We start from the raw sequence: 56,693 nt of genomic DNA on the forward strand, positions 1-56,693 counted from the left end.
TCTGGCATGTGACTTCTCCAGCGTGGGAGGACGGGGGACAAGGGGAAAGGTTGGGGACAGCTGGTAAATATAGTGAGTGCTACTTGTTCAGAGAAGAGATTAAAATGGCCATGAAAGGCTTTAGAAGGAAGTGGGAAGTAGTGTTTGATTGAGAGCTTAAACTGCAAATAGGGTTTAGATGGGCAGAGAGGAAGTGAAAGAACAGCATGGTCAAAAGTTCAGAGATTCCATGACATACTGATGGAAAGTAAATGACCAGTGTGGCGAAGAGTGAATTTGGGTTTGGGGAGTATCAGCGTGGGCTGAGAGATCAGACAGAGTCCTGTAAGCTGGTAGAACCACAGTGTTCAAATCATAGCAACTGGTTTTATAGCTTATATTTTGCACTTGCTGTAAGATTTCCTTTGAGTAATAACAACAGCAACAACACTAAGAGCTAATGATTATCAAGTGTTTATTATGCACATAAGTATTTATGTGCCTTATCTCATTTAATGGCCCCAGCCTCCCATCTCCTTGACTAGGTAGTACTATCATCTTCTCTTTAAGGATGAGGAAGCTGGGATTCTTAAGGGCTGGGATGCAGTCTCTCGGCTACAGATATCAGAGCCTGTGCTTTTAATCATTATATTCAACTGCCATTGCCAAATGGGTTCCATGGAAAATAATAGTGGGAAACCACTGCTGGGAGTTGCTAAAACTGTGGAAATGGTAAGCTCATGCCACAGAGAGAGTGGTGTTCTTCCATTAACTGGGGATCTGGATTCAGAGTCAAATCGGGGTTTGGGGTTGGCGGTTGGGTTGGGGTGGGGTGACGGTCTGGTGGCTGGCAGACCAGTTTGAAGGTCATTTCAGTAGCTTGAGCAAGGGTGGTGTCTGTGGCATCTGAATCAAATAAATCTCGTCGGATAAGGAGAAGAAGCAGTGAGTGATTTGCTTGTGCAAAATACTAATCTAAGTGCCCCGCCACTTCCCTCTTAGAAATTGTGAGAGCTTAGAAAAGCTCTACTGCGTGGAGCTTTGAGTCTCAGTGTTAACACAGTGTTAAAAAAAAAAAAAAAAAAAAAAAAAAAAAAAGAAGGGCCCTCATGTGAACTATGGATTTTGGGTGGTAGTAATGTGTCAATGTTGGTTCATCTGTTGTAACGAAAGTATCACTCTGGGGCAGGATGTCACTAGTGAGGGACGCTGTGCGTGTGTGGAGGGGGGAGCATATGGGAACGCTTACTTTATGCTCAACTTGCTAGGAACCTAAAACTGCTCTAAAAAGAAAGTCTATATGATAAAAAAAAAAAAAGAGGGGTTAATGGTTACTGAGGAAATTCAGATAAATTAAGTTAATATTTTTTATCTACAAGACTTACAGCACTCCTTTTCCTTCCTAACACTTAATATAATTACAATGAGATACTTATGCCATTATTTGTTCACCTTCTAGACGTAGGCTCCATGAGACCAGGGACCATGATCGCTGATGTATCTCCAGCACCTAGAATAGAGTTTGGCCCTTGGTAGGCCCTCCATACTTACCAACTGAAGGAAAGAGAAATCAATCTTGTAAGTCTTGTAAGACTTGATGATTGATTGGATGAGAGAGAGTGGGCGGAGGGCCATAGCTTTGGAGTGGCTTTAGTTAGTCATACTCTTGCTTGAGACACTCCGCTTTCCCCCCTACACACCTTTAAAGATCCCTACAGCCTACCCTGCTTTGTTTGTCTTGTGATGGCCTCTGACCTCTGGAGCCCCCACTTGACCAGCTTTGCCCCCACCTTCCCCTCAGTGGCTTTCAGGCAAATCTCTGCCTATGCCCCAGCATAAGCTGTGCTCACTGTTCTCTCCACCAGACCTCCAGCTTCCTCTCAGCCACTCGCCCTGAAAGTCTTCTTACCCAGCCTCAAAGCCCAGCGCAACACCATAGAGCTCGGAAATATTGCTGCTTGTGGCTTTTTGCAACAATTGCCCAAAGTGCACCAGTGTCTCACAACAGTAAATACCAGGTAATCGTGGGAGCCACCAATGTCCTCTGGTGTCCCTGAGAAGCCAGGGAATAAGTAAATCCACATGAGCTCCACCCCAGGCTTGTTCTAGGAAGGGCTGGAAATATGCCAGGATGGAGGGAAGGCAGAAATCACCGTATCTGGTATGATGTCAGGGACAGAGGCTTTTTTTAATCAGCTCGAGCCAACATAAACAGTAATCCTAAAGTCCTAGGGACGACCTCTGTTTCAGAAATGAGCTCAGGAGAGAGGTGGGACTAGCTCCTTCATGACAGCTAGAACATTCTTAATAACTGAAGGAAGAACTTCCTCCTTAGCTATTGATATGTTTGTATAACAACAGGTGTACCTTCCTCCTGCTAATATTAAAAAAAAATCATCTAGGCAGTATCTGCTTATTAAAAAATATTTTAAAATATTAAAAAACTGTAAAGGGCCGTGAAATGGAATGTGGAAGTCTTACCCGCACTGCCTATCCACTTCTGTCCATCCTCATTTTAAAATCATGCCACGTGTTTTATTGTGTAGCCTGTGACCTGCTCCTTAACTTTAAGGAATTGATCAATCATCTAGCTCATTATTTTTATTGGCCACACAATTTTTAGCAGCGTGAATGCACCATAAATTTGGAAAACAATCTAAGCATGCACAGCCTTTGATGTAGCAATTCTGTTTTCAGGAATCTACAGAAACACTAGTACCAGCATGAAAGACTGTATCACCCCAATGTTTGCCAACAGTGAAACACTGGAGACAGTCTGTTAATTTGTAATATAACTGAGGAGGGAGGGACAGAAAGCAAACCACTGGGTATGAGAAACTCTGGTTTTGGGGACTCTGTAGGGAGACAAAGGGCCATTATCAAATAGAGACTATGTTTCCTACTAATAAAACTTTCCTTTTTGGGGGTGCATACAAGGTAGTGTCAGGTTACCTGGACTCCTGAGGTCTAAACAGAAGCAACACTCTTGACAGTAGACTTTTTCTTTTTCTTTTTCTTTTTTTCCCCTAAAGATAGAGGTTAGCAAGGTATTCTGCATTTTGCTTTAAATTTTTGGTACAAAAAAAATAGAAAAATCAAACTAAATTACACATTAAAAAACATAAATGTCACAAACATTCTAAAATCCAGAAAAATAGCATCATATGTTAAAATTATTAAATTTATCACTAACTGCTTGATGTGCAGTTTGTGGGACCTATACCTTTGTGTGACCATCCCAGAGGAGGTGGCACAGTTGGCAGTAGGAATATTTCTGGAAGCCATTTCCACACAGGAACAGCAAACAATAACTGAACTCTGCATGGAAGTTACTGCAAGCCGTACAAATCTGTCCCAGAAAACGTACAATTAGTGTGCCTCCAACCCACCTTAGCCAGATCTCAAAAATGCCCTTGGCTGTTCCAGTGCCACTTGAGACAAGGGGAAGTGTGACAGGAAAGTCTGAAGGGAAAGACACAGTGGTCTTGACCAACTGGGGTTAAAATATCTTCTACAAATTTTATAAAAACACAGGACTGTGGAACCATGGCTGGGGCCCCTCCAGGGAGGGGCCTGTGGGAGGGAGGGGCCCTACAGCCTCAGCTTGCTTAGAGACATGAGAAACGTGCCTCTGGTGTGGGCGCTGGCAGTGCACTGGGGCAGCCAGAAGTTGGGTTGTTTCCCCCAGCTCTCCTTCCCTTGCACTTGGCTTTATAAAATTCATCTTTGTGTGTCTTAGACATATTACTAGTTCATATTAGGACAAATAAGAGAGTCTAATTCTGCCCCCCACTTTTTTTGAATGATATTAAGTTGGTGCAAAAGTAATTCGGTTTTTGCCAATTATTTTTTACCGTCTAAACCGCAATTACTTTTGCACCAACCTAACATATTCCATCGTACGAATACCTACATTTGGATCATTTCAATCTGCCATAACAAACAATGCTGCAAAACATATCCTTATTCAAACTGGGTTTTTTTTTTAACTGAAGACATATGCCAGGGAACAAGATCTCAATGCTCCCACTCGTTTTTTTTTTAAAGCATTTGTGGGAATATATTTGTAAAATACATTCTTAGAGTTCGATTACTGGGTCTCAGAGTATATCCAGTTAAAATTTTGGTGGAGGGGGTGGCCAGTTACCTCAGCTGGTTCGGCATGGTGCCGGTAGTACCAAGGCTGCCAGTTCAGGTTCAATCCCCACATGGGTCACTGTGCGCTCTCCTTAAAAAAGAAAAAAATTTTGGTGGATATAGCCAATTGCGGTCCTTGAAGGCATGCCAGCAAGGTGTGAGAGTGGTCAACACTGGGTGTTAGCAAACATTGCTGATTCTTGGACTCTTTAGGTGAAAAATGCTTTTAATTTGCATTTCTCTTATTAAGGGTGAAGGGGAAGATCTTTTCAAATATTTGAGAACCAGTTATATTTCCTTTTCTATGGACTGTTTATGTCCATTGTCCATTTTTCTATTGAGCTAGTTTTTTTTCTTATTGATTTGTAATAGCTGTTTAAATATTAAGGAAATTAGCCCTTGGCCTGTGATATAAGTGGCAAATATGTTTGGCCAACTTTTCATTTGTCAGTTGACTCTGTTTATGATGTTTATTTTCCCGTGGGGAAAAATTCTATATTTACGTAACTGAATGTATTAAATAATGACTTCTGGTATGTGTCATCCTTAGAAAGGCCTTTCTCTCCCAATATAATAATAGAAAAATTCTCCTATGGTTTGTTGTAATATTTTTATGATTTCATTTTTTTTAAGTGTATTGGGGTGACAATTGTTAGTAAAGTTACATAGATTTCAGGTGTACAATTCTGTATTACATCATCTATATATCACATTGTGTGTTCACCACCCAGAGTCAGCTCTCTTTCTATCACCACATATTTGATCTCCTTTACTCTCATCTACCACCTCCCTCCCCCTTTACCCTGTGGTAACCACTAAACTATTGTCTGTGTCTATGAGTTTTTGTTTCTTCATTTGTTTGTCTTGTTCTTTTGTTGTTTTCAGTTTTATATCCCACATATCAGTGAAATCATATGGTTCGCAACTTTTTCTGTCTGACTTATATCGCTCAGCATAATAATCTCAAGATCTATCCATGTTGTCGCAAATGGTCCTATTTCATCTTTTCTTATGGCAGAATAGTATTCCATTGTGTATACATACCACAACTTCTTTATCCAATCATCTATCGAAGGACACTTTGGTTGTTTCCATGTCGTGGCTACCGTAAATAAAGCTGCAATGAACATTGGAGCACATATATATTTATGATTTCATTTTTAATATTAAAATTTTTGATCCTTCAGGAATTTGTTTTGGTGTAGGGGGTGAGGCGTGGATGTTTCATTTTATCTCAGAAGGCTACCCCATTGTCCCAAGATCATTTATTAAAAAATGCATCTTATCTCCACTGACTGAAAGGCTATGATTGTCACATACTAAATTTCAGTATGTAATTACTCTGTTTTTCTAGATTTTTTGGTCTGTTCCACTGAATAGTTTATCCATTCATGCACCAGTTGATTATAGTAGCTTTATATGTTTTTTTGATTTCAGACTTCCAGCTTCCAAAACTGTGAGAGAATGCATTTCTGTTGTTTTAAGCCATCCAGTTTGTGGTAACTTATAACGACAGCCATAGGAAACTGATACAGTGACAGAGCTGGGATTTGAACCCAAGCCTTTGATTGGAAGCCCTGTTTTCTGAATGAAGGTGCAGGGATAATCAGCCCTGTTCCTGAGAGTGTTTATTGGTGGAGGAGAAGAGCAGAAGAAATTCATACAATGCCAGTTTCCTTGGGCCCCATCAATCTGTGGGTATTAAAGGGACAAAGGGGTATGCTGACTATTTTTTGTCCATTTAGTTCTCCTTTTCACTCTTCTCCACCCTGCCCTGTATCTATGAGGCTGACCGCAGTGGTCTGCCTTGACCCTACTTCCTTGCCCTTTGACTTTTGGTCAGGTTTGGCCAATGTTAGGTACTGCTGGGAAATTGGAAGGCAGCCCTCTCCACGCTGGGCCCCAGCTTGTCAGTGGCTATGCATCTTCACTTAAGGCCCACCTGTGGCCTTCTAAAGCTCCAGTTCTTGCCCAATGGTTGGTTTCAGTGACCAGTTCTTCCCTTTTCCCTTTCAGGCCTACAGGTGATAACAGCTTCTCCCATACTAACGCTAGCATACTGCACCAGTCTCTTGGTTTTCCTTAACGCTGCCCACATCCCCATAAAAGATCTATTCTTTAAACTTCCGTCAGCCATCTCTTTTGAAAGGACCGTGTGTTTTCTGACCAATGTGGGAGAGCCTCCCTCCCCCCACCCCCCAGTAACGTAACTCCAATTTCCTTGGGTCTTGCCTCTGTCTGCTCATTTGGAACCACCTTAAGTCATTGGTTCTGGGAAGCACTTCTGCTCTGATGGAAGCCTCCTGGATGACAAACTGCTCAGGGACTCTGGCAAAGTCCAGGAGAAGCCTGTCTCCCTTCTGGGTTACTCTATACAAAGGGCCAAAGCAGGCAGCCTGGGTCCCAGGGCTCCCCACCCCCCATCCCCAGGAACTGGGCTAGGCACGGTCTGGGCGAGGCGCGGAGGTCTTCAGGTGACAGAACTGCCTCTCCCTCAGGAGCCTGGGAGGGATAAGATCTATTACTGTCAGGCTCACAGGGCAGGCCCCTCCTTTAATCATGATGAGCTTTCTCCTGGAGGCTTCTCATTCCTTTTGCAAACCAGCTCCTGGCAGGATACGCTACCCTGTTGCCAGACATGCCTAGACATATCTATTTCTACTTAGACTTGAGCTGGGATCCTTCAATACCAGGTTGGGAAGGTAGATTTGGGTCAGGGTGAGGGAGGCCTCCAACACAATCAAACAGGTTAAGTTTTATTTAACCTAATGTTGCAGGTAAGGAATTGCTAAATGAATTCAAGCTGGGGAGAAACTTGGATCAAGAATTGTTAAGAGTATAGCGTATTGCCATCTCAGTGCCCATGTTCCTGCTCTCCCTCTAGCTGAAACATCACCTCAACCAGAGAGGCCCAATCAGGGCACCCTCCACCACCACACCGGTTTTATTTCCAGCAGAGTATGTATCATTCCCTGAAACTACAGCTGTTCTCTTCTTTCTTCACCTGTTATGAGGGCAGGGAGATAGCTGTCTTAGTCAGTGCTATACTCCCAGGGCCTGGATGGCTCATACGAGGCACTCGATTACATATGTGTTGAAATTGTTGAATAAGTGAATGAATTTGGCTCAGTGAATGAGTTTAGATGGGGAAGCCCAGGAAAGGTCAGGAAAGGCCCAGAAAGGTCAAGGGACTTAACTATTTGATTAAGAGAGCACAAGTCATCACTGGCAAAGCTGGGACTAGAACCAGGCTATCTAACTAAATCTACTACCTCCAGGTGGAGAGGCAAGAGGTGGGAAATGGCTTAGCAAGAAGGGTAAGGAGAGCCTGACGTAGTAGCCAGGCTGGTGACATCTCGGTGGCAGTGAGATGCAAAAGGATAAGAAAGAGGGGATCTCTGGGAAAGTATGGTGACAGAGTGGCCCGAGCTGAGGTGGTGGAGAAGAGACAAGATCGATGAAGGCAAAATTAAAATGTATCCGGTAGCCACTCTTTGCCAGGCAATGTGCCAGGTGTGGTACCTGTGTCTGTGTGGTCTGATTTACAACCTGTGCTGTAGGTATTATTATCCCCATTTTTATGAGCGAAGGAAACGAAGGCCAAGAGTTTCAATAAATTACCCTTTTACCCATTTATCAAATACCTGACTGCTAAGCTTGACCTCTTCCCATCCTCCACATGGTCTCTTTGAACATTGGATTAAAGCTGAGAGTTTTCCTTCAAGATGCCACTGTGCTTGAGGTCCACAGTCAGCTGGAAGAGGGCAACAAGAGGTAAGTGTTTATTAGTGGGGAGCAGGGGTCCGTGGCGGCTCTCCCCTTGCTTCAGAGGAGAAGCACAATAAGGCAGGAGCTTTGATAAAGGGAGAGCAGTTAGAGGCATTAATAGTAAGAGCGGAGAGAGACAAGTTCACTCTGAGAGTCTTCTGCTTCAAGGTGCTGTAGAGGGGCAGGTCAAGAAGTTGACATGGGACAGAGCAGAAGGCCTTGGGAGCCAGGATGACACAGATCACCTTCTCCTTATCTGGATTCCAATCTAGGGAGAAGCAGCAGAAGGGGGGTAGGACTGGGTGGGTTGAGTTCCGTCCACACTAGGAGTGCTGTGAGCCCATCCCTTCTTCTAGTTGGGCCCCTTCCTTGCTGTGGGGCACTTCTGGCCCTTTCCCGTAGGTACACAAACACACGATGGCCCCTCAGCCCAGATGTTCCAGGGCAGCCTAAGTTAAAGCCCACTGCCCTTTGTCCCCATAGGTGCACTTGTATCTGTCAGACTGTGCTCCTGGTTTTGGTTTGGAAAATAAAGGTCATTGAGTTCCAGGACATCGATGGTGCCCTCCACAGAGCCAGGTTCTGTTCAGGCCACAGGGCTGCATAAGGTGTTCTTTGTGCTGGGGATGCCTTTGGGGTCCGGTGTTGGAGGTGGCCCCCAGCCCAGGGTTAGTCCCTGACCACTGAGGCCAAGCAGCTGGCTGTGGGTCAAGGGTTGAGGGAACCCTCAGAGGCTGTGTTCCCCACCAGACCCTCATCCCATCCTCCCCTCAGGACATAACTCAAACTTGCTAAAAAGGGCTTTCATAAACAACACAAGTCTGAAAACTCGGGCGGGGAGGCCCCTCCAGTCCTGGGGGCTTCAGGAGGGTCTGGGCTGCCTGCCAGCTCCAGGCTGTCCCCAGACTTGGGGGGAGGGGTGGGGAGGCGGTGCTGTTACCCTCCCCTTCCTGCTCGGTTTCCAGCCCAGAGTTTCCTCAGGCCCCGGCCTCCTGGGCTCCCCACCCTGCTCTCCCTTAACCCTTTCCTCGAGGGAAGGAGCAGCACAGGTCCCCGTTCTCCAAGGAGGCCTGGGGGGCGGCTGGGTAGGAGTGAGGAACCGCCAGGTCCGTGAAACCAAGACCCCTTTCCCCCACCCGAATTCCCCTCCTTCCTCTTCCTCTTCCTTCCACTAGGGAAAGGGGAACGTGGAAGGAAATTAACTTTGACCCCTGGATTCTGGCTCTGAGCCCAAAACTTGGGTGGATGGCAGAGTTTTCCAGGACCCTCCCCCCGCCCCTCTCCTCCTCCCCTCCGCCTTCCTCGCCCCGTTAAGCTGCCCAGCCGACTGAGAAGGAGTTCATCCTGGAGGGGCTGGCGGAGTGGTGAAGGGGGAAGGCTGGGGGAGGAGGGAAGGGCGGCGGGAGCCCGACCGGTCCCACCCCCAGCTGCAACCCCTGGCAGGAAGAGATTGTCCCGGGAGCCGCCGCCGAAAGGGACGGAGCTCCGGAGGGCGGGCGCCCGAGCGGTGGCGGGTGGGTCCCCGAGCCCTGAGGACCTAGGCCGAGGCGGGGGGCGCGCCTCAGGGAGCAGGGGGCGTGGCCTGCGCTCCTTGGGCGGGGGCGGGGGCGCCTCCCGCTCTGGGACCCCGGTGACACTTTGGGCTCCCTCCTTTCAGGGGCGGGCGGGGCAGCCATGCTCCTGTCCGGGGGCGACCCTCCAGCGCAGGAGTGGGTCATGGTGCAGACCAAATCGAAGCCCCGGGTGCAGCGGCAGCGGCTGCAAGTGCAGCGCATCTTTAGGGTCAAACTCAACGCCTTCCAGAGCCGCCCGGACACCCCCTACTTCTGGCTGCAGCTCGAGGGGCCCAGGGAGAACCTGGGCAAAGCCAAGGTAAATAGCTTCTCTCCACCCCCACTCGTCCCTCTCTGCCAGACCTCTCTCCCGCTCCCCTGCCCCCGTGGAGACAGGGGACCCCAGCAGTTAGTTCCTCGACCTGGATTCGGCAGTATGGCGGGCAGGTACTGGGCCATCCTCCTGCCTTTCCAGATTTGCAGCCTTGGTTTCTTCCCTTTGGTTCCTTCTCTTTTCTGCCCCACCCCTCTCTTGCGTGTCACTTCTGCCCCTCAAATGCCTTGAGAGAGGCTCCGCAGGGTGTGTACCCCCATGAGCCTTCCCTGGCCAGGGCCCCAGCACCCACAGCTCCCCTCCTCCATCAGGGGAGCAACTTAAGGTCCTGCATTTCTATGGACTCTGCAACACACCTCTTTGTTCTCCACCAAGACAGTCCTTCTGTCTCCTTTTAAGTGTCCTGAAATCTGGGGCTGTCCCTTGGAGCCTGTTAGGATGCAGGGACTGGAGGGGCCCTTAGATATGCTGCTAAAACAATGCTGGCATTTTACAGATGAGGTATTGGGGATTGGAGAGGGGAAGGGGCTCACCTGAGTGCTCAAGGTCAGGCTGGTGGGGATGATGGGGGCTGGGACCAGAACCCAGAGCTCTGGGTTCCCTGCCCCATACTCTTGATGCCATCGACAGCCTTTTGCAGGGCTCAGGGGTGGGGGTGCAGCTGCTCTGGAAGGCAGCAGCCCTTGGGGATGGGTGGGAATCTGGGAGGAGGGCTGTGGGCTTTCAGCTGAAAGGGCTTGCTGTATGGGGTTGGGCACTACATAGATAGGCCAGGTCACAGTGTGCGCCTCTTGTATTCTCCCTGGCTTCTCTCACAAGCTTCTCTTCCACTTGTGCCTCTCAGGTTCTCTTTGACCCCCAATCATGGCCAAGGTCTCCCTCTTCCCTCAGATTCCCTTATCTTATCTTTTCCTGGTAGGAATGCTACTGCCTCCCTCTGCCCCAGACCACCCCAACACACACTCCTTCCCCAGCTGGGTCTATACCAATATACTAATTGGTGAAGGCCATGGGTGGGGGAGGCCCAGAACACGCTGGCCAGCAGGCAGGCAGGCTGGAAAGTTCCTCCCTCAGCCCCTCTGTTGAGCTGCTGCGTCAGCAGTTTTTCCAATTCTGACAGAGGTGCCGGGGGAGGGGAGGGGTGTGTGTCCTGAGAATAGATGTGCAAGAGCCCCTGAGATTAAAACTTCTCAGTAGCTGGGATAGGATGGGTTAATAAGAGAAGCCTTTTGGGTTGTTTAGGGTTCTTAATGATTTTGTTAATTTGAAATACAACAGCTCACCATCTTATGGGACTGGTACTTGCTGAGGTGCACAGCTCCCCTGCCCCCTGCTTAAATCCTGGGATCAGCTTCTCCAGGCCTGTCTGCTCCTGCTCCCCCTGCCTCCTAAAGGATCCCTCCCTTACACCCCAGGCCCTGCTGTTGTAACCTGTCGCTTCCTCAATTCCCAGACCCTATCACTCCTTCTCCTTTGTCTTCCCCTGGGGAAAGGCGCTGTTTAAGATGGAAACATAGCATAAGGCTATCTGAGGCAACTCCCTCCCTTATTTCACAGAATGAGCAGAAAGAAGAAATGGTTGGAGGTTTGGAGCAAGAGGACAGGGAAGGTGGGGAGTATAAGGCTTTGTCCCAGGAGTTAAGAGATCTGGCCTTAATTTGCTGTCACTAAATTATACTGTGACAGAGGGGTATGGTGGGAGAGTTTGAGATTGGCGTTTGCTACCTTCTAACTGGGTGACCTGGGTCAAATCATTTACCCTCTCTTGAGCCTATTTTCTCATCTATAAAATAATATATTATCACCCACCTCATGGAGGGGTTGTGATAGTTGGCTGAAATTATGCATGCTTAAGTACTTTTGCAAAATGTGGAGAACTATAGAGTACAGATGTCAGTTATTGTTACCTAGCTGTGTAACTTTGAGCGAGTCCTTTTCCCATTCTGAGTCTTGGTCTCTTTGTTTGTAAAGTGAGAAGCTTGGATTAGATGCTCTCTAAGGTTCAGCGATGTGATACAGGAAAATTTCCCAAGTATAAGGGTGTCTAGTGTTTTCCATGTGGAGGTGCTGTGGCTCACCTCAATCTCAGCTGTAGGGACACAGAATCATGCACTTTGATAATGGCCAACGGGCAGCAAGGACTCAGTGAGACTAGAGATTGAGGAAGGGGTGAAAATGGGGATGGCTTGTTGGTGAGGGGAAGAAGGAAGAGTCAGGAAGGACACAGGCTCATCTAGACAAGGGTCTGGGTGTGTTTATACAATACATGTGGTTGGTCTTCCAGGAAAATCTCTGTAGAATTCAAGAGTGCCTTTACATTGTTTTGTTGTGGTGGGATTTAAAAAAACAATGAAGACATTGCTGAAATCATATTCCCACGCAGCAAAAACAAACACTTGGGGAGGCCTGGCTTCTGAGTGAAATCAGCAAGTGGAAAGGAGGGTTCATCTGTCTCTGCTAGACACTTAACTGTGAGCAGTACCATGGAAGTCGGTAATGGCCAGAGGTATGCTGGAGGTGGCTGCTACTGACCATAGTTAACATTCAGGAAGTTTGCAAGCTCGTGGAGTCCCACTGGTAGTTTGAAATCAGCCATGGTGGGAGTATTTACATCACAGGAATTGGCATATGCTACAAATCCGGGCTAATCCCCCAACCGGCTGATTGTTAAACACTTACCGGCACACCTAATTGTGGTGTGGGCACCTAACCCTCCTTTTTTTTTTTTTTAACTTAATTTTTCTTTTATCAAAGTAATTCGCAATTTAAAAGTCCAATAATTTTGAAAAAGTTCACAATAGAACACAGCGATTCCCTGCGTTGTTCTTCTCAATTCTCTCTCAAATGCCCTTCCTTGTAGACAATGTTTGCTCCGGCATTTACACATCTCCACATTCCCCCCAAAATTTTAGATAGGATTATCTTTCGATGAATCAATTTTAGATATTTTTTTTTACTTCCTATTGTTGTAGGCGAGGATTTAACTTCCTTACATTGCCCTCCTCTCTGTATTTTTAATATAGTTATTTTTCAATTTTCTGTTAAATCTGTATTTAATATTTGCATCATTATGTCTATGCAAATATCATTAACATCTAAACATTGAAATGCATGTACTATGATAATGTTTTCTTTCTTTTTTATTTCACTGAGGTTAAGAACTCCTTGTTTTTCAATATGCTTGTTTTTCTTTGTACCTATTGCCAATTCTTAAAACTTTCAGTGGCCTTTCACTACAATGTTCTATAAGGTCAGTCTATGGGTTCAAGGTGTTCTTTCAGTCCCAAATTTTTTCTTGGAGACATCCTTCCTTCTGTCTTATCCAACCTGCAGAGCTGTTATCCTGAGACTTTTGTTTGCTGCATGCTTGGTCTTTCTTTGCCTTTTTTCTTTGTTAGATGTCTTGTTTCCTGGACCAAATGTCTCTCTCTTTCTTGGGTGGGTGGGGCACATCCACCATTAGCTTCAAGTTATAGAAAGATGGTGCAGTGTGCTAGAGTGTGCTCATGACTGCTCTCGACCTGCTGGTCTCTTGAGTCCTTTCTAACCTGAACTAGTTGTCCTCTGTGCCTGCTGATAGTCGTCATCCTAGAACAGTGCCTGGCACATAGTAGGTACTCAGTAATGATTTGTTGAAAGGATGAGTAAATTCTGAGATTTCTCTTCATTATCACCCTGGAGGTTGCCTTTGCTTTTTTTCCTATGTTGGTCTCCCTTCTTGGTTTGATGGAAAATACTCTCCAGGAGCTTCCTGAGAAAGGTTTTATAGGAGGTAAAAATGTTGGGATTGCATATCTGAAGGTCACTTGATTGATAGGCTGGTATCAAATTATAAATGGAAAATTATTTCCCTTCAGAAGTGTAAAGGCATTACTCCATTGACTTCTTGCTTTTTAGATGTCTGAAGTTTTCCAATTCCTGGTCCTTTGTATGTGAGGTTTTTTACTCTCTGGAAGTTTGTAGTTTCCCCCACTGTTCTGAGTTTTCTCAGTGAGACCCTTTATGTGGATCTCTCTTCATCTATCATTGGTTACTGTTGTACTCACTGGGTCCTTCTATCTGGACACTCATGTACTTCAGATTTAGGGCATTTTCTGGAAATGTTTCACTGATGATTTTCTCCTCTATGTTTTCTGTTTTCTCTCTTTCGGGAACTCCTATTCAGACATTGGGTTTTCTGGACTGACTGGTTCACTTTTCTTATTTCTTCTCCTATTTTCCAACTCTGACTTTTTGCTTTGCTTTCTGGAGATTTCCTTAACTTTATCTTCCAACCCTTTTCTTGGGTCTTTCATTTCTGCCATCATATATCTATATCTATATCTATATCTATATATTTATATATTTATATTTATTTATTATTTAATTTATTATATTTATATATTTATATATATATTTATTTAAGTGTGTTTTTCCAGGACCCATCAGCTCCAAGTCAAGTAGTTGTTTCAATCTAGTTGTGGAGGGCACAGCTCACAGTGGCCCATGCGGGGGTCGAACTGACAACCTTGTTGTTAAGAGCACCATGCTCTAACCAACTGAGCCAACTGGCTGCCCCTCTGCCATCATATTTGTAATGTCTAAAAGTCATTTATGTTCTCTCTGTATTTCCTTTTTAAAAATAGTAGCCTATTCTCGTTCGGTTTGTACAGTATTCTCTGTTATCTCTGAGGAGACTAATGATAGGAGGAGACCGTTGGAAGTTTTCTTCTTCCTGACTTTCTCTTCCTTCAAGTCTCTCCCCACCCCTTTTTGTATGTTTTCTGTATGTTTGCCTCACATTAGAAGTTTTCTTCATATGTTTGATGACATTGTCATGATTAAGAACGAAGGTCAAAATGCCAGTCGGGAGCTGACTGAGGCTTATTGATTTTGAGCTTGGCTATACAGAGGTCTGGGGATACTGACTATTAGGGAACCTGTTTGGTGGTCTTTGCTCTTGGGCCGGCTGGATTTCTAGAATGTATTTCTCTGTTCTTTATCCTAGAGGGTCAGGGTCTGGCTGCTGAATTTCTGAGTGGGAAGAATGAGTTTCTCTGCAATCAGCTTTCATGGTAGACATCATTGTTTGGCCCTCCTCCCTTCCTGCATGTTTTTTGTGTGGTACTCACACCCTCAAGTATGCTGATATGATAAACCTCTAATCCCAGGACCTGTTTTGAGCTCTGTAGAGAACAAATCTCCAGTGGGTAGGGAGGTACTTGCCCAGCCTGTTTGTGTGTGGTGGTGGGGGATGGTTGGCCCCTGGATCTTAACTGCTCCTCAAACAACTTCACCTCGGTCCAGCTTTCTTTTTATGTTCTCCTTCCCTCCCAATTCCAGGGTTCCTTGCTGCTGTCATTTTCTGAGCTTTTGAGTATTCTGCAGTATAATTTTGGGTGGTTCTGGAAAGCAGACAATGAATGGTAACTGGCGTAAGAGAAGGAAGAATCCTAAGTCGGGTGTTAAATAATAAAGCAACTTGATCAAGTATAGAGCAGTGTTAAACTATTTGATGGTGTTTTTAATTTAACTTACAAGTTGACAAAGAATCTGCGGGACATTGTGCAACATATTTTTATGAATATACCCCTCTCTTTCTGTGCTTATTTTGCTCCTGCCTCTTCTCTACTTTTTCTCCTCTTGTTGGAAAAAGTCCTAGATGGGCTTTTAAGCAGGAAAATTGTTCCAGGTATTTTCTGGGTGTAAATGCCTGTTGTTTCCTCTCCTCTTCTTCTTCCTCCTCCTCCTCCTCTTCCTCCTCTTCTTCTTCCTCCTTCTCCTCCTTCTCCTCCTTGTCTTTCCTCTTCTCCTTCTTCTTCTCCGTTCTCCTTCTCCTCCTTCTCCTTTTTCTTCTCCTTCTCCTCCTCCTCCTCTTCCTCCTTCTTCTTCTTCCCCTTCCCCTTCTTCTTCTCCTCATCTTCTTCCTCCTCCTCTTTCTTCTTTTTTGGCTTGAAAGTATAGACAGCATCGGGATTAAGACCCCAGACGTTGGAGTCAGAGTGGCTGAGTGTCCCAGCCCCATTATCTGTGTGACCTTGAACATGTGCCCATCCTTGCTCATCTAAAATAGGGATGATAGTAATTTCCTTACAGGGCTGAGAGAGGAATAAATGAGATAATGTGTGTAAAGAGCCCAGCACAGAGTAAGTGTTCAATAAATATTCAGATTTATTATTTTGAAAATTATTTCAGTTCCTGTACATCTTCTAGTTAAAAAATATTGAATAGTTAATGGTACAATATTTTAAGGTCTTTGCACAAAGAGAAAGAAACCACCCACAATCTTCCTCTCCAGCACATCTCTTCATGTTTACATACTGTTTCCATGTGGTTAGAATGTGGGGTGCATGGGGGGCGGGGGCGAGTTTGTTAAGGTCTGTGAGAGTGATCCTGCACCTGGTCAGACTCACCCTTGCTAGGCAGTGGGTCCAGCTGAGGTTCTGGGTGGGAGGAGGTGGCTTGGGATCTCAGTCAGGTTTTGAGCTGGTTTGGGACTGATTGGAAAAGGGTTAGACCTGGACCTCAGGCCCTTTGGGGAAAGGGTTGGCACTCTATATCCTGGGCCAGGTGAAGAGGTAAACATAGGCCAGAGGTAAGCAGAGGGCCTGGAGTGGTCTTCAGGATGACTGCTGGAGATCCCGAATGGAGCATTTGCTCCCTAATGGAACTGTCAGGGGAGAGCAGGAAGATCATGACTGTTAGCGACGTGGGGATATGGAGGGACAGGGAGGAACAAGTGACAGCGTTCGCTTGTCAACATTAACTGGCTGATTGAGAGGGAGTGCTCAAACTCCCTTGGAGCTCATGGGAGCATGCTGGTGGAACTCAGCCATCTGATGGAGGAACCCAACCTCTCCCATCCCAGCAACTGCTAAAGACTGAGTGTGTGAGTCCTCGTGTGAACACGAGGACTTGGTCTGCCCAGAGAGCCACAAGCCTTCCTTCTGGTTCAGCCATTGTGCATATCTGTGGGGTTCCCCTGGATGCGGGCCCAGAGACTTATCTCCTCCTCTGGCCCCTCTGGGCAGCAAAGTTACCATGGTTACGGGTACAGATTGTGCTAGAGACCTTCTGGAGGGAGAGTAAGCCAGAATCTTACAGGCTTACCCTATAGTCACTGTGTCGTCAGCCCGAGGAGGTGGAAGAGCTCTGGTTTCACGGTCAGACAGATGTGGGTTGTGGTCCTGGCCCTGTCCCCCTCTAGCTGTGTGTCCTTGGGCAAGCTGCATAGCCCTTCTGAGCCTGCAAAATGGGACTAGGCTGTGCCAGGCACTAGGCTAAGCACTTTTTTTGTATTAACTCACTGAAGCTCCATAATAGCCTTTTGAGGCTGAACTATTTCCCCCATTTTACAGATGTGGAAATGTAGGTACAGGGAGGATAAATCACTTGCCCCAGGTCACGTAAGTTCCTGGCACCTGGAGGGTGCTCAGTAGGGTCCAATCCCACTCTCCCTAGTTATTTCACAATTCTAGAATGCCAGAGTAGGACTGGACCTTAGGAGTATCTTGTTTAACCTGTTACACAAGTGGAGAGGCTGAGGCCCTGAGCAGAAGATAAATTTCCCACAATGAACTTAACCTATTGAGGTCAAGTTGGAAGTAGAACCAGGTCCCGTCATTCCAAACCCGGGTGTTCCCCTTTCCTCCAGGACTCCCCCATTCTGTCAGACTCTCCTGGAAAGGAATGATTGTGAGGAGGCAGGACCAGGGAGAGAGGGGCTGGCCATGGGGAACTCCTTGGCTTGTGGTAGGAAGGGGAGGGCACCTGCTTGGCGAGGGGTGAGCCTTCTGGGTGGGAAGTGACAGCCAGTGGCCGCCCCGTAAAGGGATGACTTCCTTTGTGTTCTCCCACTGTGGCTTCAGGAGTATCTGAAGGGCCTGTGCAGCCCGGAGCTATGGAAGGAGGTTCGCTATCCGCCTGCCCTGCACTGTGCCTTCCTTGGGGCCCAGGGCCTCTTCCTCGACTGCCTCTGCTGGAGCACCCTGGCCTACCTGGTGCCTGGCCCCCCTGGCTCCCTGATGGTGGGCGGGCTGACTGAGTCTTTCATCATGACCCAGAACTGGCTGGAGGAGCTGGTGGGGCGGCTGCGCTGGGGCCCTGCCCCTCTGCTCACCCCCCGGGGGATCTGGGAGGCCGAGGTAACCCGGGCCTTTGGGGCTTTGGTCTGGATCCGTGGTGATCAGTATGCAGGGGACCTGCTGCAGCTGCCCCCAGCGGTCCAGGAGCTGCTGCTGAGCCTGGTGCGGGACGCTGCGGGCAAGGAGGACATCATTGAGTGGCTCAGCCGCATCGGCACCTCCAGCGCCCGCTCTGACCCGGAGGTCATGATCTGCCCTCCCCACCAGCGGAAGGAAGGTCCGGCCATGATGTCCGTGGGAGATAGTCCTGGGCCCCTCCTGGAGATGAGGGCCCTCCAGAATGGGAGCACAGAAAATTCAAAGAGATTAACCAGCCTGGGAGCCCCCCCAGGCCAGAATGCACAGCAGGAGACAGCAAACCAGCTGGTACGGTAAGTTCTGGACAATCAGTCTAGCTTCTCTGCCCCCACCCCTGCTCCCCCACCCCGAGGAAGGTGTTTGGAACCTAACTGACCACCTCACCTTTCCAACAAACTTGGTCTTCCTCCAGGGTCGGTTCCAACAACCAAGGTGGTATGGACAGTGCTTGCAAGGAAGGGCCAGTGCCCGGAGCCAGCAACCAGGACTCTGTGAACCACTCACAAACCTTGTCACAGCAGAGGCAGGTCCAGAGGGTGGAAGACAAACTCCCCTTCCCGCCTCCAGTGTCAGCCCTGGGTGTGTGCCCTCCCTGGAAGGCCTGGGCTCCAGGGCCAGCCTTTGGGCCCTTGTGGCCGGGGGCTATTGCTGCAACCTTCTGGAGGATCAATGAACTGCATTCTCTCCACCTGGCCTGGCTGCTGTCCCAGGCGTGCTTCAGTTTCCCCTTCTGGCAGAGGCCGCTGGGCCCCATTCAGTTCAAACTGCCAGGGCAGAGTCCTTTGCCCTTAAACCTGGAGTGGAAGCAGAAGGAGCTTGTTCCTTTGCCCAGTGTGGAAAGCCCAGATTGTAGACCAGATGGAGGACCGGGAGGAGAGGCAACCCTACAGAATTGCCCGAGGCCAGAGACCCCCAAAAAAGTTATGAGTTTATTGGTTGTCTCAGGGGGCTCGGGTATAAAGGACAAGGCTAGCCCAGGACTTCCACAGATAGGGCCACCTTTGACCTCTACGCACCAACTCCAAGCTGGAAGTGAGCCGGGTGATCAAGGAAGTGTGCAGTGGGATTGTAAGGGCCCAGAAGACGGGCCCTTTCCAGCACTGCCCAGAGGGCAAGGGGTGCCTACAGCTCAAGGGAGGCCTGCGGCTCAACCGGGGCTAACGGCTCAGTCAGTACCTGACGCTCAAACAGTGCCTGAAACTCTTGAAGTGCCCATGGTTTCAGCAGTGTCCCCAGCTCAAACTCCACCCGCAAACCAAGTGCCGTCTGCAGCCCCCCAAGTGCCTACAACCCAAATGATGCCAGCAGTCCACACAGAACCTGCTGCTCCCAAAGTGCCTTCGGCTCCAGCAAAGCCTGCCCCTCAAGTGGTGCCCACAGCTCAGAAGGCAACCGTGGGTCAACCGGCATCGGCAGCTCACGTGGTGCCTGCAACTCCGAAAACTCCCACAGCTCAGAAAATGCCTGCAGCTAAAACATCACCTGTGGGCCCCAAAACACCCAAAGCTCAAACTGGGCCTGCAGCTAAAACAGGGTCCACAGCTCCCAAAGCATCTGCAGCCTCCAAAGCCTCCAGAGCTCCAAAAATGCCTGCAGCTCAGAAGGCACCCACAGATCCAGGCCCAGCCTTGGATGCAGCCAAACTCCTGAGTGAGGTTCAGCCTCTGTCAAGGGGCAGTGCCTCCTTGAAGGGCCAGGGAGAGGCCAGGAGGCAGAGTCCCCAGTCCAGCAGTACCTTGGCTGCCAGTAGTAAGCACCAACCTCAGGTGGGCGGACTCCTGGGGGCTTGGGAGGGGGCCCCGAGGCAGCCCCCTCGACAACCACAGGCGAACAATACAGTGACCAGCTTCCAGAGGTACCACGAGGCCCTCAATACACCCTTTGAGCTGAACCTGTCGGGGGAACCTGGGAACCACGGGCTGCGGCGAGTGGTCATTGACGGCAGCAGTGTGGCCATGGTGTGAGTAGCCACGGGTCTGGGGGAGGCTGGGCAGGCTGGGGGGCTGTGGCAGGGAATCCCTGGGGGGACAGATTGTGGGCATCCCTTCTTGTCCTCTGTGTGTGGGTGACATGGGGTTCAAATGGGGAAAAGATGGGAGGGGAAGTGACTCATGTTGAGTGGCTACTGCACGGTAGGCAGTGTGCATGGAATCGTCACAGTAACCCTGCAAATGTAGGTTCCTGTTCTTCTTTGACAGGAGCCGAAACAGGCTCAGAGAGGTGACAAATCTTGCCCAAGTTCCCAGAGCCAGTAAGGGTTCTAAGTGGCCTTTGGGTTCAGATCCATTCACTGCCAAGACCCACTGTCTTTCCATTGCAGTCTGCCTTGCATAGCATGGCATCAGACAACCCCAGGCCTTTCCAATGTTTAGCCCGAACCTTAGTCCTAGTGCAGACCTCTTGCATGAAGCTTTTCCTGACCAACCCTTAGACATCGCCCTCCCTCTATAGCACTTGCTGCTGTGTATACATTAGCATAAATACATGCAAGACCACGGTAGACTAATGTCTGTGTTGAGTACACTCCCCGCACACAGTAGGTGGTCAGCGAATGTTTGTTTGCTTCCAGCTCTAACCTGAGCTCTTTGGGTGTAGAGGTCGCCTTCTTCCTCCTCTTGTCCAGGGGGCCGCACACGCGCGCGGGCACACACACACACACACACACACACACACACACACAGAGTAAATGAGTTTACTAATAGGTGCTGGAAGGATGATGGTCTGATGATGGAAGGAAGGGAGAAGGGCATTGCTGGTGCCTGTGATGCTGATGCTGGTGCCCTGGCACTGCCCACCGTGCTGCCCCGGCTGGCTCTAAGGGAGGGGTGGAGAGGCAGGGCCATTCCATGCATAGGCAGTTGCTCCTTCACTTCTCACCAACCCCACAGGCACGGCCTCCAGCACTTCTTCTCCTGCCGTGGCATTGCTATGGCGGTGCAGTATTTCTGGAATCGGGGACACCGAGAGGTCACTGTATTTGTACCCACCTGGCAGCTGAAGAAGAACCGGAGGGTGAGAGGTGAGCGGTGCACTGCCCCCCAGCCCCTCCAGCATCACCAAGCTTTTCCTATCCCTGACTCTCTGTCCCCACTGTGGCCTTTTCCACTTAACCCTTCCTGTGACCATCTCTGTCTTCTGCCTTTCACCTCCAGAGAGTCACTTTCTGACGAAGCTACATTCCCTCAAGATGCTTTCAATCACCCCCTCCCAGCTTGAGAACGGCAAGAAGATCACCACCTATGATTACAGGTGTGCCAGTCCCCAGGCCTTCTCTCTGTGGGGCTCCGGAGTCTGGACTGGTGTGTCAGGTGGAGTCCTGGCTTGTCCGCTCTGGGAGATGGAGGCAGAAATGTTTGAGGGGGTCGTGTGAAAGAGGATGACGCATAGCCCTCTGTACGCAGAGAGAAGGACACAGTGAGGAGACGGCTCCAAGGTCAGCTCTACTCGAGCCAATGGGCATTCCTGACTTTGGGACTTTGCAACTTCATTTCCCTAGTTAACAGACTTTCTTTCCCCGTGACATATGGCCCAAGACCCACTGCTTTGGATAGGACTAGGCCAGGTGACTCTTGGTGCTTCGGTGCTTCGAGTGAACTGCCTCCTAAACAGATGGTTTTGGGTGACAGTTTGGGTTGAAGTTCATGTCTCAAGGAGCTGCTTCAGTCTTTCTCTTCCCCATCCCTGGTACTGGGAGGAGGTATGTGCGCATTTCTGGCTGGGTTCTGAAAATGGTTAGACTGGCCCCGTTTCCTAGCTAAAGCCCGAATGCCTCCCTACTTGTCAATCCTAAGCACCCAGTCCCCAACATGACTGCACAACCACTGTGCACACGGGGAGTCTGTGATGCTGCCTTTGTTGGGGCAGAGAAGGCCCTGCTGTAGTCTCCTGGGTTAGACACAGGTCTTGGCTCCACTTAGGCACCTACCATGCCGGGCAGGAAGAAGTTGTGTTCCTCCCCACTATTCCCCAAACCTGGCCCCCACTCATCCTTCAGGCCTGGGAAGGGGTGGGCAGGGCAGCTCAGGCATCTTTCCTTCAAGATCAAGCCCGCTGGGTGAGGTGTTTAAGTTCCTGTAGGTTCCTTCCTGTGTTGGAAGATGGTTTTTCTGCAGATGGCCCCCTCTGCTGGGCACTAGTGAAGTAGCATGCTTGGGGCCGCCTGAATGGCCGTCTTCAGGGAATGCTAAGTGGGTGGCCTTTGCTTTCTTTCCTGGTCACAGTCCTCTTTCCAGTAGAAGTGATCCTCGGAAAATGGGTTTGTTTATTCAGGTGTGTGTTTTTATATGCGTTTTATATGTGTATACATGTATACATATAGTATATGTATGTATGTGTGTCTCAGTATGTACATGAATGATGTGCATTGGTGAAGAGTAATAACGGAAAATTTGTGTGTGTGCTGTGTAGCAGGCACTGAATTTGCTGTCATTCAGTTTAATCCTCACAGCAATATAGGGTAGGTGTTTTATGTTTTACAGATGTGGACACTGAAGCAGTAAAAATTCATGTGTGGGTGTGGACAAGTGTGTGGGTTTGTGTGTGTGCGTGTGTATGTGAACACCTATGTATAAAACAAGGGTCTGTGTTTGTATAGACCGTTGGGGGGTGTGCATCCCAGTTCAGCCTCCCAGGTACTAGTGGTGATCCCAGATGGCTGCATAGACGAGGGGATGGGCTCCTGAGCCCCGGCTTCCTGACTACCAAGGGCACTTTTTGTCCAACACGCCTCAATGTGAAACTACAAGTTCATTTTCCCAGATGACTGGGGAAAGGAGGGCCTGGTTATTGGGTCATTAGTGACTCCCCGTCTTCTTGCAGGTTCATGGTAAAGCTGGCAGAAGAGACGGATGGCATCATCGTCACCAATGAGCAGCTCCACATTCTGATGAATAATTCCAAGAAACTGATGGTCAAAGATCGGTGAGGCAGCTCAGAGGGGGTTAGGCTGTTCCTTCCCCTTGGATGTCAGGCAGCCTCTGGCAGGGGGGTGTTGGGGCAGGGAGAGGGGCCTTGGGGCAGTGCCCACCAGCACCTGCTGGGTCTCCACCCCCGTGGAGATGCCCAGGCAGCAATGGGGTGTGGGTGAGTCAAAGGCTTCTCTGTGACTGTGCCTCTTCTCTCTCGGGTCCAGCCTGCTGCCCTTCACCTTTGCGGGGAATCTCTTCATGGTGCCTGACGACCCCCTGGGCCGTGATGGCCCCACTTTGGACGAGTTTCTGAGGAAGCCAAATAGGTAATGGGCCTCTCCTGCCTCCCTGCCCCTCCTGGGACTGACCAGAAACTTCCCCTAAGTGCTAGCTAGCATTTGTCTAGTGCTTAATAGTGAGCAGAATGATTGAACTTTTTCACGTCTTTACACTTCTACCACTTATTTATACATCTATAAACCACTTACAGTGTGGTTTTGTCATTTTTCAACTTTTCACACGTGCTTTAATACTGTATATATCCTTCCACAATTGGTACTCAACTTTTTATTGTTTTTTTCCAGATGTTAATTCATATGGCTCTCTTTAATGACCTGTGATATTCCATTACATGAGTACTCAACAGTTATCAGACCTCTTGTCGAGGGCCATTGATGATTTCAGGGTTATGCTATTGGAACAAGGCAGTGAACAGCCTCGTTCTTGTTTCATTGTGTACAAGGACAGCTGTTTCTAGAATATATGCCAAGGAGAATATTTTCCACATTTATTATCCCCTTTGGTCTTCACACCTTGAGTTAGAAACACATGACCACTGTCTTCATTCTACAGATGAGGAATCAGACACTCAAGTACTTTCCCAAGGTCACTTTGCTGGTGTCTGCAGGACTGGTTTGCAGTAACTCAGATCCTTTGGCCTCTGCCCCGTCTGAGCCACCTTATTCCCCATCTCCCAGTTCCCCGAGCCCACCAGGGGACTGGGGTGTACCTTCTGGACAGGATACTGCTTCCTGGGCCAGGTCCCCCTAGTGCCATTTTCCTGGTTTGGAAAAGAAGTGATGTAGAGGAGTTTTGTCTGCTGTGTCCTCCCAAGTCCCTTGTCAGGCCTCTTTCCCTCTCTTGAGCTCTCCCTGCCTTGCTCATCCTGGGGTCAGGTTGGGAGCATTAGTCATCTAATTCTTATCAAATGTTGGCTTGAAACTGGTTGAAAATGTCCCTTGGTCGATGAGATTTTGATGGGACAAGCCTTCAAAGCACAGCAGAGTCTCTAATATCGAGGCCCTGCATGTAGAGGAAGCATGTGAGGGCACGGTCCTGACTGAGGCTCTGCCATGTCGGAGGCTGGCACTCGGCCCAGCCTCAGGGGTGCTGAGCAATGGGGTGGGGTTCAACAGTGTTTCCACAGGGGTGATTTTCCCCTTAGATGACCTTTCGTGTGGGCTGTCCCCTTCCCTCCTCCATCGGACCCCTCCACTCTGCTGTTCTGGTGCAGGTTGGACACTGACATTGGCAACTTCCTGAAGGTGTGGAAGACTCTTCCTCCCAGCTCAGCCAGCATCTCTGAACTGAATGATGCCACTGACCCAGGGCCCTTGGAGAGTCCTCAGAAAGTAGAAGTCAGGGAGGAGAAGGAGGAGAGACAGGACGGAGAGCCAATGGAGAGGCTGGACGAGGAGCAGAGGGAGGGGCAGGGCATACAGATGCCAGCCGAGGAAGAGGACCTGGACTCCTCACTGGTGTCGGTGTTCAGGGCCGAGTGCCCTTCCCTTTCCGAGGAAATCCTCCGGTGCCTCAGCCTCCAGGACCCCCCGGACGGGGCCCTAGACATCGATCTCCTTCCAGCAGTGGCTTCTCCCTCCCTGGGCATCCCCTGGGATGGGAAGGCTCCCTGCCAGCAGATTCTTACCCACCTGGCCCAGATGATCATCCCCAGCAACTTCACTGCACTGTCCTTCTTTGTGGGGTTCATGGACTCCCACCAGGATGTCATCCCCGACTATGAAGCCCTTGTGGGCCCCTTGCATAGCCTCCTCAAGCAGAAGCCAGACTGGCAGTGGGACCAGGAGCACGAGAAGGCCTTCTTGTCCCTGAAGCGAGCCCTGGTATCTGCCCTCTGCCTGACAGCCCCCAACTCCCAGCTGCCCTTCCGTCTGGAGGTGACGGTGAGCCAAGTGGCCCTGACAGCCATTGTCTACCAGGAGCACTCAGGGAGGAAGCACCCCATTGCCTATACCTCGAAACCCCTCCTCCCCGATGAGGAGAGCGAGGGCCCCCAGTCGGGGGGAGACAGCCCCTATGCCGTAGCCTGGGCACTCAAGCATTTTTCCCGCTGCATTGGAGACACCCCAGTGGTCCTGGACCTTTCCTATGCTGCCCGGACCACTGTGGACCCTGAGGCACGAGAGGGCCGAAGGGTTTCCAAAGCATGGTTGATCCGGTGGTCCCTCTTGGTACAGGATAGAGGCAAGAGGGCCCTGGAATTGACACTTCTCCAGGGCCTGCTGGGGGAAAACCGACTGCTGACGCCTGCATCCTCCATGCCTCGTTTCTTCCAGGTTCTGCCTCCTTTTTCTGACCTGTCTACTTTTGTCTGCATTCACATGTCGGGCTACTGCTTTTACCGTGAGGATGAGTGGTGTGCTGGCTTTGGCCTCTATGTCCTGTCTCCCACCAGCCCCCCTGTCTCCCTTTCCTTCTCTTGTTCTCCTTACACACCAACTTATGCCCACCTGGCTGCCGTGGCATGCGGCCTGGAGCGCTTTGGCCAGTCCCACCTCCCGGTGGTTTTCCTCACGCACTGCAACTGGGTCTTCAGCCTCCTCTGGGAGCTCCTGCCCCTGTGGAAGGCTCGGGGCTTCCTGTCCTCTGATGGGGCCCCACTACCTCACCCGAGCCTGCTCTCCTACATCATATCCCTCACCTCCGGCCTCTCATCCCTTCCATTTATCTACCGAACCTCCTACCGTGGCTCCCTGTTTGCTGTGACAGTGGACACCCTGGCCAAGCAGGGTGCACAGGGGGGTGGGCAGTGGTGGAATTTGCCAACGGATGTGCCAGTCCCCGTAGTGTCTCCCCATACCATGGGCAAGAGGCCCGACCTGCTGGCATTACAGCTGAGCGACAGCACTCTGGCGGATATCATTGCCAAGCTGCAGGCCGGGCAGAAATTGTCCGGCTCCTCACCCTTCAGTTCTGCCTTTAACTCGCTCAGCCTGGACAAGGATAGCGGCCTGCTTCTGTTTAAGGGAGAGAAGAAGCCCAAGGTCTGGGTAGTCCCGAGACAACTCCGGAGGGATCTGATTTTCTCTGTGCATGACCTCCCTGTCGGGGCCCACCAGAGGCCTGAGGAAACCTACAAGAAATTGCGGTTGCTGGGGTGGTGGCCTGGGATGCAGGAGCATGTCAGAGATTACTGCAGGAGCTGCTTATTCTGCATCCCCCGAAATCTCCTAGGCAGTGAGTTGAAGGTTATCGAGTCCCTGTGGCCCCTCAGGTCGACCGCCCCCTGGTCGAACCTGCAGATCGAGGTGGTGGGTCCCGTCACCATAAGCGAGGAGGGCCACAAGCATGTGTTGATTGTGGCTGACCCCAATACCAGGTGGGTAGAGGCGTTCCCGCTGAAGCCCTACACGCACACGGCTGTGGCCCAGGTGCTACTTCAGCATGTGTTTGCAAGGTGGGGTGTTCCCGTGAGGCTGGAGGCCGCCCAGGGCCCCCAGTTTGCCCGGCATGTCTTGGTGAGCTGTGGGTTGGCCCTGGGAGCCCAGACGGCCTCCCTGAGTAGGGACCTCCAGTTTCCCTGCCTGACAAGCTCAGGGGCCTACTGGGAATTCAAGAGGGCCCTCAAGGAGTTCATCTTCCTGCATGGTAAGAGGTGGGCGGCTTCCCTGCCCTTGCTGCACCTGGCCTTCAGGGCCTCCTCCACCCAGGCCACGCCGTTCCAGATCCTGACAGGGGGTGAGGTGAGACTGACCGAGCCCCTGTGGTGGGAGATGAGCAGTGCAAATATCGAAGGGCTCAAGATGGATGTCTTCCTGCTGCAACTGATGCGGGAGCTGCTGGAGCTCCACTGGAGGGTGGCTGAGAAGGCCAGTGAAAAGGCGGAGAATAGGCGTTTCAAGCGGGAGAGCCAGGAGAAGGAGTGGAACGTGGGGGACCAGGTCCTCTTGCTGTCTCTCCCCAGGAACGGCAGCAGTGCCAAATGGGTGGGCCCCTTCTATATTGGGGACCGCCTAAGCCTGTCTCTCTACAGGGTCTGGGGCTTCCCAACTCCAGAGAAGCTTGGGTGCATCTACCCTAGCAGTCTGATGAAGTCCTTTGCCAAGAGTGGCACCCCCCTGTCCTTCAAGGTCTTGGAGCAGTGAGCTGGAGCAGTGGGGGAGCCCTGCCCCCAGGGTCCTGGGCCGCTGTGGCTAGGCTTCTCACAGCCCCTGGGGGCCTCTGTTGTGCCTTTCGTAGAGAAGTTACTTCATAAAGCTTTGCTGAATTGCCTTGAACTGGGGACCAGCATCCCTATGGAAATGTCCCCAATTTTGGGTATTGGGAGAATCTGCCAAAGGCTGTCAGCTATGGGCCTCTGGCAGTTTCACCTGGGGAGTGCGAAGTCCCCTTACTGAGGTAGGCCAGGCTCAATGTCTTTTCCCCCAGTATCCCCTTCACCCCGTCACACACGTGCAGGTGTATGCACACAAACACGCACACACACCCCCAGAATCTGACTCCTGGCTACCTAACCATGAAACTGTGGCTCGGGACTTCAGAACCAGAACCACACTCCCTTTGCAAACAGAAACCTCTGATGTAGACTCCTCTCCCCCGACCTGTTCATTTGGGGACCCTTTGCCCTTGAAGTTGTCACAGCTGACACAAACACATGCAGGCTGTGGAGTGGCAGCCTGTTCCCAGTCTCATGTTCAGCTTTTTTAGACCAGGCTAGGCCTGCCTAGCTGTCAAGGAAGAGCTGGCAGCCCTCGGCCTTGAGGCTCAGAGCCGGGGTGGGAGGATGGCCAGCCACAAATGAGTGTCCCGCTTGTCAGCAAGGAAAAGCAAGGGGGAGACTGAGTCAGCCTACCTCATTTGACTCCAGCCAATGGAGACAACCCTGACCCCTGCTGCGATGGTACCAACCCCACAGGAATCAAGGATCTTGATGCCAAATGTGGCATCTCTACCTGAAGAGCTGCTTCAACTAGACCAAGGGGCCCGGGCCTCTATTTCAAGGGGGGAGGGTGTCTGAAATGGGCAGTCTGGCACATGGTGAGGTGTTGGCATGTCTCTCTACCTCCCTACCCCACCCCAAAGCCCACAGCCCTCTCCTGCCTCCAAGGCGCCCTGCATCCCCAGTTCCCACATAGTGTGTGACTGCTGTGGTTGGATCACCTTCCATACCCTGGACCTGCCCTCTGTGTAGAGCAAAACTTGGGCGCCCTCAGAGCACTCTGCAACGATCACTCTTGCAGCAAGAGAGTTCTCAGATGTGTGTGTGCTTATCCTCACCCTCACCCTCTGAATTGCTGCTGCCACAGACAGAGTGAGCTCCAGTGAAGGCCAGCACCGTATCCCTCTGGCTGGGCCTGTGAGTAGTTTTATTTCTCTAAAGCTGAGCCAGTCTCCTGGCCTAGCTCAGGTTGCCAACACACTTGGCATTGCTAACGCCAGAGTAGAACCTGCCATAGAGCTGAATTTGCTTGTTTTACAGCCAAGGAAAGGTCCAGAGAGGGGAAGTGACTTGCCCAAGGTCACAGCTAGCTCTTGGTGAGCTGGGACCAGGATTAAGCTTCTTGACTCTCAGTTCACCATAGACAGGGCTCTGGTGACAGGTTCAGTCGAGAGAATCCCTCAAAATCCTATACCCATATTCCCTCCAACTCCCCATCTCCCATATCTTGTAGACAAACTACTAGAGGTTGCCCTTAAACTATTCCCAGCTGTTAGTTGTGTCCAGGAAAGAATGACTGGGTGACATGAGAAACTGAAAGCTGAGCTGTGGGGTTTATAGCAGAACCTTCTCTCCTCCTCTCCCCCACTCCCCTCCCCACTTCTCTTCCTCCTCCTCCCTCTAATGGTATGGCCAACCTCATTCTTCCTCCCAGTGCTGTACCCATTCTCCCTGTTAACCACATTTATGAGCTTATACCTTTTTACATGACTTTTAGTTTTCATTTGATTCATCAATAAACAGATCAAAACAGAGCCAAGGTTCAATTCTTTTTTAGATTCAATTATGGGAATGAGGAGGGTGGGGGTTGCCGGGGGGTATGACTGCTGCATGTTTCTCAGGCTGACTTGCAGATTTGAAGACCTGGATGGCACCTTTTCAACTTCATCTGAACCTAGCTCTTATTTTACAGATGAGCCTGGCAACCAGGTAGTGAGGTGCAGGCCCCAGGCCCCATGGCTGGTTCGTGGTAGGGCTGGGAGGAGAGCCCAGGCTGTGGCTTCCACGCGAGTGCTCTTCCCAGTTTCTTTCTCTCTCTCTCTCTTTTCTCTTTTTTTTTTTTAAGATTTTTCTATTGGGGAAGGGGAACAGGACTTTATTGGGGAACAGTGTGTACTTCCAGGATTTTTTCCAAGTCAAGTTGTTGTCCTTTCAATCTTAGTTGTGGAGGGCGCAGCTCAGCTCCAGGTCCAGTTGCCGTTGTTAGTTGCAGGGGCCACAGCCCACCATCCCTTGTGGGAGTCAAACCGGCAACCTGTGGTTGAGAGCCCACTGGCCCATGTGGGAATCGAACTGGCAGCCTTTGGCATTAGGAGCAAGAAGCTCCAACCACCTGAGCCACTGGGCCAGCCCCCCCCCCCAGTTTATTTCTTGAAAATGGGTAGGGTGGGAAGATGAATGAAGGCTGACGTAAGAACATGGCGTCAAAACTGAATTAGTCGTATTGGAAACAAACCAGAACTGCGTTTGAATATTGACTCTGTATCTGCTAGCTATGTGACCTGTTTCCTGAGGCCTCAGTTTCCCTATCTGTCAAATGCAAGGTAACAATTCCTAAATTATAGATGGTTCAAAGAATATATGAAATAATCTGTGCGAAGAGGCTACTGTGGCGCCGGGTATGGAGTAAGCATTTATCACTACATAGGCTGCATATTTGTGCTCCCCCAAATTCATACATTGAAATCCTTACCCCTAGTGGGATGGTATTAAGAGGTGGGGCCTTTGGGAGGTAATCAGGTTTAGATAAGGTCGTGAGGGTGGAGCCCCCATGATGGGATCAAGTTCCTTATAAGAAGAGAGAGAAATTAGAGCTTGCTCTCACTATCCACCTCGTGAGGAGACCATGAGAAGATGGCCATCTGCACAGGAGGAAATGGGCTCTCACCAGGCACTTGATTTGCTGGCACCGTGATCTTGAATGTCCAGCCTCCAGAACTGTGAGAAATAAATTTCCGTTGTTCAAACCACACAGTCTACGGTGTTTTTGTTATAGCAGGCCGAACTAAGATGATCACGTGCTAGCTAACATTTCTTTCCTTCCTGTCTTTGGAACTGTTGCTGTTACTGCCCCTCAGGCTCAGAGACCACCGTAACCCTGGCCACGCTTCCTGATGTCAGCAAGATGGCCAAGCCTCTTGCTGCCTTTCTCACCTGCCCAAACTTCCGTTCAGCACTGGCTGGGGTATGGAGTGGCAGGAAGGGCCTGTCCTTCCTGAGAACTGCCCAGCTCATGTGTATACTGCCATTCAGTATTTATAGAGCACCTACTATGTGCCAGGCCCCGAATAGGTGTGGGTGGATAGCAGGCACTGTGGGTGACATGGGTCTCTGCCCCTTTGGAACCCAGTCAGTGAGGGAGGCACTTCAACAGCTCAGGGTGGTGAGGGAAAGAGTGTGGCATAGAAGCCCATGGCACAGGGGCCTGGTGTCTCAGCTCACAATTTATTCAGAGAGGTCTTGGTCGTCCCTGATCCCCTTCACCAAGAATAACATACATGCCCTCGGTCAATGAGTGAAGGGTTCAGAAATCCTAAGTGGAAGACTGATCAGAAAGGAGGCCCAGCAAAATCTCTTTAGTTTTACTCAGATAACTTTAAGCAATAATCAGATTTTACCCAGATTAAATGGGTAAATGAGCCCTTTAATGGTGAGATTTCTCTTCTTCGCTGTTGAACAATTTACAAGGTCTGAGCAAAGACCGGGGAGATTCCTCCTATTTTTGAAGGAGTGAATGAAAAAGGTTTGTCCACAGCTGAGCGCCACGGGCACCGTAGACTAGCAGACATTGCTTCTCATGTTTATACCTATCATTTTCCCTTATCCTTGTGGGCAATGACAGGTGGATTTCCCGAGGTCTCTAACAGAGAAATTACCAAGTTGCTGGTATGCAGACAGTCCCATGACATAAGCACACTATAAGATAAAGAATGTCCTGCATAGTATCAGTTCCCACGTTAAAATGTACATAAACTATCTGGTGAGATTAGGAACCCCTAAGCCTTGCTATACCATGTTTTCCTAGCAACCATTTACTAAGTCTTGTGTTCGCTGATACAAGTGAACACACCTGAAAGAAAGAGCATTATGATAGGTACATGGCCACAATAAAACAAAACAAAAATCCTGTATGATTTGTAAAGATTGTCCAAGAATCCTTGGGGCATGAACAACATTTTACTTGTTTCCTAACTCATATGGTAACAGTAACTTACACATATTGAGTACTTACTTGCTCTGTGCCAGGTGCTGTTCTCAGTGTTTTCCAACCCTATTGGGGCAGACACAATTATTCTCTCCATTTTATAGATGAAGAAAATGAGGTACAGAGAAGTGAAGTGACTCACTCAAGGTCATGTGCACCTATTAAGTGAGAGGTTCCTGTGCCCACCGCCTTAACCACTACGCTCACTGCCTCTCAGGCAAGTATGTTAACTTTGTTCCCACTGTTACTTCCCCCCGCCCTTAATCTACGGCCTCTCCGTCTTTTATTAGTATATAGTGTCAGTTAAGATTTCTCCATTTTAGTTTGGCCCACATTAAGATGATTCATAAACTAAAACAGGTCCTGATTGACCTCGGTTGAGTCCATGAATGATACCCCTTGGCCCTGGTAAGTTTTGACTCAAATGCCATACCCTCTTTTCCCAAGAAGTGCCATTTTCCCTCAGCTAATAAATGGTACTATTTTATAGTTTCCCACATTCCTGTAGATGGTGAAAACTGAAGCGGGGAGATCTTCTGCAGCTGAATTGCAAAGGACCTCAAAACCATGTTAAGAAATACGGATTTCATTCTGAGACCCTCTTCCCTCTGGGGTTCCCCTAAAGAGCTGTAGGCAGTGAAGTTCATTTAGATGATCATGGCAACCCCAATTCAGATAATAGACTACGGGAGGCAAAAGTGGAGGCCACGGGGCCAGCTGAGGAAGCTTTCGTAGAACTCCATCTGAGAGATTGATACCGGTAGTTCGAGCCAGGGTGGGTGGAAAACAATGGATGGGACCTGTGGATGTGAATAATTGGAATAAATGGGGGTTACGGGAGAGGGAAGAATTGAGGCTAGAGCTGGTGTTTGGTTGGGGCAACAGGAAGGCTCCAGATGCAGCCACAGAGAATAAGGGAGGGAGATTAAATTTAGGGAGGAAAGAGGACACTTTTAGCAGGTTGACTTTAGGGTGGGAAATCCAATGTATGAGTCTGAGATTTAGGAGGGAGATTCTGGATAGAAATAAATAAAATGAGGAAGTTGTCAGCCCATGGATGGAAAGCGTGTTTCGAGAGTGTGCCAGACAGAAGGAATCCTGGGGAAGGACCTTGAGGAAAACCAATATTTAAGAAATGGGCAGAGGTAGAAGAGCCTGAAAAAGAAACTGGGGCATGGGCAGAGAGGTGGAGGGAAAGCCCACAGAGTACACAGTCAGGGATGTCGGATCAGAGAGTGCTTCTAGAAGGAGGTATGGCCAACGGGGACAAATGTGAGGGAGTGCCTAAGTAACAGAAGGACTAGGAAGTGTCTGTTGACTCGAGTGACATGGAAGTTGTGAGTGATCAGCTGAGCGCAATGTATGTGGAGCACTGCTGGCCATAGTTACTTAAAAGGTGAGCAACTGATGATCATAGATATTTGGCTCAAAAGAGGAGAAAGATGCCCATTAGCTGAAGGGGAATATTGAGCTGAAGATGTATATATCTACAACCATTTCCACACCCATTTTTTCTCTTTTAGGTTTAAGAGACTAGAGTCTATTTAACTGCTGAAGGGAAGGAGTAAGTAGAGAGTGAGAAAAATACAGAGGAGAGAGGAAAGGAAAAGAAAAGGTTATGTTTGGAATAGACGGGATCCATGACTGGAGGCTGAAGATCGCTGCCCTGACAAGAGAAGGGACGCGTTTTCTACTGAGCCAGATTGGAAGAAGCCAAGATGAGGAGGACGGTGAGTTTCTACCTGTGGTGGTGGGAAGGGTTCCTGCCTGGTGTTTCTGCTTTTTCAGTGAAGTGGAAGGTAAGGCATCTGTTGCTGACCGTGGGGGCAGAGTTGGTAAAAGGTTTAAGGAGAGAAATGAAAGCTTCAGTTGGATTGTGGGGGAGGATGAGGAAAGAAGCTGACAAAGGAAGCCACAGAAGAATTGCTTGGAGGGTTGAGGCCAGGGGTGGCTAGAGACCATGGATTTAGATTTCCAGTGAATCCTTCACTGTGAAGCTGGGGATTTTCCCTGTAGTAATCAGCTGCCAGGGCGTGGGTGTAAGGAAGGCAGGACAGTTGGATTCTATTTTTAGGATCCTTAAAGTTGGAGGAGTTTTTGTACCTGGAGAGGAACACTAGCCACCATCTGTGCTTTATTTATTGTTTAATCTACTTACTTCATAAAAAAAATCCTATTTAAGCAAAAACTGTCTCAGTTTTTAAACACTATTTATATAACCAACAAATCAAAGTCTACACATTTTACAAATCACATTATTTTAAACACATTGATTGCAAACTTAAAGCCTCCTCCTTATTTCGATAGAATCATCAGTATATGTCAACTTCTCTAAAAGCATCAAACATTTTGGTGAAGCACACATGTCTTACAAGGGTTATAAAATTTACCATAGTATCACTTAAACCCACTATAAAAATTGGTTTGTATATCTGAACAACGGATACCCTCAGTTCAGACCAAGTTTTGAATTTGGATATCCGAAAGAACATTGTTTCAGTGTAGACCAAGTTTTGGATTATCAATTAGTGAAGTGTTTGTTGGGACCTGGGAACTGGTTTACCTTTTAAGATGATTAAAACTTGAGCCAGTGTTTATCTTGTATATCGTGGGACATTTTCAAGCCCACACCTTTCCCGTGAATTTAGTGTATTTTAACTGGATGCCTTTTCTTTAAATGATGTGATCTTTAAGTTTAATAAGTATGATACATAGATGCCCCAGAGATGTCCATACCAAATCCCTGGAACCTCTGAATATGTTATATTCCATGGCAAAAGGGACTTTTTAATATGTAATTAAGGTAATGGGCTTTGAAATAGATTATCCTGGATTATTTGGGTGGGCCCAATTTAATCACATGAACTCTTAAAATCTGAGAATTTTTTCCTCTGACGTCAGAGACATGTGGCAGAAGGGTAGGTCAGAGAGACTCAAAGTGTGAGAAAGACTTGGCCTGATATTGTTGGCTCAGAGATGGATGGGACCAGGGACCTCAGTCCCACAACCATGTCAGGGAAGAAAAATTATCCTTTACCAGAATTGTTCTTCTGGCTGGACTAATAATCACATTAACATGAGACAGATTAGCAGGAGAAAAACAAGTCGAAATTTAATTACATATGTACCTCTTGTTACAATGGGAGAGACTCAGGAACACTAAGTAACTCGTCAAAATGGTGGAAGCCATCACCTTCAATGCCACCTTCAGTTAAAGACAAAGATGTTGGTGGAGAGTCAGTTATGGGAGGTGAATAGGAAAAGCACAGTGAACAAGGGGAAGGTTATCATGCAGGTTTCAGTCCAGGGTCTTCTCCATTGACAGTGAAGGCAGGCCTGGTACAGTGAGGGAAACACCCTTACAGATTTCTCTTAACAAATGTAAATGTCCTTTACGGAGGGTAACTTTCACCCGGTTTTCAGAGCTTCTCCCAGGTGTGCTGTTTCTTGAAATTAATCAGCCTAAAATAATCAATATCCCAAAAAGGCATATTTTGGGGTGGCAAACTCTGCTTCCCTTCAACCATAAGGAAATGAATTCTGAATGAGCTTGGAAGTGGATTCTCCCACTTCAGTAAGGAAGGTAGTCCTGCCTACACCTTGCTTTTGACCTTTTGCAACTCTGAGCAGAGAATCTACGTGTGCCCTGCTGGACTTCTGACCTACAGAAACTGAGATAACACATGGGTGTTGTGTTAAGTCACTACTAAGCTTTATGCAATTTGTTACATGGTAATAGAAAACAAGTACAACAACTGTATTAACATTATTTACAAATTCATCTAGCTCGTTTGCGTTTTAAAAAACTTCTAGTTGTTTTTCCCAGTGTCAAACGTCCTCTTCTTCCTTATTACAATACTCCTGACTTTTAGCTGGGCCTGGCTGCCTGGAATAAAAACTCTATTTCCTACTGTTTCTCTCTGGCCTGGTGTGGCCATGCGTGACTAAATTCCAGCCAGTGAGATGCAGTCAGAAATGTTAGGTGTGCCTTTCAGAAAGACTCTTTAAAGGAAAGTGGTGTGCCCTTTCTTCCTTACTCCTTCTTTCCTGGGGGCTGTAAGGCGATATAGTGGTTAAGCTCAAGGAGCCATCTTGTCAGGAGGTGATACTCGTATAGTGCAGATGGTAGAGCAGCAAGAAGGGAAACCGGGCTGTGATGATCTCAAAATTGCTGCAATATTGTGATTTATAAGAAATATATATTTGGTCATTCAGCAATATATATTTGGTCATTCAGAGGACCATTTCTCATATATATTTGGTCTTCTTCCACACAATTCTTGGTTCATAGCTCCTGAAAACCTTAGAGTTTCCTAAGTGTTAAGAATGAAAAAGGTACCTTTTGTTATTTAGGGAGGTGATTTTTGGAAAGCACGTCAGGATGGGGGCTGGTTACCAATGGAGCCAACCATATGATTAGAAGGTTGGAACTTTCATTCCCACTGCCCCCCTCCTCCATTTCTGGGAAGGGGAGTGGGACTACTGAAGGTTGACTCAATTGCCTATGGCCAGTGATTGAATTAATCACGCCTATGAAATGAAGCCTTCGTAAAAATTCAAAAGGACAGGGTTTAGAAAGCTTCCAGGTTGGTGAACACTTGCAAGAGTGGATCCTAAAGAGAGCATGGAAGCTCCAAGCCCTTTCCCCATGACGGCTATATGTATTTCTTCCATCTGGCTGTTCCTGAATCATATCCTTTTGTAATAAACCAGTGGTCTAGTAACATGTTTCTCTGAGTTCTGTGAGACTCTCTAGCAAATTAATTGAACCCAAGGGGGGGTCACTGGTGACAAGAGAAAAAATTCTGAGATGTTCTAAATGAACACTACAGCAACCAGAGAGTGAGAGAAAGAGACAGAACACTTAGCCTGTTGATAGTAGTGGACCAGCTATGACCAAAGACTGCTCACATTCCTGTGTATTTGTTGGAATTTAGGATTAATTTCCAGCTGACTATTTCTGTGATTATTCAAAAGAGAGAATAGCTGGGTGCTGTGGAACCCCACGAGTCTCCGTTTCTTATTTGTACATGAGCCTTATGGACTCTGCTGTGCCCATATCAGCACTAGCCCTGCTTCACCTTCACCCAGCACCTTTATCTATAGCGAATGCAAATCCTTACAGAATGACTTACACCTATCTGCCCCTTCCTTGATATATACACATACTTGCAAAACTGCTGGACATTGGACATGTTATCTTTTCTACGTAGCCATAATGCTGATGGTTTAGATTCCATGCCCCAAGACATGTCTTCTTTTTTTGCTAGCAATGGCCTAATAAACCCTTTCTTTCGAAAACACTGTCAGTCATGTAAGTTAAAATATTTTTGTTTAACACTGGAATCTAGCCAGTTGATCAGAAGCACAACCTGGATTTTAGACTGGTGTCTAGATTGAGTTGCCAAGGAGGGGGTCATTGGGCCCTCCAGTCTATGAATGGCTGGTCAGAGCGCAATTAACAGCCTGTGCTTCTGGCTGGGGTCTAAAGTAAGGGGTGGAGTTTGGGGGCAGTCTTGTGGGACTGACCCCTTAACCTGTGGAATCTGATGCAGTATCCAGGTAGATAATGTCTGAATTGTGTTGAATTAAGTGGAATTCACTGGTCTCCGAGAATTGCTTGGTGTTGTATGGGAAGCGACCTTTCCTTCCCCCCACACATTGGAATTGGGTCTAGGAACCCAAAAGAACTGCCATCCATCTCTGGACCCTTTATCTGCAGATTCTTCTGTGTGAGACAGAAATAATCTATCTTGCTTAAGGCATTATTATTTTGGGTTATACTGCCTTTCCTATAATCTCATTACAATTAGTAGAATAATATAGAGGCTCCCTTTCCCTAGAGAGGAAGGATGAAGTTTGAGCAGTGAGCAGTTATCTTCAGGACATTTGACTAATTCATCATCTTGTAACACACTGTTGGATTTTCTTTCTTCTTAGTTGTAATATATGACCAGATGGTGCCAATCAGTCTCTTTCATTCTTGGTACAGTTCCAACCTTTTCTGGAATTACTCACAGCTTTCCATATCCACCCCTCCCTACTTACTCATATACAGATAAAGAAAAGTAAATGTACCTTATGAAAAGTTAAAATACCTACTATATTTACACTCTTCTACTCATCAAAATTAGCTAAAAATATCCTATTATATTTAATCTTCTTCACTCAGTAGGTTAATTATCTTTTTGCACAGTTTATAGTGACTTTTTTCCTTTTGGAGTATCATTAGTCATAATTTTTACAAATTCACCTTGTTCCAATTAACTATATTATTTTCCTTTTGATTACCAAATTGTCACAGAATGTCAGGTGGAAATATTTTAAAATTGGTTCCTTTGCCTTTTCAGCTCCACCCTATACATTTGAAAAAGTACCCTTGCTTTTTGTCATCAATATGTTCCAGGCCTAGAGTTATTTAAGATATGGAGCGATTTTCCAAGGAACCGTGAGTCCTTTTAAAGTGAATAATATTTGAGGCAAAGATCCAGGTGCTAAGAATGTATATTAGATTTTTTCCTAATGTTGTTTCTATGCTACATTTTAGCGAGAAAGTTATTTCTTTTTGAAAACCACAAATTCACATTGGTATTTCCTATTTAATTCAAACATTAGTAAATCCTTTTTTATTTGACTCTAACATAGTTTTACATTTATTTTCTCTACAACATACCAGCTTATATCCTGTAACCTGATTCGAATTGTAATGGCATCTTTTATCTTTAGTGATCCTAGAGTGTCTCATCACCCATCATTCTCTAGTTACTTTATTGATAGAGTCATCCATGCTAGGCCAATGGGACAGCAAGGTAAGAGAGTTTATAAAACTGGCAGGAGAGTGGGTGAAGGGATGGATCATGGAATCCAAGGTAATAGGAAGTTTAAGAAGGAGGATAACATAGGACAGATCAGAAGAAAGAAGAGAGGTTATGGGATAGTCTGGAACAGGTACAGTGAAGATTAACTGAGAGAGTTGGGAGGAAGGACGTGGTGGTCAGGATGTGAAGTGATTGAAGTTCAGACTACAAAGGTGGAGTTTCGGGAGTTGGCTATGGTCATTGATATGTGCCATGCCTGGAGATCTACACTTGCCCACACATGACCTTTTACCCTCATCTGCAGCTGCCCGAGGGAGCACTGTACACACTCACTGTCAGCCAGAGCAAACACATACACAACCCATGTCTCGGCGGGGGGGACGTGAGGGCCAGAGTCCATTTGGGAACTGGTACAGATGAACACCCAGGTTCACTGCCTGCTGGCTGCCCCAGTGTACATAAAAAATGTGTACCTTGTTCAGGCTAGGCACATGTTTCTTCCTGCCCTACCAGCCCTAGGCTTTGGGCTGCTCTGCGGCCCTCCCCACACTTCTGTTGGTGGCTGAGCCTCCATATGGTGCTGGCTCAGTTCCTGACTATGCTGGCAGAGCTCCGTGATGCTGGCACTCCTCACAGGAAGGAGCCTGCTGGGTATGCCGAGGCTGGTCCATCTGGGCCTCTGTGGGGGCCTGTTAGGCTCACCTGTGCCACATGCCCCCAAGTAGCTCTGAGCAAGAAGCTGGGGGAGGGGTGGGGCCAGGGGAGCAGAGTCTGCAAAGTAGCTCAGGCCTTTCTATCTGCCAAACCTTGCTCTGATCCTAGGACTGTAGACACAAAGAGATGCCGTGGCAGGCTATGAGGGCGTATGTGTGTGTGTGTGTGTGTGTGTGTGTGTGTATGTAAGAGGTCCCAAGACACCATAGCTCTACTCATCACCTTGGGTGTTTGGCACAGGGTCCCATGCAAGGAGGTGGAATACAGGCAGCCAGAGGGAGCCTCTCTCCTGTCCCAAAGATGCTTCTTCTGGGGCAGGAGAGGGAAGAGGACCGAGGTCAGGGGCTAGATTCTTGTCCTGGAGCCCTCAGAGTGGGAAGATGAGGAAGCCAGAGAAGCTTGAATATTTCCAGCCACCCAGCAGGTTCCCCCGACGTAGGCGCAGGGATACCCGGTCCCCAGGGTCCAGGGGCAGTAGTACAGAGCTGGTGGCTGCCTCCCGGGTCACATCAGGGTCGTTGGCAAAGGCTGAGATGACAGGCCATGTGTTCAGCATCAGGCTCACCTGGGGAGGGAGCCCAGTTAGCATTTCTCCCCAACCCTTGTCCTAGAACCCCATTTTTCTGAGGGCTTCCCCTCTTTGCCCCAGCCCCAGAGGAATACTCTGGAACCTGGGGCTCAGTGCTCTCTCCTGGGAGGGCTGAGGGGTGGTCAGTGTTGGACTCTGCAGGTCCTCCACTCTCTGCTATGTAAGCCCTTTCCGCCCTTGCTCCTGGTCCCCCAGGACACAGGTCAATGGAGGGTCTGTCCAGGAGTCTGCTGGGCTCTGGTTATTCCTCACCCCTCCCAAGCCAGGACAGGGTCAAGGACAGGGCCCAGCACTCAGGTCACCTGGACAGTTTGGCGGTTGTACACCTTCACCACGTGGAACCGGAAGCTGTAGACACCCCGGACAGGGGCTACGAAGGAGCCTGAGGCCCGATCAAAGCCACCGCCCTCATTCACCAAGACCTAGGGGAAGGAGACACTGCTGAGTGGGCTAGGGTCACCTGGGGCTCAGGAAAACCACTGGGTTGAGGGACAGGGCGGTGAGTAACGAAAAGAAGGGATGGCAAGTAGCTGCCAAAAGGAGGAATGCATGATTCAAAAAAACCCACAAAATTGGTGAGAAAGGGCAAGGAGGGGTATGGGTAGGAGTGAAGGGGAAGAAGATGGGCAGTGGGGTTGCGGGGCAACTGGCCACAGCAGGAGGCTGTTTCCTTAACAGCAGAGTGGGCTTGGACAGTTGATTCTAGGTCTGGGCAGGGTAAGGGGTTACCTGGTCAAAGTAGATGGCCCCACTGGTGCCATTGATGATCTCCCCTGCTGGCTCGTGGTGGTGGCTTCTTATTGCAGCAAATGCCACTCTTCCAGGGGGCGCTTCTCCCAGAGCAGCTCCTCCAGGGCCCCCTGCAGCAGCTCTGCCGGGCTCACAGACCACCAGGCACTCGCCCTCTAGGAGGACAGGCTCTGCCCCCTCCTGGGCCCATCCAGTCCCCAGGGCCAGAAGCATCAGGGCCAAGGGCAGCCCAGGGGTGGGTGTGAGACCTTGTAGCCAATGTTGCGTTGCTACCAGCATGGCTGAGTGGCTCTGTGACCAGCAAGACTTCCTGTCTTCTGCCTCCTTTTCTGCTCCTTTCACTTTCCACTCTCCCCCAGACTCTCAACACCCCTCACTCTGCTCCTCAGCCTTCTCTCTGGGTCTGTCACCTGGTCTCAGAATCTCCCTCTCCATACCTCTCTGTGCCCCACAACTCTGTCATGCCTCTCCTGCTGTCACTGCTGTTCCCTCCTCCTTGGCAGGGCACAAAATGACAGCAGTTGGGCTCTGGGAGGGAAAGGAGGGATGAAGCAGTCAGACAGGAGGGCTGCAGCCAGAACCCCAGGGCAGCTTCTCCAGAGAGCATTGAAGGCTGGAACTGGAACCACAGAGAACGTGGATGTGTGTGTGTGAGAGTGTGCGGATGTGCAAGAGACAGCTCCGACAGCCCCTTCCTCCACCTCATTCCTCCCCTCTTCAAAATCCCTCACAGGTCCACAGCACTCAGTGGCATCTTTTCCATCGCTAGAAAGGAGTGCCCTTGTATTTTCCCCCACAACTGTTTTGGTGGAAAGTGCTTGGGCCAACGGTGTCACTGTCTTGTGACGCTGGGCCAGTCTCTTTCCCTCTTTGGGCTTCCATAACTTCATCCGAAGGGACTGCATTAGTCCCTTTAAGGCTGTCTTCACCTCCGACTCTCAGAGTGATTCCTCTTTCCTGAGAATTGCGGAGAACCAGCGGGAACCCAGAGGAACCGGGAGAAGACGTAGGGGACCCAGAGAACTGAGGGCGAGTGGGCGGGGCCGACGCCCGGAGCTCGGAGGAGCCCGGAGGGGCGGGGCGGGGGTGGGCGCGCGCGGGGCCCCGGTGCAGGCCCAGTCCCGGGAGGGGCCCGGCTGACTCCGCCCCGGGCCAGGAAGTGACTCAAAAAACAGTTCGAGATGTGGAGAAGAGAGGTCCCCGTTGGGTGAGAAATCCGGGAAGGCCCGCCCAGATTCGAGCCCCCCGCCTTTCTCCCCTGGGCCGGGGGCGCGGGCGAAGCTGGGGCCGGCGGGCACCTAGAGGCACCGGCAGGAGAGGCCACAACGGGCGGCCGAGGCGGGTATGCGCGCCCGGGCCGCGGGAGCCGAAGGCCGCAGTGCTGAGCGCCGCCGGGGGCGGGGCTCGGTTCGACCCCTAGGCCCTGGGTGGGGCGCTTGGCGCGACCGTGGGGACGGCAGCAGAGGGAGGGGGAGGGGTGAGAGCGGCTAGAACCTTGGAAATGGCAGGCGAGGGATCCCAGAGGACAGCCCAGTTCAAACCCTGGTGAGGATCCATCTTTAAGAGCCCGTCTTGGACCCGGTGATTGCAGAATCCCCCGAGAAGAGGGATCTTTCGTCATCCTTCCACTTCTAATGGCCCCAGAGCGAGCTGGAGCCCCCCACCCCGCTTCCTGCTCAGGGCTGTAGTCATCCTTTTCCAAAGGCCAGACGCCCATCCCAGAGAGAGTCTTGTTTATCTACGACTTCCTCTTCAGGGAAGGCCTGTGTCCCTTTAATCTGACATTCTCTTCCTACCCCGAAGATGGCCCCAAATCTCCTGGGGTGTTTACCAGATCGGCAACTAGGTGAGACCTGTTGATAGCTGGTGTTGGCCTGGAGACCAAGGTTTGGGTTGAGGGGTCGGCGAGGCTCTGAGCTGCCTTTCCTAATTCCAGGGCTGGGTGGCCAAGCAGCCATGCCTACCTGGGGGGCTGGCTCCGCGTCCCCTGACCGTTTTGCCGTGTCTGCGGAGGCCGAGGACAAGGTGCAGCGGCAGCAACCCCACGTGGAGCGCATCTTCCGCGTAGGGATGAGCGTCCTCCCGAAGGACTGCCCGGAGAACCCTCACATCTGGCTGCAGCTGGAGGGCCCCAAGGAGAATGCCAGCAGAGCCAAGGTGAAAGCCCCTCCCTGACCCTTCCGGGAACAATGCCTCCTCCACTCAGAGGCTGGGGAGAGGAGGGCCTGGGGAGGATCTCCACTCCTTGCTTGTCTTACTGGCAACCTCAGTCAGTAGTCCTGAGCTTTGAGAGACTTTCCAACTTTGTATTTGGAGTTTTGGTTTTATTTCTGCTGTGATGACCCAGCTTCTGCCAGGACTTGAACAGACAAGTGATTCAATTCAAATCAGTTTGTGCTCTTTGGGAAAGCAGAGACAATCCGGCTGGGCAAGAAGGCCCCACCAAGGAATTCGTTGTAGGGTGGGAGGCCAGGCCTGGGTTCCAGTATAGCCCTACCACCTACCAGCCCTGTGACCTGAGTCTCAATTTTCTTACCTATAAAATGTGAATAATAGTGTCTACCTCATTAGGCTTATGAGGTAAAGCATGAATGAGATAAAGCATGAGTTCAGTAAAAGTTAGCAATGGTGATCATTATGATGGAAATATATAACACACATACACATGTAAATATTTAGAGAGACAGTCTTGTAACCAATTAATTATAATTGTATCTTAAAGTGAGTCGAGTTCTACATGGAAATACTAGCCACAGGCTGTCAGCTGGAAAGAGAAAAAAGTGAGATTCTTGATCCCTTTTTAACCCCCACCTTTGTCAGGATCTGTGGGGCTCCATTGCTCTGCCCAGGCATCCTGGAGCTCAGGGGAGAGCAATGAGCCTGCAGGGGCTACTGGGCCACTTAAGATTCCAGCAGTCTCTTTTTTTCCTACCTTCCCCTCTTTCCCTCCAGGAGTACCTGAAGGGTCTCTGTAGCCCGGAGCTACAGGATGAAATCCACTACCCACCCAAACTACACTGCATCTTTTTGGGGGCCCAGGGCTTCTTCCTTGATTGCCTGGTCTGGAGCACGTCAGCCCACCTGGTACCTAGGGAACCCGGCTCGCTCATGGTCAGTGGCCTGACCGAGGCATTCGTCATGGCTCAGAGCCGAGTGGAGGAGCTGGTGAAGCAGCTGACCTGGGACTTTCGGCCAGGGCCATCCCCTGGAGCCTCTCAGTGTGCTGGAGTGCTGAGAGACTTCTGTGCCCTGTTGCAGCCCCGGGAGGATGCCCACAGAGAAGCCCTGCTGCAGCTGCCCCTGGCTATCCAGGAGGAACTGCTGAGCCTCGTGCAGGAGGCATCCAGGGGGCAGGGGCCCCAAGCACTTCCCTCTTGGGAGGGGGGGAGCCCAGGTCTGCTGGGTGCTCAGTACCAGGGAGTTGGAGCTCCCCTGAGTGAAGGCAGGGAGTCCCTGGACACTGGACCTATGGGGTGGCAAGAGTCAAGGGCAGAGAGATATGCTGTGGAGAAGGAGGGAGGGAAGCAGGGTGGTCCCAGGGAGATGGATTTGGGGTGGAAGGAGCTGCCTGGGGAAGAGGCCTGGGAAAGAGAAGTGGCCTTTAGGTCACAGTCAGGGGGAGGAGAGGCAAGGCAGGCAGGCCTCCTGAAGGGGAAAACCTTGGGAAAGGAGGGAGTGCCTCAGGAAAGTGGACGATTCTGTGTCCAGGGTGAGTCTTCTGGTGCCCAGGGCCCCTGTCAGAGGGCAGCACAGCCCCGGGGAGCCTCTCTCCTCCAGCGGCTCCATAATGGGGAGGCCTCACCTCCTAGAGTGCCTAGCCCCCCACCTGCACCTGAACCCCCGTGGCACTGTGGAGACCGAGGAGACAGGGCAGACAAGCAGCAGGTTGTGGCTCGAGGTCGGGGGTCTCCGTGGAAACGAGGCACCCGGGGGGGCAACTTGGTGACTGGCACTCAGCGTTTCCAGGAGGCCCTGCAGGATCCTTTCACCCTGTGCCTTGCCAATGTACCTGGCCAGCCAGATCTCCGCCATATTGTCATTGATGGCAGCAACGTAGCCATGGTGTGAGTACCCAGTGGGGAAGGGGGAGACGGGCAGTTTTATTCACGTTGGGGCCATGTGCTGAGGGGCGAGCACTGCATCTAGGCTGCCAGGCTCTCCTGCTCTGGGGCCCCAGCGTGCCGACCCCTTCCCACTGCAGGCACGGCCTCCAGCATTACTTCTCCAGCCGGGGCATCGCCATTGCTGTGCAGTACTTCTGGGACCGTGGCCACCGGGACATAACCGTCTTTGTGCCTCAGTGGCGCTTCAGTAAGGATGCCAAGGTCAGAGGTGAGTTTGTGCCCGGTCTTTTGTGTCCTGGGCTAGGCCCTGCTTCCACCGTGAGGATAACTGCATTGTGCCCCTCTGTTTCTCTAGAGGGTCACTTCCTGCAGAAGCTCTACTCCCTCAGCCTGCTCTCCCTCACTCCTTCCAGAGTCATGGATGGCAAGAGGATCTCCTCCTATGATGACAGGTACTTATTTCTCTCCTGGTCCCAGGCTTGATATTCAAGGAGCCCAGTGGGAGATTGAGGGAGAGACAGAAACTCATGACCCTTTGCACTGTCTGTCAGCCTGGGTAGCCGGGCAAAGGGCCAGTTATTCTCTGTGTGCCCATGACTGGTTAGGTAAACCTGCTCCACAGGTGAGATAAGATGGCTGGTGCACAAATGTGTTTGCCCATTCATCATTCATCTTTTATTTATCAAACTAAATGATGCTTTGTATGTATATAGTACCTTACTGTCTAGAAAATACTGGTTTAATGGAAAGGTGGGAAAGCTGATGACATGACTAGCTGACAAATGCCTTCTTACCACCCAGATTTCCAAACACGTAGAGAAATGTTCCAACATCTTGGGAAAACCAGAGTAAATGTTCAAAATAAATCAAATGAAGAAACACAATCCATGCATAGTAACATAAATCAACATATAAATAAAACAAATAAATAAAACATGGTATAATAGAGAGATCACTGGATTTAGAATTTGAAGATCTGAATTGGAGCTCCAAGTTGCATTACTCATTGACTCTGACGATGGACCAGTCTCTTAGTGAATTAACCTCTTGTCTCAGGACCCTCTACCATTTATTCATGTTCCTTGTGAATATGAAAAGACGGTAAGGTATGTGCTTGCCTCATTCAAGGTGCTAGGCAAGAGTACGGTGATATTCCTTAACTATTCATGGACCCAATCAAGTGTGGCAGAGGGTCTTATCTCTATGGTACAGAAATGGACCAGAGGGTAGGAGTGGTTAATTCTCTTGGCAAAGGCTACCAAGTGACGAAAATGAGAACTTAAAGCTGCGAGATAGTTTAAATGAAAAAACACAGGGCACATCCCCTCAGGGTACACACACGGTGTGAGAAATGGGCAGATTTTAAAAGCTAAGCAATTAAAAAGTTTTACAACTACAAGTTCTTTATTCTCTAGGATTTTCAGTTTTAAATAAAAAACTAGTTTCCAAACCATACCGATGATACATTTTGTCTTTTCAAATAGTTAACTTTTTCTCCCTAACAAGCAAATGGTATTCTGCAAAAAGGTAGTTCACTTTCTCCCGATGCTATTGTTTTATGTCTGGATTTCACAGATCATCCAAGATATGGAACATTCTTTCCACACCAGCATTGACACAGCACTGAAACGGAAGACCGAGTCAGTAGTAATGAGTTTTGAAGGCACATGTCTGAGTAGTTGTATAGGTGTTGGTAGGAAGACAGCACAATACGAGTTTGGAATTATGCCTAGTTACAGTGACAAATACGCGGTGCACAGCGTAGGCCTGCTGAATGAATGCTGCTGAACCACGTATGATGTGTCACGATAATGGTCACATGTGCTTAACCTGATAATACCTTTTCTATATCAGAGGATATCATATGCAATTGTATGTCATCTCCTTAATTTGTTTCCCAGACAGAAACTGAACCAGACATCTGTCACACCCAGTCCTGATTACTAGTCCCCTCTGTACCACACTGCCTTTCACACACTGACTGCCCACTTAGTGCTCGGTGGGTGGCCTGCAGAAGGAGGCGGGAATGCTGGGAATTTGACTTGAAAGAGCCAAAAGAAACTATAAATCAAAAACTACAGGAACTTGGAGGAAAGGGAGCCCCCTTCCGGCTGGGATTTTGTGGGGAGGGAGGGATTTGTGAGTTTTGTTGAGACAGGGACATGGGATGGGCTGGATCTTATGGTTTCTAAACCTGTTAAAAAAGATCCCCACATACCTCTTTATGAGTCCTACCCCAGTTTTAATGGAATCAGGATGACTCAAGTTGGGCCTAGGCATCTCTTTTTTCAATCTCCTCTGGTGATTCTGTTCATTAGTGAGATTTGGGAAGCACCTTCCAGATGGAGGGAATAATTTGAGAAACATGGAAGAGAGCACAGGGCACGTTTGGGGAACAAGATGTAATCTGATCATGGATTTTGGCACTAGTTGAGAGTAGCTTTGGGAATAGTAGGAGGAAGAAGGCCATAACGGTGGCTGGAGCTGGGTTCTAGAGAGGCTTAACTGCCAGGCCTGGGCATGTGGACTTTATTCAAGTAGATAAAGGGCAAGAATGGAAGAGTTGTGTAGGGGAAGGGCATGTTCTCTTGGGGGAGGGTGGTAAATGGCCGGAGGTGGGGGCCCTCTTTATCAGGAGGCTTTGCAGTCTCTCATTTGCAATGTCCAAATAGCTAAGGTGGTAATGGTGGGAATGGAAAGGAAGGAGGCAGAGTGGAAAACTTTCCAGAGGAAATACATGATGGATTTGTGACTGATTGTTGGAGTAGGGTGGAAGAAGACAGAGCCAGGGCCAGATCTTACTGTCTTACCAACCATGCCTGAAGTGTTAAGTGGAGGATTGTGGTGAGTGGTGGGAATGCTCTTTGGATTCCCCGTTGGATTTGTCTGTTTCCTCTCTAACCCATGGCACCTGTATCCAGTCAGTCCCCTGCTGGCTGGGTCAAGGTGGGAGGTGGAGGGGGAGCAGATCTCCATCACCAGAAGTGGGTCGTGGGAATCGATAGCACTTTTTGGGGTTGGGGCTTTGGAGAATCCTGGATGTTGCTTTGGTTTTTGAGACAGGTTCATGGTGAAGTTGGCTGAAGAGACTGACGGGATCATAGTCTCCAATGACCAGTTCCGGGACCTGGCAGAGGAGTCCGAGAAGTGGATGGCAATTATCAGAGAGCGGTGAGGGGGCTTCCCCTGAGAAAAGGGCTTGGACTCAGACCTTCCTCTAAAACCAGTTATGTCCTGCCACCGGGTGAGGATTCTGCGAAGGGGCTTGGTGTTGGTTGGAAGGATGGTAGCTGACAGCTTCTGGTGGAGTTGGTCTCAGCTGTCTGGGAGGTGTGCAGGGGCCCCTTTGTGACCATACATTCTCTGTCCCTGTCCAGCCTGCTGCCCTTCACCTTTGTGGGAAACCTCTTCATGGTCCCTGATGACCCGTTGGGGCGAAATGGCCCCATGCTGGATGAGTTCCTGAAGAAGCCAGTCAGGTAATGCCTCAGAGTTTCCTAGGTAGCCCCCAGCCCTGGCCCCCTCTGCACACGGGCCTTGTAGACCTGGAGACTTGGGGGGAAGTGTGACCTCAATCTGGGCTACCTTAATTCTGTAATGGTTTAGATTGCCTTGTGCTTGACCTTTAACTCTTTCACTGGGAATCCTGACACAGACCCTCCAAGGCTGGGAGGGAGGAAGCTTCTGCTTCCTGTTTCCCCTTATCAGTGAGTTTGCTGGAATTATTTGGAACATGGTTGTTTTTACTTATAGCCACTGTATTTAGCACGCCCTCTGCTGGACAATGAAGTGATTAGTTTATTAGACTAGAATAGATCATAATTGTGGCAGGGTTCATCTTCCTGGTTCCAGGAACTGTCTGTCTCCCTTTTGGAAGTGGGTTGACACTGCCCCTCAGTGGTCAGCTTGGGGAACTTCAGAGCCAGGAACAGGGTGGTTAAGGGCAGTGGAGCGCTGGGAGGCCCACAGAGCTCTAACTTCTCCCCAGGATGCACATCGGCTCTTCTGTTCTCTCTGCTTCTTCCTAGGGCACAAGGGTCTTCTAAGGCTCAGCATCCTTCCAGGGGCTTCGCAGAACCCGGCAATCAGCAGCAGGGGAGAGAAGAGGAGGAAAAAGGCAGTGGTGGCATTCGGAAGACCCGGGAGACGGAGCGGCTCCGGCGCCAGCTACTGGAGGTGTTTTGGGGCCAGGATCACAAGGTGGACTTCATCTTGCAGCGGGAGCCTTACTGCCGGGACATCAACCAGCTTTCGGAGGCCCTGCTCAGTCTCAACTTTTGAGCGTCACCTGCCTGAGTGGCTGCCGCCCCGTCAGCTCCAGCCTCACCCAGCTCAGCCCCTTCGAGGGTCCCTGTGCTGCTCAGACCCTGACCGAGACCCACTTTAAGTTAGTGCACTGGGTTAGGGAAGCGCTGAGGAAGAGCATTTGAGTGTGGGGAATGCTCCTGCCTAGTGCACTTTGGGGACAGGTCCTTCAAGTGACTTGATCTCCCCTTGAGTCAGGACCTCAGCCAGCTCTCAAGAGGTTCTCCTCAGCCTTCACTTCTCAGCCTTGCCATAGCACAGGGTTTCTGTAGGGAGTGAGGGCTGCTGAAGAGGGTAGGTCCTGGAGATTGGGACTGCTGGCTTCTTGAAGCTGAGCTGGGGGTGGAGGCTAGGGTGGGCGGGAGGGGAATGAAGAACGATGGCAAGGAAGCTGAGCCTTTCCTCTCCCTGGCTGCTGCTCTGGATGGTGCCCAGGCTTGGCTGGGCTCCTGGGAACCTTGGAGGGAATGCTGGGCCCTGGAAAGGCTAGGGGTCTGGGTCACAGGGGGACAGCAGGGAGCTGGTGGGGAAGGCAGAAGGAAACTTGGCTTCTGGTCTCAGCAGTGCCTGTCTGTGACCTTGATGGAGCTGCGTGGCCTTTACTTCTGCCTATAAGTCAGACGTAAAAATACTGTTGGGAAGAGACGTGAGAACATGGAGGAGGGCTCCTTGGAGGAAAGGTACTTGGACCAAGTCTCAGGTGTGTTTGTGGCTGTACAGGCTTCTGAACCAAAACCTTGCTCAGAGAACTGAGGGTCCTCTATCCCCAGGGCTTGTGCCCTCAATTTTAACACTGCACCCTCATTCTGATGTGCCCTATAATGGCTGCATCCCTTTTGGGCAACCCCCAAATCCACATTTACAAAACAGTAAGGGGTAATTGTTTGCATTACCAAAATACTCTCAGGGTTCCTCAAAATGGCAGCTCTCCTGTTGTATTCAAGTTTACAGATTAACGAATGTGTCCGAAAGGCCCTGGTTCCATGCACTTGCTGAGGTGTTGCCCGTTCACCAAGCCAATGAAGCCATGTTCTGCAGTGACAATGTTAATGTGAGCAGACCCTAGCATTTTCTCTACAGTACACGTATGTTGCATAAAGCGAGGCCCACTTTTACTTTGTGTGTGTATGTATGCGGATGGGGTTAGAGATTGTATCTAGACAAACCACTTATCTGGAAAATGGAAATGGAAGAATCAAACCAACTGCTGTCCCACCAGGACATTCCACCCTGACTCCTGCAGGTCATTGTCCTTTATCTGCCTGAAGTCCTCCCGTGCCTGGGAACTGTCTACCTCCAAGGTGGTGCATTCCGTCTCTGGACGTTGTTAGTAGTCCTTCCTTTAGTGTAGCCCCTAACTTGCACTTCTGCCATATGCTGGTCACTCCGCCAGGAATAATATAGGGCCAGTCAACCCAGAGTCCAAGACCAGATAAAGAAGGGGGACAGGTGGCACAGGGTTCTGTGCTGTCTGGGCCTGCAGAAGTCCCTGTAACGGTCCTTTTCAGGCTCTGGCTGTGCTCCCTGAGCAGCACGGTGTGTCTGTGTGTACTGCCACTCCAGCTCCTCATTCCGGCAACGGGGGGAGCTGAGTGCTGATGGAGAGGGGCCCTTCCCAGTGTCTTCACGCCCTCCTCCCTGTTGGTGATGTATCTCACTAGACCCTAGTGACTTGGGCTGGGGGCAGGTGTGCTCAAGAGAGGCTAGTCAGGGAGGTGACAGTGACTCAAAGTCCCCTCAGAAGAAAACAGAATGGTTAATATGCCTGATTTAGGGGCTAGGGAAACTGCTGGTCAAGTTGTGGCAGATACCAGGGTAGATAAAAGAAGAGGGTCTTAGATGAACACTTGGGACTTTTTTTTCCTAATAGGGTTGAGTTTGTAGTTTTTGATATGTTCCTTGCCCCTTTCACTTTCAGTGATGGTGGGTGTGCAGTAGGCCAGAGGTATCTTCTGTCTCTGTGCTGGGGACCTTGGTTGACTGAAGTGGCCTCAATCAGATCAGAGGCAAGTCCTAAGCTTCTTCCAGACTGGAATGTTGGCTTTGTCCTACAGCGTGATGAACTGGGACCAGCGTGTGACTGCTGTATTAACTCACTGCCATCCCGTGATTGACTGAAGGCTGTCCTCGACTTGGGCCTCATCTCTGCTGGCATCCGAATGGCACTGTGAACAAGTGTGCAGGCTGGCCACAGAACACACTGGGAACCGATCATGCCTCATCTTCTAGTCTTGACCTTTATCATAACCTCATGCCCCAAATGTGTTACCAGCTCTTTTGGAAATGGAAGGATCAAGAAGGAAGATGTTACCCATTATAGCTTTCAAAACCCCACATAGGGGAAAGAGTCAGCTAGGGTGTCATAACTGGAAATAAATTCCAAGAGATGAGCCAAAACTAGAGAGAGAATTTATCTTTATTGCCTAAACTGTAGAGCATTCACTAGACAGCAAAAAGGAGAAATGGGGAAGGAATGGGACCTGTAGGGAAACCAAACTTGGAAATTCTTTTACAAGGAGTTGAAGAGGACTTGAAAAGGACTTGCTGAGACGGCATCCTTGAAACTGGACAGTCTCTCAGTTAAATAGGTGGACCAACAGAACAACAAGAAAGAAAGGACGGAGAGGAAGAACCAGATGCTTTCAGGTCTTAAGTAGAGGAGAACCTGAGCCTATTCAGTCGCTAACCGGAAGTCTCTGTTGAGGGACAGGCCGTGGGCCCTGCCATGATCCTCCCCACTTAGGCTATGATTTCCTGCAAGGCGGCCCCCAGCTCTGGAAAAGAATACTGATAGCCAGTGGCCAGTGTCCGCCGTGGGACCACTTTCTGGCCCTCCAGCAGCATGATGGCACGTTCTCGCCCAAAGATAGCTTGCACAGCGGTGCTGGGGAGAGCGATGAAGGCTGGACGGCCCAGGGCTGTGCCCAAGGCCTGAGCAAACTCTGCATTTGTAGTGGTGGAGGCTGGAGCCACTCCGTTCAGGACCCCCTGCACGTGGCTTGCTTCAAGGGCATGGGCCAGGATTCCTGCCAGGTCCCTGATGTGAATCCAGGGGAAGAACTGGTGGCCTGAGCCGATGGGGCCCCCCAGGCCCAGGCGGAAAGGCAATAGCATGTGACCAATGGCACCGCCCCCACGGCCGAGCACAACCCCTAGAGCAGGCAAGAAGGTGGTACAGGGAGGCCCCTCAGTCTCCAGGCAGCACCACTCTTCCTCCCCATTTCCCATTTCTTGCTCTTTCCCCATGCTGGCTTAGCTCTAGCACATGAGGGGTATGGTTCTCCTCAGGACTGCCAATCCTCCCATCTGCAGGTTGGCCAGAAGTGGTGGTCTCCTCACTCTAAGCTCAGCTCCCTTTATCACCCCACTCACCCAGCTCAGAGAAAATGTTCCAATCCTGCTTGATACACAGGTCCCTGGTTCTCACCAGAGCGCACCACCACCTGGCGTGTAGAATCTCCAGGAAGCCTGGCTGCAGCTTCCCATTTGGTTACGAGGTTGGAGAAAAAGTCAAAATCTCCTCCTGGGCTGTCCTCGTCATACTCAGCAGTTAGGCTGGGCTGGTAGTAAGCTGTGGGTGGAACAGCACTTGTTTGCCCTCGTTGTCCTAGGTCCTGCCCAGTCCTTTGTAGTCAAGGCTCCCTCTCGGCCTAATCCTCCTTGGCTCTTGGGATCTCCTTATAGGAAGACAGCTGCAGATATTTTCCTCTTGAGCTTCTCCATGAGCTGACCTGTTACTGCCCTGGAGTAACTCTTATCTTTACCTGCAGGGCTAAGCTGAGAGGCTGCTACAGTATAGTGGTTAAGAATAAAAGTGTGGGCTGACTGAGTTTTAATCTCAGCATTACCATAACCTCTCTGTGCAGAATTTTTGCATCTTTAAAATGGGAATAATAGTACCTACCTCATAGAATTCTCGTGAGATTAAATGCTGTAATGTGTAAAACACTCAGTGGCTGGTGTATGTGCCAAAATTGTTTGCAATTATTTAGTCCCAAAGGTGAAATATAAGAATCAGAAATTCTGTTCCTAAAGAATTGTCTTGTGAGAAGCAAAGGAGTTGGGATTGGGGATTTTTCCTGGCACTGGGAGCAGTGCCACTCCCCTCTCTTTCTCTGAGGGTCCCTGTTTCTCAGTGAAAGTACGTAAAGGTCAGGAGAAACATGCATGGATCAAGGGCCTAAGAAGACCAGCACTCTGTACATGTATAGCTAGAAGGGCTCCAGGTATTCCCTCACTGTGTACTCCCTTCCCCTGGCTAATGTAAGGGATTGGTGATTTGGGGCATACCTACACCTGTAACTAAAACCCAGGCCTGGGGGGGTTGTGCCGCCTTGGTGATGGCTCTAGCCAGTATGTGGGTGGTCTCCAAGCGGCTGCTGAGAACCTCTTTTTGGAAGACTTCAGTCCACCTGCCGGAGAACGGGAATAAGTCATTAAATATATACATGCACATATCCCTTCTCTTTCCCTGGGGCCTGTCCCCATCCATTTCTAGTAAAACCCTGCATTGTGGCTTAGAGAAACGGGCCATCTCTCCTGGAGAGGGAAAAAGCATATCGCTTTTTGGGCGTCCTGAGTTATGAGTGAGGACGAAAGTCAACTGGCGGTGTGGGTCGAAGGGAGGGTGGGCATGGAAGAGGAGGGAGGGATAAGTAATGCGGGATATAGGTTTAGTTCTCCATCTGGCAGCTCCATTCTTCACATCTCAGGGGGTCTCACCAGAGCCGTTTCCTCTCCTGCCTCTGCGCTGAAGGATATCAGTTTTAGGGCCCGGACTGACCTTCGGAGAGGGTTGAGGATGTTCTCTCCCGCCAGGTTGACAGCGGCATCGCAGCGGGGCAGCCCCGACGTAGTGAGCTCATCCTGTCAGAGAAAGCACACAGTGCCCGCCCCGCCCTGCGTGGCCAAACCAGGCCTCCCCCCGCCAGCTTCCAGAGCATTGACATACCCACGTAATCCGATCTGGCCCGGGCTTTCGGGAGACCAGTGTCACTTCGTGGCCTCTGGCTTTCAGAAGTTGGGTTAGGGCTGTCCCAATGAAGCCCGTCCCGCCACCTGATCGGAAAATACGAGGTGTTTATCCTCCCGGGGGGGCGCCTTCCGTCCCCGCATGTGGCCCCTCTTCTGACCCCAAACTTCTCTCTCGCTCCCTCCCCGCGATGCACAGGTGACACAGGTCACAGGGACTAGGGAGATTCGGCTCCTCGGGCTAGGAGGCCAGGGCCAGGCAGTCTGTGCACGAGACAGTGCCCTCCTTCGGAGGCCACCCAGCCCTCAATCTCTGGCTCAATCTTTCCATAAACCCGCCCCCCACTCTCCCTTTCTGCCCTCCCTCACCCACAAGCACCCGCATAGCTACCACGACCTAAGGCGCCTGCGCGAGATTTAGAGCCCCCCCCCCCCCCACGCGAGTGCGACCATTCTGTTCAGGCGTCTTTCGGGAAGCGCGCTCCAATTGGTGGACAGGATTGAGACCGGGCGTGGCTCCGCCCGGCGCCCCGGAAGAATTCATAGCGACAGCTGTGTGTGTCTGTACACGTATTTCATCACGAGGCGTGGCCGGGACTGCGGGGGGCGGGTGGTGGAGGTGAGGGGAGTCGCGGGAGTGGGGGAGTGGGAGGTGGGGGAGAAGTCGGAGGGGGTTTCCGGGGAGAGGTTGGGGAGTCGGGAGTTGGGGTAGGGGTGGTGGACTAGATCCAGGGGGCGTGAAGCAGGGGAGGCGGCGGCGGAGGGAAGGTTTTCGTGTAGAAAAACACCCCTTGACCTAAAACCCGTAGCTGCTCAAACCACCGAATTCTGGAGATCTATTCAGCGTGGTGGGTCAGTAATCCATGAGTCCGTCCACAGGTACTATGGATTTCTTTAGACCCGGCCATTTATTTTATGTTTTCTTCTCTCTGTTGCGGTCCCTTCCTATCGTCATTTAAACATTCTAAAGGTTTCCTCGTCTTAACCCTTCTCCAGCCGTCTTCTTCCTCTGCTAATGTCCTCTCTCTCTCTTCTTCATGGTCAAACTTCTCAAAAGAGTGGTGTCCATTTTCTACATCCTAATTTGCTCGCGTCTTTATCATTCATTGCCCCTCTTGCCAAGATCACCAGTTTCCCATGTGTCACCAAAAAGAATGCCTAGTTTTCAGTCATTTTTCTTGACTTCTGTATCACTGGACGGACACTTGCTGACTTCTCGCTCCTTTTGGGAAGGCCTCAGTGAAAGCCACACTGTCTTCTGGGGTTTTCCCCTAGCTTTTTTTCAGTCTCTGTTGCCTGCTTCGCCTCCTCTAAGGTCTTAAAAAGTGTTGGTATTCCTTGAAGTGGGTCCTAAGACCTTCCTCCCTCCCATTCTGCACTTTCTCCCAAGTGACATTGGCGAATTCAGTTACCAGTTTTTCAAAGACTCCCAAATGTATTCAACTTGAATCTCTCCTGAGAACCGGGGCTCCAAAAAAGATTTTACTGGGGAAGGGGAACAGGACTTTATTGGGGGAACACTGTGTTCTTCCAGGACTTTTTCCTAAGTTCTTGTCCTTTCAGTCTGAGTTGTGGAGGGTGCCGTTCAGCTTCAAGTTGTCCCTTCAGTCTTAGTTGTAGAGGGCACAGCTCATCTCCAGGTCAGTTGCCATTGTTAGTTGCAGGGGGCGCAGCCCACGATCCCTTGCGGGAGTCGAACTGGTGACCTTGTGTTTGAGAGCCCACTGGCCCATGTGGGAATCGAACTGGCAGCCTTCGGATTTAGGAGCGTGGAGCTCCAACTGCCTGAGCCACCGGGCTGGCCCCTAGACATGTTTTTGAATGTCTGAAACCCTGTTAATTTTATTACTAAATATCACCCAGATTCATCTATTTCTATCTCTCCCACCACCACTCTCCTTCCCTTTATTATCTAAACTTTTGTCTAAATTTCTGCAATAATTGCTTAATAGGTTTCCCTGCTTCTGCTTGTGTTTCTAAACTGTTCCACACGTTGCAAGCTGAATGATCTAAGAGTGAGGGAGGAACACTATGGTGGCATATAAATCCTAAAAAAACTTCCATTGCAAAATTCCTGGATATGCTGGATAAAATTTGACACATCTCCACTTAAAAGCATTGCCGAGTTAGCTAGAAAATAAAGGAAATCCTCAGAGACCAAAAACAAAGTATGACTGGGGACTGAGGCTACTTTGTGGTTGTCAGTCTCAGTAACCTGGAGCCTTGGGTGACAGGAGATGACGCCTGGGACCCAAGCAAGATCGAAACTGAGACTCCTGCAGAAAGTCCTTGGTGAGTATGTCCTCAGGGAAAAAGTGAACTTAAAAAAGCCCACTTAGTATCAAAGAACATGACCAAAGAAGTTGTATCTATTGTTCTGCCCTCATGCTGTTTTGGAGTTGAACTTGTTGTTACCTGCTTGGTGTAGGAAGCCCTAAGCCAAGAATTTAAGTTAAGTTTTCCAGATAGGAGCATGCATAAATCCTCCTTAGATTTCACAGGATCCCAATAGATAAAATCCATGAACACACAATCCAAAATTACAAAACATACAAGAAAACAAGTCACTCCCAGGAGGAGTCAAGTCAGCAGAAACAACACACAGCAGAATTAGATCAAAAATAATTTCAGATAGAATAATGAGATATAGAATATAAAACTACCAAGTTTAAAATGTTTAAAGCAGAAGACATTAAATGTCTTTTTAAGATCCTATCAAAAAAATTCCAGCAGACTTGAGAACCAATTTGAACTCATAAAAATACAATAATTGAAATTTAAAATATAACTGAGTTTAAGCAGCAGGGAATAGATTTACCATTGGTTAGAGAGGATTAACTAGATATGAAGAAATTACCAAGAATGCAGCACAGAGAGACAAAGAGGTAGAAAATATTAAAGAGGGTAAAAGACAAGGGAGATCAACTGAGAGATTCTAAC

The 56,693-nt window shown here is 49.6% G+C and overlaps 4 protein-coding genes across 16 annotated transcripts; 2 read left to right on the plus strand and 2 right to left on the minus strand.

The window, feature by feature from the left end:
• Positions 1-9,114: 9,114 nt before the first annotated feature.
• NYNRIN (NYN domain and retroviral integrase containing) lies at positions 9,115-29,086 on the plus strand. 2 transcript variants are annotated; one of them, XM_033109221.1, is made up of 9 exons: positions 9,115-9,398; positions 9,542-9,756; positions 17,619-18,265; positions 18,385-19,932; positions 20,861-20,991; positions 21,125-21,221; positions 22,791-22,892; positions 23,104-23,205; positions 24,393-29,086. In XM_033109221.1, the coding sequence occupies exons 2-9, from the start codon at positions 9,559-9,561 to the stop codon at positions 27,262-27,264; spliced, it is 5,697 nt and encodes a 1,898-aa protein (XP_032965112.1). In that variant the 5' UTR covers positions 9,115-9,398; positions 9,542-9,558; the 3' UTR covers positions 27,265-29,086. The 2 variants fall into 2 exon arrangements, with proteins under 2 accessions (XP_032965112.1, XP_032965113.1); XM_033109222.1 differs by having other exon boundaries at positions 9,207-9,756; positions 18,102-18,265.
• A 9,207-nt stretch (positions 29,087-38,293) lies between these two features.
• On the minus strand, positions 38,294-40,888 carry CBLN3 (cerebellin 3 precursor). The gene is made up of 3 exons (XM_033108322.1): positions 40,393-40,888; positions 39,966-40,085; positions 38,294-39,639 (listed from the first exon to the last, which is right to left on the minus strand). Exons 1-3 carry the CDS (start codon positions 40,690-40,692, stop codon positions 39,442-39,444), a joined length of 618 nt encoding a protein of 205 aa, XP_032964213.1. The 5' UTR covers positions 40,693-40,888; the 3' UTR covers positions 38,294-39,441.
• Positions 40,889-41,312: 424 nt separating this feature from the next.
• On the plus strand, positions 41,313-51,030 carry KHNYN (KH and NYN domain containing). Of its 12 annotated transcripts, none has more exons than XR_004423213.1 (11): positions 41,530-41,755; positions 42,217-42,259; positions 42,350-42,570; positions 43,366-44,477; positions 44,615-44,745; positions 44,833-44,929; positions 47,541-47,648; positions 47,855-47,956; positions 48,506-49,462; positions 49,727-49,833; positions 50,701-51,030. XR_004423213.1 is itself a non-coding variant. In XM_033108314.1 (9 exons), the coding sequence occupies exons 2-9, from the start codon at positions 42,217-42,219 to the stop codon at positions 48,756-48,758; spliced, it is 2,067 nt and encodes a 688-aa protein (XP_032964205.1). In that variant the 5' UTR covers positions 41,530-41,755; the 3' UTR covers positions 48,759-51,030. The 12 variants fall into 12 exon arrangements, 6 of the variants coding, with proteins under 6 accessions (XP_032964211.1, XP_032964205.1, XP_032964208.1 ...); XR_004423214.1 differs by having other exon boundaries at positions 50,837-51,030; XR_004423210.1 differs by having other exon boundaries at positions 48,506-49,833.
• A 150-nt stretch (positions 51,031-51,180) lies between these two features.
• Positions 51,181-54,148, minus strand: SDR39U1 (short chain dehydrogenase/reductase family 39U member 1). The gene is made up of 6 exons (XM_033108321.1): positions 54,123-54,148; positions 53,734-53,840; positions 53,566-53,648; positions 53,073-53,194; positions 52,210-52,353; positions 51,181-51,934 (listed from the first exon to the last, which is right to left on the minus strand). Exons 1-6 carry the CDS (start codon positions 54,136-54,138, stop codon positions 51,522-51,524), a joined length of 885 nt encoding a protein of 294 aa, XP_032964212.1. The 5' UTR covers positions 54,139-54,148; the 3' UTR covers positions 51,181-51,521.
• Positions 54,149-56,693: the final 2,545 nt, after the last annotated feature.

Source organism: Rhinolophus ferrumequinum, chromosome 6 (assembly GCF_004115265.2).
Source record: "Rhinolophus ferrumequinum isolate MPI-CBG mRhiFer1 chromosome 6, mRhiFer1_v1.p, whole genome shotgun sequence".
NCBI classification, from domain to species: Eukaryota; Metazoa; Chordata; class Mammalia; order Chiroptera; family Rhinolophidae; genus Rhinolophus; species Rhinolophus ferrumequinum.

Bases quoted from the DNA above. Each gene is read 5' to 3' on its own strand.
- SDR39U1 (XM_033108321.1), bottom strand. The intron at 53,195-53,565 runs GTCAGTCCGGGC...GTTCTCCGGCAG, and splicing joins ATCCTCAACCCTCTCCGAAG to GTGGACTGAAGTCTTCCAAA. The intron at 51,935-52,209 runs GTGAGAACCAGG...TGCCTGCTCTAG, and splicing joins CCAGGTGGTGGTGCGCTCTG to GGGTTGTGCTCGGCCGTGGG.
- CBLN3 (XM_033108322.1), bottom strand. From the start codon at position 40,692: ATGCTGGTAGCAACGCAACATTGGCTACAAGGTCTCACACCCACCCCT. The intron at 40,086-40,392 runs GTAACCCCTTAC...TCCTTCCCCTAG, and splicing joins GGGCCATCTACTTTGACCAG to GTCTTGGTGAATGAGGGCGG. The intron at 39,640-39,965 runs GTGACCTGAGTG...CTCCCTCCCCAG, and splicing joins ACAACCGCCAAACTGTCCAG to GTGAGCCTGATGCTGAACAC.
- NYNRIN (XM_033109221.1), top strand. From the start codon at position 9,559: ATGCTCCTGTCCGGGGGCGACCCTCCAGCGCAGGAGTGGGTCATGGTG. The intron at 18,266-18,384 runs GTAAGTTCTGGA...GTCTTCCTCCAG, and splicing joins ACAGCAAACCAGCTGGTACG to GGTCGGTTCCAACAACCAAG. The intron at 22,893-23,103 runs GTGAGGCAGCTC...TCTCGGGTCCAG, and splicing joins AAACTGATGGTCAAAGATCG to CCTGCTGCCCTTCACCTTTG.
- KHNYN (XM_033108314.1), top strand. From the start codon at position 42,217: ATGGCCCCAAATCTCCTGGGGTGTTTACCAGATCGGCAACTAG. The intron at 44,478-44,614 runs GTGAGTACCCAG...TTCCCACTGCAG, and splicing joins GGCAGCAACGTAGCCATGGT to GCACGGCCTCCAGCATTACT. The intron at 44,746-44,832 runs GTGAGTTTGTGC...CTGTTTCTCTAG, and splicing joins TAAGGATGCCAAGGTCAGAG to AGGGTCACTTCCTGCAGAAG.